The sequence below is a fragment of the Ovis aries genome, chromosome X (genome assembly GCF_016772045.2).
Source record: "Ovis aries strain OAR_USU_Benz2616 breed Rambouillet chromosome X, ARS-UI_Ramb_v3.0, whole genome shotgun sequence".
NCBI classification, from domain to species: Eukaryota; Metazoa; Chordata; class Mammalia; order Artiodactyla; family Bovidae; genus Ovis; species Ovis aries.
In genome coordinates this window covers 119,847,358-119,919,446 of record NC_056080.1, presented here as the reverse complement: position 1 = coordinate 119,919,446, position 72,089 = coordinate 119,847,358, and the positions used below count along the sequence as shown (strand labels likewise).

The 72,089-nt window shown below is 40.5% G+C and overlaps 1 protein-coding gene across 1 annotated transcript; it reads left to right on the top strand.

The window, feature by feature from the left end:
• Positions 1 to 12,196: 12,196 nt before the first annotated feature.
• On the top strand, positions 12,197 to 38,616 carry LOC101110741 (RNA binding motif protein X-linked 2). The gene is made up of 6 exons (XM_027963298.3): positions 12,197 to 12,265; positions 12,462 to 12,577; positions 13,692 to 13,743; positions 17,798 to 17,927; positions 19,445 to 19,622; positions 20,093 to 38,616. Exons 1-6 carry the CDS (start codon positions 12,201 to 12,203, stop codon positions 20,626 to 20,628), a joined length of 1,077 nt encoding a protein of 358 aa, XP_027819099.1. The 5' UTR covers positions 12,197 to 12,200; the 3' UTR covers positions 20,629 to 38,616.
• The last annotated feature ends 33,473 nt before the right edge of the window (positions 38,617 to 72,089 follow it).

Sequence of the window (72,089 nt, the reverse complement as noted above, 5' to 3'; positions counted from 1 at the left end):
GCTCCAAAATCACTGCAGATGGTGACTGCAGCCATAAAATTAAAAGACGCTTACTCCTTGGAAGGAAAGTTATGACCAACTTAGATAGCATATTCAAAAGCAGAGACATTACTTTGCTGAACGGTCCGTCTAGTCAAGGCTATGTTTTTTCCAGTGGTCATATATGGATGTGAGAGTTGGACTGTGAAGAAAGCTGAGCGCCGAAAAATTGATGCTTTTGAACTGCGGTGTTGGAGAAGACTCTTGAGAGTCCCTTGGACTGCAAGGAGATCCAACCAGTCCATTCTAAAGGAGATCAGCCCTGGGATTTTTTTGGAAGGAATGATGCTGAAGCTGAAACTCCAGTACTTTGGCCACCTCATGTGAAGAGTTGACTCATTGGAAAAGACTCTGATGCTGGGAGGGATTGGGGGCAGGAGGAGAAGGGGACGGCAGAGGATGAGATTGCTGGATAGTATCACTGACTCGATGGACATGAGGTTGGGTGAACTTCAGGAGTTGGTGATGGACAGGGAGGCCTGGCATGCTGCAATTCACGGGGTCGCAAAGAGTTGGACATGACTGAGCGACTGAACTGAACTGAACAACCTCTCAGTACCCAGAAAGATGAGAAGGAGGACAACAAATTAGATTACCTATCTTGAATTTTGACAATGAGTATAAAGAGAAAACTCCCTAAAAATTCACAACCATGGCCAGCCCTCATATGGGCCAATAGCTTCAGTTCACACTAATTGATTTGTCTCTCAAAACTCCAAACCAAGAATTTAGTTTGTAGTGGTTTCAGCCTGACAAAAGAAAATTAAATTTTTTTTTGAGAAATCCCCTTCATCCCAGTTCTCAAATATTTTCCACAGAAAAAATTTCTGAGGAAAACAAGCTGATCATGCATGCAAAAGAATATTAAATAATTTTGGCAATAAAGCACCATGATCAATAGGTAGCAAAAACAATAGAAATAGTAGAACATCATACATTGGAAGTATAAGATACAAAATATGAAATGATTGTTTAAAATATTTTAATAAATCAAAACAATTCTTCAGTTCAGATAAGTTCAGTCACTCAATAATGTCTGAGTGTTTGCAATGTCATGGACTGCAGCACACCAGTCTTCCCTGTCCATCACCAACTCCCAGAGCTTGCTCAAAGTCATTTCCATCAAGTCGGCGATGCCATCCAACCATTTCATCCTCTGTTGTCCCCTTATCCCCCTGCCTTCAATCTTTCCCAGCATTAGGGTCATTTCGAAGGAATCAGTTCTTTGTATCAAGTGACCAAAATATTGGAGTTTCAGCTTCAGCATCAGTCCTTCCAATGAATATTCAGGACTGATTTCCTTGAAGAATGACTGGTTTGATCTCCTTGCAGTCCAAAAAGATTCTTAAACATATGAATAACAAGCAAGCAAATAAGGAAAATCATAAAACTTTTTGAAAAGTAAAGACCTGAGTAAAGTTGTAGGACACATTATATACGCACAATTAATCTAAGGAAATGTTTCCCTGAGCACTGAGCATTTGACCATGGTGATGGAAAAAATGGTCAGAGCATATTTGTGCTACAGATCACATGCAGAGACAATAGAATAAGTAGGTTGCCAAAGTCAGTGGAATACCCTGAAAGACAAAACCAGGTACACCTTGCTTATAATCAGAGGAGTATGTAGGCTGTGCAGTAAGTGGAGCCTTCCTTAAATTATACAAACACTGGAAAGTAGCAAAAAAGATAAGACTAAATAAGAAAACATGAAAACACATGACATTAAAAAAAAAAAAAAGAAAACACATGACATTTACAATTGTAATGCAGGGTGAAGTAAATTCTGCTAGTGATAAGAAATAGCATTTAAAATGCTGATCTCAGTGATAAAAGTAAACAAAGCTTTGATTGGATCACAATATGCAAATAGTTTGGTTAAGAAAGGAGAAACCACACTTACAGTTAGGGGATTAAAACTATAGGAGAGAACCAGAGGAGCAAAGATCAAGAAAGGCAGCCCTAGCTCCCAGTTTACCACTATTTTTCAGGAAATCAGAAGTTGCTAATATAATTTACATGAGAAACTGTAGAAAACATTACCACTAGTCCCAGTTGGCTCAATCAAGGTGGATGATTTGAGTCAGAATTTAAAGCATACTTCTCCCAAAGGCCAAAATATTATAACCACTACTGGTTCCAAATAGGAAAAGGAGTACGTCAAGGCTGTATATTGTCACCCTGCTTATTGAACTTATATGCAGAGTACATCATGAGAAACGCTGGGCTGGAAGAAGCACAAGCTGGAATCAAGATTGCTGGGAGAAATATCAATAACCTCAGATATGCAGATGACACCACCCTTATGGCAGAAAGTGAAGAGGAGCTAAAAAGCCTCTTGATGAAAGTGAAAGAGGAGAGTGAAAAAGTTGGCTTCAAGTTCAACATTCAGAAAACAAAGATCATGGCATCTGGTCCCATCACTTCATGGCAAATAGATGGGGAAACAGTGGAAACAGACTTTATTTTGGGGGGCTCCAAAATCACTGCAGATGGTGACTGCAGCCATGAAATTAAAAGAGGTTTACTCCTTGGAAGGAAAGTTATGACCAACCTAGACAGCATATTCAAAAGCAGAGACATTACTTTGCCAACAAAGGTCCATCTAGTCAAGGCTATGGTTTTTCCAGTAGTCATGTATGGATGTGAGAGTTGGACTGTGAAGAAAGATGAGCGTTGAAGAATTGATGCTTTTGAACTGTGGTGTTGGAGAAGACTATTGAAAGTCCCTTGGACTGCAAGGAGATCCAACCAGTCCATTCTAAAGGAGATCAGTCCTGGGTGTTCATTGGAAGGACTGATGCTGAAGCTGAAATTCCAGTACTTTGGCCACCTCATGCGAAGAGCTGACTCACTGGAAAAGACTGATGCTGGGAGGGATTGGGGGCAGGAGGAGAAGGGGACGACAGAGGATGAGATGGCTGGATGGCATCACCGACTCGATGGACGTCAGTCTGAGTGAACTCCGGGAGTTGGTGATGGACAGGGAGGCCTGGCATGCTGCAATTCACGGGGTCGCAAAGAGTCGGACACGACTGAGCAACTGAACTAAACTGACCAAGAAGGAATCACACTTCCTTTTCATCTTGTCCATCTCTTGTGAGTGTCTTTTATTGCAAAATATTAAGCAGGTGGACAAAGCTGTTCCCAAGCTTCCAGTTCCTGCAATATGGAAAAGGTCTTCAAATAGGGCAAGAATCATGTTGAATACTAAAAGAAAAAGAGAAAACCACACTGTAACCACAAAATCATGTACCTCACAAGTCTTCTTCTGAGGCTGGAAGAATGCTAACTTACAACTCTTTCCTGATACAGCTCTATCACTTGGTGCATTTGTGTCCTAGGGGCTCTGTCACGAATCACCATGAACAGTGGCTTACAGCAGCATAAACTTATGGTCATGGGGCTGTAAGCCAGAAGGCTGAAATAGAGGTATCAACAGGGGTGATCCTTTTGGGAGGCTCCAAGGTAGAATCCATCCCTTGCTTCCAGTGACTGTGGATGCTGCGTAGTATCCTTGGTTTGTGGCTTGCAGGACTTGAATCCTTGTCTCTGTCTTTTTGTTTGTTTGTTTGTTTTTAAATTATTTATTTTGGGGGTTATTTATGTGTCCGCTTTATTGGGCCATAGGGTGCCCAGATATTTGGTTAAACATTAATTCTGGGTGTGTCTGTGAGAGTGTTTCTGAATGAGATTAACATTTGAATTAGCAGACTGAGTAAAGCAGATTACCCTCCCTAACATGAGTGGGGCCCATCTAAACAGTTAAAGGTTTGAATAGAAAAAAAGGCTGACTCTCCTGCAAGTAAGAGACAATTCATCCTGCCTGACTCCCTTTGAACTGGGACATTGGATTTTTCCTCCTGTCTTTGGACTCAAATGGAAACATTAGCTCTTTCTGTGTCTCAAGCCTGTTAGTTTTCAGACTGGAACTACACTACTGGCTCCCTTGGCTCTCCAGCTTGCTGACCACAGATTGTAGGACTTCTTAGCCTTCAGGGTTACATGAACTGATTCCTTATAATAAATCTCTTTATATATATATGTATGTATGTATAATCTCCTCTTGGTTCTGCTTCTCTGGAGACCTCTGAATAATATTTTGTATGTATTCTTATAATGACTGTGAAATCCCTCATTCTCCCTACCTTTCTCAACATTCTTTCATAACCAGTGGGACAAGATATGGAAGAAATTATCAAGTGTGAGAGGCTAGGTATGCAATTCTTGGTAATTTTCAAAGTATATATTTTTCATTCTTATTTACTTGAGACCAATGACAAAACAACCAATGTTAAACGTTGTTTAAATCTATATTATCTAGTATTTCTCCTTTCTTTCAGCTCTGATGAACTTTAGATTAGTAATCACCTTCTCATTTTTGAAACATTCTCTTGCACTTTTCTTTTAGTACACTAAGTTATACTGAAAAGCATAACTAAGTTATACTTCTGAGACCACTTTTTCATTTACTTTTTTTGTGGAATATCTCTCAAATCTTTCTCTTTTTCTCAGTCCTGTTTCTATAACTCTATTCCAAGCCCCCATCTCGTATGCCTGGGAAACTTCAAAAGCCTGTTTGACTCCATGGCTCCCAGCTGGTCTTTCTCTGTGATTCTGTGATGCATTGACATTCTAATGATCTTGCATCTTAGCAAGACTGTGATTTTAGAGTTTTGGGGGCTCAAGCAAGTAACAGAGACTGCCTAAGTTAGGGAGGTCAGGAAAGGAGTGCAGAACACACATCAGCTTCAGTTGGGTGGAAATAGCCATCAGTCCTCAGGTGGATTGTCTGGCTGAAATGTAGTAGCTTAGGGTAGGAGTACCCAGGCTGCAACTTTTCAAGGATGTGACTAGCATGTAGGCCTCCTGGAGACTCCCTATAATGGGAGATTCATTGCTCCTAACACCCAGGTTGCAGTTTTTATCAGAGAACCCTCTGCTTATTAGCAGAATCTCCATGGGGAATCCTCATATGTTCCCTGTGCTCACCTTTCTTTGATGGTAGCACTAAGGAGAAATATGGAGAGAGGAGGGTATGGCAATTATTGTTCTAACTGATTAGCACTCTTCCATATTCTCCAGTTTCTCTCCCTTCACCAGCTCTCCAGCCACCTTCAGTTCTCTTTGACACCAAGCAAGATTCCAATCCATTTTCATGGTTCCCTGAGGAGTGTCCTTTTTATTATATGACACTAGTCCCATGGCTGCCTGGTCTAGGCACTTGAATCAAGTTGGCCATTGAGTCCTTTCTACAGAGTTTCTGTATTTAAGATCAGAGAGTAGTTCAGTTATCCCTCTTCTGGGTAGCTGGCTTTGTTAAAATGTGATGCTCTGGAGTCACTGGTGATAGTAGTGAGAGCAAAGTATGAAGTCATGCTGCTGAAAGGAGTAAAGACAGGGGATATGCAGATGAAAGGCTAATCCTATGGCTCAAGTTCAGTTGTTTCTAAGGCCCAGGGGGATTCCGGCCTTTATTCCCTGAGAGAGTGATGATGATACCTCACAGGTACATCATGCTCCAAGCACTAGAAGTAATTTATTCGAGCCTTATAAAAACCCTATGAGGAAGATGATGATACCATCCCCATTTTACAGATGAAGAAATTAAGGCATGAGGAGATTGGATAACTTTTTAAAAATTTGTATTGGAGTATAGTTGCTTTGCAATGTTGTGTTAGTTTCTGCTGTACAGCAGTGAATCAGCTATACGTATAACTATGCAGATCGTTTTCAGATTTCCTTCCCATTCACGTCACCACAGAGCATTAAGTAGAGTTCCCTGAGCTATATAGTAGTTTTTCATTAGTTACCTATTTTATATATAGTTATCAATAATGTATATATGTCCATCCCAGTCTTCCAATTCATCCCATCCTCCCTTCCCTCCCTTGGTGTCCATACGTTTGTTCTCTATGTCTATTTCTGCTTTGCAAATAAGATCATCTATACCATTATTCTAGATTCCACATATATGTGTTAATATATGATATTTGTTTTTAGGAGATTCAATAGCTTGCCCAAAGTCACGAAGTTAGGACTTGTCCCCTTGCAGTCAGATTCCATGCTCTTGATATTATAACATAAATCGTTGTAGCATTTCTCTAAGTCTCCTTTGCCTAAGCCAGTTCAAGTGCCCTACAGTCACCCCCAAGCAAGATAAAGAGGCTGATGGACACGATTACCTTTTTCTACAACCAACTTTAAAAGTTTAATTCTCTCTGGCTCTCACTTTGCTGTCTCCCTTTTCCTTTTCTCTTTTCATTTTTTCCTTCCTTCTCTCTAGTTCACTTTGTACCTTTTGCAAGCTCATTTATTGACCATTTCCCCTATCTTCTTGATTATTCTCAGCAGCAGCAGGCGATAATATTGTCATTTTTCTATCTTTAAAAATCCTCTCTTGACTGGATTTTTCCCTTCAGCTCCAGCCCCATCTTTTCATTCTTTCCTAAACCCCCTTCAGTCAGGCTTTTGTACCCATGCCTACTGAAACTGCAAATTCACTGGTGCCCTTCCCATTGCTAGATCCAGTGGTCAGTTCTCATATTACTCGACTCCTCAGCCGTGTTTTGAGACATTCACTCTTTCTTCATTCATATGCTTTCTTCACTTGGCTTCTAAGGTGCTACACTCTCTTGGTTTTCAACGCTCCTTTTCAGTATCACTTGCTGACTTTTTTTTTTTTTTAATATTCCTGAACTTTTAACCTTAGAGTTCTCTTGGGCTCTGTCATTCCATTGGTGATCTCATTTAATTTCAAGGCTTTAAACGCCATCTAAAAGCTGGTGACAATTTTGATTGTATATCCTCATCTTGGACTTCTGACCTTCAGGTTCCTTTGTCCAGCTGCCTTCTTGAGATTTCTACCTTAAAGAGAGAAAGGCATCTCAAAGTTAACACATCCAAATCTGATCTTCCTTCTCAAATCTACTCCTCCACAATCTCCCCTGTTGCAGTAAATTCCAGTTGCTTACCCCAAGAAGCTTTATTCCTTATTCCTCTCTTTCCATTATGTCCTATATTCATTTATTTTATATCTTCAAAACATACCTGGAATCTTTCCATTTCACATTACTTCCAGTTCTACTACCATGGTTCAAAACTACTTTTGTTTGTTTCTCACCGGGATAACTGCAACAGCCTCCACCTGGTCTCCCTAGTTCCTCTCTTATCACTTACACTCTACTCTCCACTTAGCATCCAGAGTGAGCCTTTGAAAATGTTAGTTATGTTTCTCCTCTGCTCAAAATCCTGTGATGGTTCCGTTTGTCACTCAGAATGAACTCCAAAGTCCTTATAGTAGCTTATAATGGCCTACAGGATCTGGGCCCTGTTATCTTTCTCAGCTTATCTTTCTTCTCACCTTCACTCCTGGTATAGTGTGTTCCCTGCTGCTCCTTGACTACTTCAGGTAAGCTCTTGCCTCATGATCCTTGCACTTGCATAAAAAAGTTATCAGATTATACAGTAACACAAGTTCTGAGTCTAATTTGTAGGGTTTCCATCATCAACCTAGTAGTAGTCATCCACATAACTAATTTCCTTAGCTTTAAAAAGTCTTTGCTTGAATGATGTTTTCTCAAGTGTTCATTCTATTTAAAATTTAATACCCCCACCAATATCCCCTATTCTCTTTCCCTTCTTTATCTTTCCCCCTAGCACTTAGTACCTTCTTGTATACTATATAATTTACTTACTTCCTGCTATGGGCTGAATTGTATCCCTGAAAATTTATATGTTGAAGCCCGAACCCCCACGTGATAGTATTTGGCGAGGAGGACTTTGGGAAGTAATTAGGTTTAGCTGAGGTCATGAGGGTGGGGTCCTCGTGATAGATTAGTCTCTTTACAAGAATAGACACCAAGAGCCTGATTCTCCCCACCTCCTCTCCTGTTCTCCCATGTAGGGACACAGTCAGATGGTTGATATCTGCAACCCAGGAAGAAACTCCTCACTGGGGAAATGAATCAATCAGCACCTCGATCTTGCACTTTCCAACCTTCAGAACTGTGAGAAATAATTTTTTATTGGTTAAGCTACCCATCCTATGGTATCTTATCAATATTATGGCAATCTGACCTGACCAACCTGGGCTGACCTGACCAACCTGGGCTTCCCTGATAGCTCAGTTGGTAAAGAATCTGCTTGCAACGCAGGAGACCCCAGTTTGATTCCTGGGTTGGGAAGATCCACTGGAAAAGGGATAGGCTACCCACTCCAGTATTCTTGGGCTTCGCTTGTGGCTCAGCTAGTAAAGAATCTACCTGCAATGCAGGAGACCTGGGTTTGATCCCTGGGTTAGGAAGATCCCTTGGAGAAGGGAAAGGCTACCCACTTCAGTATTCTGGCCTGGAGAATTCCATGGACTCTATAGTCCATGGGGTCACAAAGAGTCGGACACAACTGAGGGACTTTCACTCACGACCTGACTAAGAGAACCCCCCTCACTAAAAAAACAAACTCAATAAGGTCAAGGAATATTATCTGATTGTTTACTGCTGCATCATCCATGACTGGAATAGTTGTGAGCATGTAGTAGATGTTCCATAAATATTTGCTGAGTGAATGAGTGAATGAATCAGATGTGGTCCTCGCACAGAGGATAACAGGTACATGGTCATACTACACGGTAGACAGTGCTTAAGTCTTACTTTGGAGGTGAAGATAAAGGGTTATTGGGAGCTCAAAGAAGGGAGAAATCATTCATCTATGGGAAGGGAGTGAGAGCAATCCAGGAGGGCTTAATGGAGGAGATAGCATTTGAGCCAGGACTTGAAGAATGGGTAGTATTTGGGTTTATGGATGTAGAAGGAAGCACATGGAGTTCAGTTAGGCTTACGTAGGGTGTGTGAAATGTGGTGGAAGTGAGAAAGATTAGAAATAAGGTCTTTGGCTAAAATATGAAGATCTCTGAATGCCCGGTTAAAGTTTTTGCCTTTTTTAGGTATGACATGAAATTGAGTGGATATGAAGGTTACAGAATTGGGTGTAAAAATTTGAGTCATAAATCAGTGATTTTCTCTGATTTAACTTTCAGGTCTTTACTCAATTGTTTCTTATTTTAAGTTATTTATAGGCTTAATGATATGGTTCCTAACCTACCACAGATAAGAAGAAAAAAGGAAAAAGAGGGAGGAGACATTTAATCTGAAAACAGGTACACCCAGGGAGAGAAGTGCTAGATGGTTGCTACAAGGTTGAAGATGGAAACCCTACAATTTAGACTTAGAACCTCTGTTATACTGTACAATCTGATAACTTTTTTTGCTTCCACATTTAAATATTCTTTTAATAACTTCTTTCTGATTACAGAAGTAATGCATATTCAACATAAGACATTTGGAAAACAGAACACCACAGAAAAATTCCCTCTGTGCCTACCATCTGCAAACAGCCATTGCTAACAGTGTGGCATCAGTCATGCTCTTTCTGCCAAGGTAACATGGCAATAAAAATGTGAAAAAGAAAAGATACCTGGATAAAGGTAAGAAAATGATAATGGTGTAGAAAGGGACAAAGAGAAAATAAAAGCCTCTTTCCCTTTACCCTCATCTGTTTCCATAGAGGTAACCATAGCTGTATTTTCAGTTTCATTAACCAATAATTGTATTGTGTACTTGCTATGTGTTTGAGATTTGAGGTACTGAGAGCTTAAAGATGTAGTCTTTACCTTCTAGGACCTCACAGTCTTTCTAGGGGGAGAACATAAAAGAGCTGTGAATAACTGCAGAATTCAGAAGCAGAGGCCATCACTGCAGGCTGGTAAGGTCAGGAAAAGTTTCCTGAATGAGAAATGCCTTGATTGGAGTTTGGAGCTCGCTCGGGCAGGTTTTAGTCAGAGAGAGGTGAGTGGCCCAGGGATATATGGATCTCTCAGAAGAGGTATCTAGGCTGGATAATGAAAGGGGCCCTGAGATAACAGATAGAAGTGGAGCCTGGCTGAAACTGAGGCTTCATGGGGCGGGGGGAGCAGTTGGAGAAAAGACTGAAGAATAGGGGCTGGGGCAGTTATAAGAGTACTGAAAGAGCTAGGAGGCATGTGATGATGACTCAGAACATCACTGACAGTAGACAGGATGTGTTTGACAGACACTGAAGTGGCATAATTTTTAGGAATTGGTGATTGGATAGATATCTTTGGGTAAATAGGAATAGGGAATACAAGCATGACATCCCTGTTTTTGAACATGGGCAACCAGGATAATGGTGATAACATTCCCTGAAACAGAGAAGTCAGGAGGGAAAGTGTTTGCAGATGTAGTGTGGTGGTCAGAAGTGAAGAGATGAATTTGACTAGCCATATTGTTGAGCCTTTCCTTGAACATGGGGACTGCCATCAATTTCCTTAGCATTACCCACTGAACCTAGAAATGAGCTGTGCATACAATGGGTGCTAAACGAATGTTATTGGTGAAGAAAGGAGTAGAAGCTGGGAGAGCTGAATACCTTCCCAGTTTGCCTGGGACATCTCCATGGATGTACTTCTAATTGGTAGGAATCGGTAGGTAAGATGATGCCTAGCAATTTCCATAAGTCTGAGTGGAAAGGGGATTAGAATCCAGAGGACCCTCTCAATTTAATGTCTGAGAGGAGGACCAGAGTTTGCCTTCCCAGGTGTCTATTATTTGGTTGCTCTTACTCTCCTCTTTTGCTTCAGCTTCCTTTTGAACTCTGATGACCAAGGCCTAGGTATTGCTCCAATTCTCTCATTTCATAGTTACTGGAGGAATTCAGCCAGATAATGCGGCAAGCTAGTTTACCACTTTGCAGTGACTACTTCAACCCTACAACTAGGCAGCCTAAGGTTTCTAGGAGCAGATAAAACCCCTATGCAATCTGTCACTGTTTAATTTTCATTGCCAATGTAATTCTACCAAGTTAATGAATAGCTGGGTTAGAGTGGGGGAAGGGAAGAGACACAGAAGGAATGAAGAGAAACTGTCATTTATGGGCAGATTCTGTTCTGCTTCTTAGCAAGACATTGGATACATGGTGAACCATTGAGGGCACAGTTATCATCACCATCATCATCAAAGTACTTTTACGAAGTGCCTAGTTTCAGGGGTTCTGAGCTAGGCCTACACAGAGAACTACACAGCTCTGGAATTTCACTTTTAGACCATGCATGGACTAAGACCAGATACTGATGTGAACATGTGCAAGATGGATTTAAATCAATATGGTTTATTTATACATTATATGTCACCACCTCTTCTATAGGTTCCTGATTATTTCTGGAGTGAAATCTATAAAGCAGATATATCCTGTATGCTCAATGATATTATCAGCTCTTTGAAGGCAAAGAACCCAACCTTACAATTATGTCTACAGACTTGCTGTACAGAACATATATAGATGCTCAGTATGGATTCATAAATCAGACCTGATGGGTAGACAGAGTACCTTTCAAACTATTAATATTTAACTCCTTTGAACCTCAGTTTCTTCTATAAAATGGAGAGAATAATTGTATCACAGACATTACAGGGCTGTTGTGAGGATAGAAAGTCAATGCATATAAATTGATTAGCACACAATTTAGTATTGTCTGCTCAACTGTTAGCTATTAATTTAACAACACGAATTTCTACTCCCGTAGGAGACTGTGGAAAAGGGGTAGCAGCTTTTCATACAAATCTGGGTATGCAATTCAGCCTACGGCGGTATACTTGTCACTTGCCTATGCATTGGGATTTAGGAGGGGAAAAAAAAAAAAAAGATTCACCCTCTCAGATATCTTCTTTACTTTTCTGCCGTCACTCCTGAACAAGGATGCTTTGTTGGGGGTGCGCGTGTGAGTTACTGACTGGGAGTGAAGGATGGAGGCGGAATTTGAGAGCGAAGGCTACGACTTAAGTCGCCGTATCAGGCACTTTTTCAGTCTTAATTCAGCAAACATTTGTAGTTAGGCTAATCAATGCCAGGTGTCGTCCAGGAGCTAGGAGTCCTGGAACAGACCAGGCTCGCACCCTTGCCCAATTTTTCGAGGGAACGTACGAATGGACCAGAGAAACACTCTCTGTTTAAAGAGCGAGCTCCGCCGAACAAGGAAAGCCGCTTCCAGCTCTAGTGCTCAGGCGCCACGCCCCCGGCGCGCCAGCGCTCTTCCGGCCGGCGCACGCCCCGCGGCAACCAATGGGCGCGAGGCGCCGGGACCGCGCATGCCTCTTGCGGCTCCTCCGAGAAGTTGCTTCCTAGGTTCTGAGCCCGCACCCGCGGAGATGAAGTAAGGCCTCAACTGTCCTCTGAGACAGGTCGGGGGAATTGGTGCCCGGGGCAGCCCACTGGGGCTGAGGTGGTAGAGCATCTGCGGGGCTGACGGGCGGGAGAGGCGGGGAGTCTAAAAAATTAGTCTCTCGGTTTTCTTCTGTTTTACCTCAGGCCGGGGCGCGCTTACATGTCCGCTTTTCCTTCCGGTTTAGCCCTTTAACTAAAGTGAAGCTGATTAATGAGCTGAATGAGCGTGAGGTCCAACTGGGGGTGGCGGAGAAGGTGTCTTGGCACAACGAGTACAAGGACAGCGCTTGGATCTTCCTGGGTGAGGCCCACGTTTTCCTCTCGTAGGGCTCCTCCTCCTCTCCTCCCCTGCTTCCTAACATTTCAGCGTTCCCGCCTTTCATTCCTCCCGAAATTCACCACCCACGTTTATTCCCTTCCGCTGTCTCTCTGTAAATACGTTTTCCTTGTCTGTTTTCTCACCATTTCTAGTTTGCTCTCTCTGCCAAGTCTGTGCTTATAATAGGTACTGCCGGCCGTTCACTGTGCTGAGAATCGTGCCACTTGGTTTCTCAGAGACCGTTATTATCATCCCCCCGTCCCTCCCCATTTACACAACTAAAGAAACAGATGCAGAGAAGTTAATGACTTCAGGTCACATAGCTTAGGAAGTGGAACAGCCAGAACTATGGCTCTCTAGAACTCATGGTCTTAGCCCCTATCTCACATTACTGCCAACTCCCTCCCCTCCTCATTCTCCTTCCCTCAGAGTTTATTTTCCTCATCTAATTATCTCCTGCCTTCTATCCGTGGCCGTATCACCATCTCTATATTCACTTTGTCTCATATGTGGTAATTTGACAATTTATTCAAAGAGGTTATTGCACCAGACATTGTATTAAGCATTTTATTTCCATTTATTTATTATAACAATTCTGTGAAGTTAGAATTGTAATATCCCCATTCTATTGATGAGTAAGGAAACATTTGCAGGGAAATTTATTTCCTATGAAATGCTTAACAATTGACTTTTAATCCTTAGTCTTTGTGAGGTGGGGTTAATATTTGCATATTTAAACTGATTTTGGACCTTAGCTGTGAATTTGCAGATAGAGAGCACATGAGTTCAAGATACGTTTTTGGAAGCCAAGTTTTGTGCTGCAAACTATCTGCTTTCTCCAGAAGATTTTGGGTGTGACGGGAGTTAGTTTGCTTAGGGGTGACCCCAGCTTTTCCACTCAAAGTTAGTCACTCCTTTTTCTGTATTACTGCTGCATTTTCTGTGTGCTTCTGTCATTGCATTAGACTAGGTTCTTTGAGGGAAGGCCCTGTTGCTTATTCTGATTTGCCTCCCAGTGCCTTGCCTACTGTATGCATGGTACGTAGTGGACACTTGGTAAGTGTTTGCTGAACTGAAATATGTTTTTCTCTTTGAGGGGGACTTCCTTATGAACTGACTGAAGGGGACATCATTTGTGTGTTCTCACAGTAAGTCACCTTTTTTTCTTCTTTTTAGTAAGTCACTTTTTTATTTCTTACCTTCTGGGTCATCAGAGTAGTTTGCTTCCATAATGCATTTTATGGCATCACAAAAGCCCATTTATTTTAACTGTAGACTGACTTGCCTCCCTGCATGAGGAGGCCTGAAGCTTCTGTTCTGGTCTAGATCAGTCCCAGGACATGGTTCTGGAGCTCTCCAGTGTGCCAAATCCAAGAAGTTGGTTGCTATAGGAGCCTGTCTTGGAGATTCTGGTCTATTTTTATTGTCTTTTCACTGAAGCCTACACTGGAACAGACTGGAACTCCTAGGAAGGTACTCTGTTGGCCCATCTTCTTGGACTCTTATAAACTAGGGGTAACTCATGATCATGGGGCCATTCTGGGCCCACACCTGTGTGGCACTGTAGGATTAGGGCAAAGCACAGAGGAACTGGGAAAAAAGCAAAAGGTTTAGGCAGTAGTTTTTTTTCGTTTTTGTTGTTTCTAGTTGAGTGTAAGGTTAGTGAGCAGAGCCAGTCTCTTTAACTGGAGACTAAGAATCACAGGCTGATGAGGGATAAGAATGAATAGGAGAATCTTATATTCTTCATTCTGCTATGGGATGATAGCAGCAGCACTAGGTGGGAGAGAGTCTTGGCAGCTCACACTAGTAGTGGCAGCTGGTGGGAGAAGGGTTGGGTACAACCCCAAAGCTACACAGAGTAGTTAGTCCATAGGTGCCAGAAGGCCTTGGCAGCTCAGAGCAGCAGAGAGCCATGACCCCTGGACTGTGGAGTCCTCAGGCAGAGAACCATGATAAAAGAGCTTGGGCAAGCAGACAGTGGCTAGCACACCCTGGCAGAGGCATTGCCATGGCAGGGAATGGTTGGACCATCTAGTGGGCAGAGGTCCCTGGCTGATTGGTTGGGCCATATATAGGACAGAAGGCTGTGGGAAAGAAATTGGGCAAGAAAAAGGCCATGGTAGAGGGCCCTGGTAGGGCCTGAGGCTGCTCTTTCCAACTCTTGGGTATTGGGAAGTTCACAGTAGGTACAGCCTATAACTTCCACCCCATTGTGGTAGCTCTGCCTAGACCAGTCTTCCACCTGGGAGCTGTTTTTGTCTTATTTGCATTGAGTGATGATCACTAGTGTGTGTGTTTATTCCAGTTCTCCACACATTGCTCTCCATGCAGATTGCCTGTGTCACTGATAACAGTGGCTTTCAAAAAATATTTTGTTTTCTGATTATCAGAGTAACGTATAGTTGTTGTAGAACATTTGGAAAAAAGAAAAAAGTACGAAGAATAAAATAAGAATGTACTTTAAGGAAAAAATATTAACATCTTTATGTATTTATTGTCTTCTTTTCAATGTTGGGCATTATTTCCAGTATTTTGCTGTTATGGATTATACTGCAGTGTACATTGTGATATATACATCTTTGTATGCCTCCCTAATAGTTTCCTTCATGACATTAATTTTTCAGTTCAGTTCAGTCTTTCAGTTGTGTCCAACTCTTTGTGACTCCATGAATCGCAGCACGCCAGGCTTCCCTGTCTATCACCAACTCCCGGAGTTCACTCAAACTCACGTCCATCGAGTCGGTGATGCCATCCAGTCATCTCATCCTCTGTCGTCCCCTTCTCCTCCTGCCCCCAATCCCTCCCAGCATCAGAGTCTTTTCCAGTGAGTCAACTCTTCGCATGAGGTGGCCAAAGTATTGGAGTTTCAGCTTTAGCATCATTCCTTCCAAAAGAACACCCAGGGCTGATCTCCTTTAGAATGGACTGGTTGGATCTGCTTGCAGTCCAAGGGACTCTGAAGAGTCTTCTCCCAACACCACAGTTCAAAAGTAAACATTGTCAAATTATTCTCTGAAAAGGTTGTATCAGTTTTCACTCTGACTGGAATGCTCATTTTCCTGAATCCTAATCAGTAATGGTTATTTTAAGAAAATATTGCCATATGACTTCTCATTATTATTTTACTTTGCCTTTATTTCATCATCAGGGTGGTTGAACATCTCTTCATAGATTTATAGGCCCTTATTCTTTTTCTTTGTAAATTTTCTATTACGATCATTTGCCTATTTTTTCCCTGTTAGTGTGTTCCACATTTTCTTACTGATTTTACAAGAGCCCTTCGTGTATTAAGGATATTAACTTATTGTTTTTAACACTTTATTGTGTATTGTATTGCTGTGGACTTATTTTTTCAATTTGATTGTTATACTACATTGCCATTATTATTATTTCTTGATGCTCAAACTGTCCCAGTTTGGTCTGTAGTTATCCTGTCAAGCCAGCTCCTATATTCTTTTTTCTTTTACTTTTTATTTTGAAATACTTGAAATAATTTCTGGGTTAAAACAGGAAAGTTATGAAATAGAATGAAGAATACCTATATCCCCTTTACTCAGAGTCCCCAGATGTTAGCATTTTATCACATTTGCTTTATTATTTCTCTCCACCTATATGCATTTTTTTTTTCTGAACCATTTGGGGGTCAATTGCAGACATGATGCACATTTACCCCTAAATTCTTCAGTGTGTATTTCCCCAAATACCAGAACATTTGACTTCAGGATAGTGATCAAATTCAGCAAATCAACACTGTTACACTGTTATCTAATCTATAGACTTTATTTGACTTCCAGTTGTTCTGATAATGTCCTTTATAGCAAAAGGAAAAAAAATGCTTTCTAGCCTTAATCTGTGATGTAAATTGCAGACATTTTCTCCTAGTTTGTCATTTGACTTTGTTTATTGTGATTTTTTTTTCTTTGCAAAATTATTATTTTTAAATTTTTATGTGTTCATTTATTCATATGTTTAAATGATCTTATGGTAACATTGACTTTTTAGGGGATGTACAGTCCTATGAGATTTTTTTTTTAATACTTGAATAGATTTGTGTAATCACCCTCACAATTATGATGGACAATTCCATCATCCCCCAAATTCCCTCATGCTGTCCCTATATAGTCTGTCCTCTAATTGCTGGAGAAGGCAATGGCACCCCACTCCAGTACTCTTGCCTGGAGAATCCCATGGATGGAGGAGCCTGGTAGGCTGCAGTCCATGGGGTTGCTGAGAGTCAGACACGACTGAGCGACTTCACTTTCACTTTTCACTTTCATGCATTGGAGAAGGAAATGGCAACCCACTCCAGTGTTCTTGCCTGGAGAATCCCAGGGATGGTGGAGCCTGGTGGGCTGCCACGTATGGGGTCACAAAGAGTTGGACAAGACTGAGCGACTAACACACACAGACACTAAGTTTTGGTATATATTCCCATTTTTGTTGTTTTCTAAATAGTCTACCATGATTTCTTTATTTTATTTCACTTTCTCTTTCATCCAGTAGTTAGCCTGGAGAATAGGTTTCAAGTTCTAGTTAGGGCATTTTTTGTTTTGAAATTATTGTTCCCAGCTGTTTTTGGAGATGATTGAGATTTACTTTGAGATCTAGTCTACAGTCAGTTTTAATATGTGTTTCATGGATTCTTGAGAAGAAACTCTTTTTGTACAATCGAATATATCTGTATATCTACTAGTCTGATGTTAATGTTTTTAACAATGTAATTGTTATTAAGTATATGTTTATTTGTAGTTATATAATTTTATATTAATTCCTCTGACTTATTTTTCTCAATTTTATGTTATGAACTCAAAGTGGTGTGTTAAAATCTCTAATAACTTTCACTCTTTGTTGCTCTTTGTATTTTTAATTAAAATTTTGGATGTGTTAATTTATGTATAAAATTTCATGACTTATGTATTAGGACCTTTTTCTGTGTAAAAGAGCCCTCTTAGTCACATTTAAATGTTTTTTTTTGGTTGGCCTTGAATTCATCTTTGATTTTAATACTACCACCCATTTTTTAAATTAGGTGTTCTTGATATATCTTTTTCTAACTTTTAATTTTTAATCTTTCTTTGTCGTCTTGTTCTCAGTGTGTCTCCTGTACAGATTATATTATTTGAATTTTGTTTTGTCATCCAATCTGAAAGTTTTTACATTTTAAATCAGTAGTGTCTTACTCTTTTATAAATTAAATAGATACGGGGAGATTGTTAACATTAATCTGGTACGAGACAAGAAGACTGGGAAATCCAAAGGATTCTGTTTCCTCTGCTATGAAGACCAGAGGAGCACAGTTCTGGCTGTTGACAATTTTAATGGGATCAAGGTGAGTATGCTTACTGAGCAGAACTTTTCCATTGTGTAGGGTTTCAGTTTCATTTCACAGCTGATGACTACAAGCTCAAGGGCAGTACTGGTCAGCTGGGTTGCAGAGCCGTGGGGACATACTGACTGGGAAATGACCCCAGGAAATAGTTCCGTTGGCTCATGACCCTGTCAACATGCATTTCTTTTCCCCATCTCTTAGCAAGCTATGTTCTCAGGAGCATAGGTACCATGACCCCCCCCCACTCCCCTTCATCTTGCACCCAACCAGGCATCTGTTTTTCACCTTTTCTTCCTCACACTCCACTCTCATTTCTGCTGTATTGGAGAGCAAAGAGACTAGCAAACACTGCTGTTTCATGCTGTCCTGTATCAGGGAATTTGGGGTTCTATAATGGTTTTGTGGCTGAGGACCTAGCCATGTATGTCTCTCATATGTCTCCATTGACTTGGCAGTACTGGGCCCTGAAAATTCTCTAGTTAAAATCTGATGACAAAGTCTATGAAAGTAACTCATTCTGAAGGTTTCTGTCCTCTCTTCTCTCTCCTCCACCCTTGTAAGTGAGACAGGGTGAGTGATGACATGAGAGTGAGACATGAAAAGGGGATGGGGCAAGTCAGGGCTATCTGTGCCCCACATGCTCCCTGTGCTCATTTAGGAAAAGCACTGCCACTGAATGAGCATTGTCACAGGTTGGAGGGGTAACTCTTGACTTGGAGAATTTGTCACTGATTGCACCAGCAGTGAAGGAACTCACCATAAAAGGTGACTTTATTCCACCTTTTATGGTGGAATGGGATAGGTGAAAGTACTCAGGCTTAGGGGTAAGAGCAAAAACTTGCTCTTGAATGGAACAGTAAAAGCCATACATTTCAAATTTCTGATGGCATTGCCTATAGAATAAGTCTGTATCTGCCCGAATGTTTTTGTTTTAAGTGAGGGTTTAATTTTTTGTTGTTCACCTGGAGAGTTGTGATTCGCAGTGATAGTATCAGCATGAGCCAGTGGTTCCAGTATGGTCGGGGTGGAGTAAGGAGTGAGGGCTTAAGAGAAAAGAAAGTAGTCCTTTCTAGATTCCTTACCCTCTCCCAGCTATTGTTCTGTTTTGGCCTCATCCAGTTGTGTTGAGAAAGCAGCTGTAGTGTTGAGCTGAATTTTAGGAATTCCCTTTAGCTTCCAGGCTTTTTCACAGTGTGTTTCACTGTAAATTAATGTTACAGATGGAAGGTAATTCGTGTTTCTGCATCTAAACTTTTGCAGTTTTCCATGCTGCTTATGCTTTGGGGCAGTACTTCCTGGCTCTTTTCACTTCATGGCACACTCATAGCATGGAGCTATTTATATAGAACTCTGGGATAAACTGATGAGGCTCCCAGGGTCTCCAGCTGCCCCAGGCTCTACCTGACTGCCCCAGGGCTGAGCGAATGTGTAGGGATGTGTGCTGTGACACATCAGTGGAGCAGGTCTGCTTTGGAGATTTTCTGAGAAACAGAATTAGCATTGCCTGTCTGTGTTAGATCAAAGGAAGAACTATCCGAGTGGATCATGTATCTAACTATCGACTTCCTGAGGACTCAGAAGAAATGGATGAGGTGACCAGAGAGCTGCAGGAGAGGGGCTGTGGGACTCATACTCCTCCACCAAGTTCATCTGAGGGCTCTGAAGATGACAAACCCACCAAAAAACACAAAAAAGGTAAATGGTTAAGGCCTATGAGAAGATTCTGGGTAAGCTTAATGTTTGCTCTTCTTAGCCTTCACTGAGAGTTGGTAGTCAGTTCTCAAGTGTGAATGGGGCAGGTGTTTGGGGCAGGTGTGGTTAACCTTACTTTAACTGGGAAAGAAGAAATATCAGCAGAAAACTAATGCTGTGGGCTAAATTCTGGCCACCAAAATGCATATGTTGAAGTCCTGACCCTCTGGTACCTAACAATGTGACTGTTTGGAGGTAGGGTCTTGAGAGAGAGAATTAAGAGCTGGAGTTGCCTTATACAGCAACCTGACATATTAAGGGTAACAGACATCCACCTTGGATTCTTGGAGGCACTTTTCTAGAAGTAGAGACCGTGAGTGTTTCACGCTGTTGCCAAGCATGCTTTCCTTTTGTATATCCTCCATCTTTTCCATCTTCTTTTTCTTACTGATTGTGCCCCCCTTTTCCTCCAGACAAAAAGGAAAAAAAGAAAAAAAAGAAAGACAAAGAGAAGACTGGCCAGGAGGTACAGGCAGAGCAGCCGGCCTCCTCTTCATTGCCCAGAAGCAAGATGATAAAGGAAAAGGATGACCCTGACTCTAAAAAGAACAGTGGCAAGCACTCAGAGAAGGCAGAGAAGGGTCAGAAGTCGGAGTCCAGGGAGGTGCGGAAGTCCCACCCCAGTTCCCCTGAGGTCAGGACGACCTGCCATGGTGGAACGGAGGGCCGAGAGAGGGAGCCAAGAAAGGAGAAGTCCAAGCACGAACACAAGTCATCAAGCAGGAGGGAAGAGAGAGAAGACAGGCACAGGGAGAGAGACAGGGGTCGAAGCTCAGACATACACTCCAGACGGCATGACGGGCGCTCTGAGGGGCAGCATGACAGGCGCTCTGAGGGGCGTAGTCACAGGAGTAGAAGTAGGAGCCGAGATAAATCTCACCGGCACAAAAGGTCCCAGCACTCCCGAGACGGGGAGTCCTCTAATCCCAGGGAGCGCAGGCATCACTGATACCTCAGCCTGTTCAGCCATTCAGCATGGTAGAATTAAAAATGAACTGTATTTTTCAAATACAATGAAATTCAGTTGTTATTTTAGTATATTTACATGTAAAGTCTCTGAGAATGAATTCTTTTGAACGCTTGAGTATAATAATCATCAAGAGAGCTGTAGTTTTTAACAGTTAAATGTCCTGGATTTTTGAGCAGAATCCACTGTCCCTGGGAATATACTTGGTACTTTTGGTACTTACCAGAGCATGTACCTAAATCTGTGTTTATAAATATGGCCATTGAATTCATGACCCCAATTTATGATGAAATGGGCCAGAAGGGGAAATACCAGACAGTTCTAGAATTCCAGTCTTTGTGCTACATGTTAAGAACCTTTCCAGTTGGCAGCTATAACCACTGAGCAGAGAAGTGTGGCTTAACTAGATTCAGACAGGTTGCTATGAATGTGATAAGGATTCTTAACATCAGCCTGCTCCTTCCTTATTTTTGCTTGACTGCCCCCTGTTTTTTGAAACTGTAGACATCTTTTTTCAATTTTGTTGTTTTTGTTTTGGTTGATTTGTCTACATTTTTTTCCTTATAACTTATTTATTTTATTGAGAAGAAATTCACATGAAATTAACCATTTAAACATATTTATTTTTAAATTTAAGGATAATTGCTTTATAGAATTCTGTTTTCTGTCAAACATCAGCATGAATCAGCCATAGGTGTACATATGTGCCCTCCCTCTTGAGCCTCCCATCTCCCTCCCCATCCCACCCCTCTAGGTTGATACAGAGCCCCTCTGAGTTCCCTGAGACGTAACAGTAAATTCCCATTGGCTATCTATTTTACGTATGTTATTGAAAGTTTCCATGTTACTCTCCATACATCTCACCCTCTCCTCCCCTCTCGCTGTGTCCATAAGTCTGTTTTCTGTTTCTCCATGTCTCCCTTGCAAATTCATCAGTACCATCTTTCTAGATTCTGTATATATGCGTTAGTATACAATATTTATCTTGAAATTGACCATTTTAAAGGGAACATTCAGTGCAGTTTGGTACATTGACAGTGTTATAAAACCACCAACCATATCTAGTTCCAAAATATTTTCATCACCCCAGAATGAAACCCTGTATACCCATTAAGCAGCTCCTCCCCATCCCCTTGTCCTCTTTGTCCCTGGCAACTACCAATCTGCTTTCCGTTTCCGTAGATTTACCTATTCTGGACATTTCACGTAAGTAGAATTGTACATGTGGCCTTTTGTGTTTGATGCCTTTCACTTAGTATAATATTTTTGAGGTGCATCCATATTGTATCAGTGAAAATGTTACTCAGTCGTGTCCAACTCTTTGTGATCCCATGGACTGTAGCCTTCCAGGCTCCTCTGTCCATGGAATTCTCCAGGCAAGAATACTGGAGTGGGCAGCCATTCCCTTCTTCAGACACCTCATTCATTTTTATGGATAATGTCCCATTGTATGGATATTCCATGTTTTGTTTGCCACTCCTGAGTGGCTAGACATGTGGGTTGTTTCCACCTTTTGGCTAGCCAGGTGTACCAGCCTGCTTCTGTGCTTAGTCTGCTTTTCAAGTAGCTGTTCTTGGTGAGGTGGGAACACTTTGTCAGCTCCACTGTATATCTGTCTGGTCTGATGGGTAGTTCTTTCTCATTTTGAGATTCTTTTTATTTATTTATTTTATTCTACTTATTTAATCAATCCTTTATGAATTTGATAGGAACAGTCCACAAAACCTTAATACCTCTGCTGAATTATTAAAATGGAATTTCTGACACTGTAAAACAGAGGACTAGAGCTTTAATAGTGAATGTGCTAAGTTAAATCAACTGATGTGTTTGTATGGGTCCTAGATGAGATGTGCACCTAGATTGGTGGTTGGGATGTCCATGAAGGAGAGTGGGGAGGGAGCTGGTGGAGATTGGGAAAGCTGTCAGACTGATGTATGTCTAACTTCTGGAGAAAAAAGGGAGGGAAAGAAGGAAGTTACATAGGAAAAGTCTTAAGACTGCAGTGGAGCTCTAAGACTATTTCAGCAAGACCAGTGGTGAGCCCTTGATCAAGAGTCCACCTGTCAGAGGAGTCCCAGTAGATGAGCCTTGGTAAACAGGCATCCTTGCTGCTGGACCTCCATCAGCCATCGTGACCACTCTGCTCATGTCCATCGTGCCAGTTGTGTAGTAACTAACGAAGGCCCCTGCATCTGGCTGAGTCATCGTGTCTGCCTGGTGGTCCAGTGCCTCTTCCATAACAGATGGTTTCTGGTGGTGGTTAACATATGATGCAGAAATCGTCACACTTTGCATGCTCCCATGTGTCAGTCCACAGCCTTTGCATCAGATCGCCTTGTCTCTGATCTTCCAGCCCTTTTCCTTCCAGGCTTCCAATTGGATGGTCAAGCCATTGGCCACTTCCAGGAGTCTTACGTGTTCAATAAACGGTCTCACTTTGGGCCAATTTTTCCACACCAAGTCAAGTGCCCTGCTTGTTGTTCCATCCACTGGAAAAATGTTCCTTCTCCCCTGTGAATATATCTGCTATTACATAGATACCACCCATCTTCATTTTGTACTTAGATATTGAGTGCTGGCCCATCTGTAAACCAGGCTCAAGCTGTTTCCTCCTTCAGCTGGTCATACAGGCATCCCCATATGGCCATAGGTGCAGAGTTACCAGAGAGCCTACCACCGTCTGCATCATTCAGGGTTTAACAGCAGCCCTGACGTACTGTATCTCCATGGAATATGTATTTGATTTATGTATCGATTAGGGCTTTTTCAGAGAAATAGGGTATACATATATGTATGTGTGTATATATATATATATCTATCTACATATGCCATATATATCTTGCATCCAGTATTCAAATGTCTGGCTATTCTTGCCCCAGTGTACATACACCCAAATGAGTGGCTTTAGGTCCCTTCATTAGTTAGTGCTGGGAGAAGCATTACATGGCATTGTCCTTCCTTCTAAGGGCCCAGCTACCTCTTCTAGATCTGAGGATGGGCTGATGTCTGGAAATTGAGCAAGTAATATGGACATTTTATTGGGGAGAACCGCCCTTGGCCCCCTGTTTCTCCACTTTTGCCTTTTTCAGCTTGTATATCTTGAGTGATAACCCTTGGTGGCTCTCTGTATTGCTTCTAGGGACACCATGGTCCATTTGCGCCATTTCCAGGAGTCCATGTGGGTGAAGCCCGCCAGGCTGCCCTTCTGACCTTGAGGTTCACTTTAGTATTTGTGTCTTCCTGGCTTCTGGTGGATAAGCACCGCTCAGTTCAGTTCAGTTCAGTTACTCAGTCATGTCTGACTCTTTGCAACCCCGTGGACTGAAGCACACCAGGCTTCCCTGTCTATCACCAACTGGAGCTTGCTCAAACTCATGTCCATCGAGTCAGTGAAGCCATCCAACCATCTCATCCTCTGTTGCCCCCTTCTCCTCCCGCCGTCAATCTTTTCCAGCATCAAGGGCCTTTTCTAATGAGTCAGCTCTTTGCATCAGGTGGCCACAGTATTGGAGCCTCAGCTTCAGCATCAGTCCTTCCAACACTATTCAGAATTGATTTCCTTTAGGATTGACTGATTTGATCTTGCAGTCCAGGGGACTCTCAAGAGTCTTCTCCACCACCACAGTTCAAAAGTATCAATTCTTCGGCACTTCCTAGGTTTTTATTACTGTGGGGCCCCAGCTCTGTGATCTCTTACTGCCACCCCTGGCCTGCAGAGGCCACCTCTGAACCTAATGACACTGGTGCCCCTCTCACCAGTGTGTGCCTCGGTGAGTGGGATATCCTCTGGACCCTGCTATGGAATACTACCCTCTGTTGAGGTTTCTTACCTCATGTAATCTCCTCTCCAGGATACCTACTCCCCTTGGCCTCTTCATTCCTTCCTTGGTCCTTTTCCAGGGCAGCTCAGGTGTTTCTACTTTGCTTAGTGGTGGCCAGCACTTTCTCCAGTCCTCTGTGAGCCACCTCAGTGGAAGCTGCTCAGCCCCTGCAGTTCTTGCCTGGGGGTTAAATTCTGTATGTATGTGTGTGCGTGTGCTCAGTCACTACAGTCGTGTCTTGAGTCTGCAGCCCTATAGACTGTGGCCCGCCAGGCTCCTCTGACAGTGGGCTTGTCCAGGCAAGAATACTGGAGTGGGTTGCTGTGCCCTCCTCCAGGGGATCTTCCCCACCCAGGGATCGAACGTGCATCTCCTGTGTCTCCTGCATTGCAGCTGGATTCTTTTACCACTGAGCCACTTGGGAAGCCCTCTCAATCCTATATGCTGAGTTCTAAGTCTGAATTCTTGCTTTTCTGATTCTTGATACAGCACCCTTGAAAACCAAACCCAGTGTTCCCATGGCTCCTGTCAGTACCTGCCAGTTAATTCTTGCAGCTTTTTGGTAGGCCTAGCACTTCCCTAGCCAGATAATGCTGGAATTTAATCCTGGATAGCAGTTTGGTAACCAGGAAAGAGGCTGGACACAGCTCCTGGGTGGGGGGGCACTGCGTGTCTGGTCAGGGGAGCAGCCTCTAGCATCTTCCAGCACAGGGTGTGCAAGCCCTTGTTTGGAAAGAATGGCCCCCTTTGCATACTGAGAGCTGGGTGGGGGTGTCTCCAGAGCCACCACCTTCAGGTGAGTCTAACCAGATCTTCCTACCCCACGTTTCAGGGTCCCAAGGATTTTCCAACCATAGGAAGTCATGTGGCCCTGACTGCAGCAAAGCCAACCTGCTATATGTTGAATATTGAGTAATCTCCCTGGAGTTCTGCAACTCTTACGGCTTCTTTGTTGCTCTGCTGCATCCACTCCTCCGCTGCAGGAACTGAGGGCCTCTTTGGAAGCTCCTGGAGGCCCTCTAGCTCTCACACATACTCTTTACTTACTAACAGTCATCCATTTCTCATTACCTTGCTACAGGGCATCGGTACACTTAATAGTATCCAGCCATTTCCACTGTCTTTGTAGGCCTTCCTTATTCCTCCATTTTTAAAAGTCTGATTCACCACATCTGGCAGCCTGTTTTCTCAGTTTTCACACATGATCTCCAGAGAAATCTGTAGCAGTTGGGTCCTCAAGGCCTGGGACTGTCCGTGCCCCACATCCCCTCAGGACAGTGTCCATTCTGCCCACCAGGCAGTGACTGAAGCAGTCCCAGGCCCCATCTTACACAGCCTGTTCTCTTGGACCACTGCTGGCACCATCTGTGATAATTCAGCTTCTCTGAGAAGCAGGGGCCAAGATGGGATTAAACACATAAGAGATTTATCAGGGTAAAGGCCTATGAGGGAGAATGCGGAGGGAGTCGGGAGAGCTGTGGGACTCGATGCAGGTCTCTAACCCGGGTGGAGAGAGGGAAGGAAGGAAAGGTGGAGAGGAAGATTCTTAACCAGGTGGTGCAACTCTAAGGACATTTTGCGAAGCAAATGCGTCTTTCAGGACAGGCAGTCCACCATGGGCCGTGAGCATCTGCACATTCTTGGCATCCATGGGCCCTGAACATCTGCACATTCTTGGTGAGGTTCTTGAAAGCACAGTTTACCTGCTTCTTGATGCTGAACCATTTCTGTAGGGCAAAGTGACCATAGTATGACTACTGTTCAACCGCTCGCTTCCCAGGGGAAGGAGCACTGGTTTGTTTGTTCATTGCTCGGAATGTCCTGGGCCCTTGACCATGGGTTCCTCAGCAGTGATGCAACCCGCCACATAGGTAGCATGTCTTTGAGCCCACTAAATTGCCCCTTGGGGGACTGGCAGAACTCCACTGATACCCATGCTTTTTGCCAGTAAAGTATTATTATCTTGTTCTGCCCCATGAAGTCTGTCTACTTTGCATGTGTAACGTGGGATCAGGTTGACCTGCCATCCTTTGTGAGGATGGGCTTCTTCCCTGACAGCATCCCTGCCCAGTCACCTGTAGGGGAAGTCCTGTGTCTTGCAGGAATAACCAATCTTAGCATCTCTGCTACACTCTGCCATTGGCTGAGAGTAGCCCATGAGAAATTTGGCCTTGGTGAAAATGCAGCGATGATGGAAAGTGCAGCAGCATTGCGATTCAGAGCTCAATAGCTGTGGCAGTCAGTCACTTACGCTCCCTAGAGTCAGAGATCTGAGAGGTGCAAATACACCCTGCTCTATGCCCAGCTGAGAACAACCAGCTGGCTATTGGTTTTAGTTGATCTTTGGCAACAACGAATGTTTACTGGTTCCTTTCATGGGTTCACTCACAGTGACCTCAAAGCTGAACAGCCAGTGAATAAAGTGCTCATTAAGAACAATTTTTACTTCTTGGCATATCAGTATTTCTTTCATGTGGCCTAATTAACACCCTAGTCTGTCTCTTTCCTTCCTCTAACCTACTGGAATGTGTACCTCATAAGTATCTATCTTGGCAGTTTATGGACTCAGTGGACCCTAAATTGGAAGTGATCCTTATCTAGTACAGGAGATGTTCTGTAAACATGTTTTGAAGCTTTTTGAAAGGAATAGCCTGGTCATTGTCTAAATGGTAGTCTAATGAGGTGTAAAGTGCTGTGCACTATGCTGTTGAGACCAAACAATAAAGTCAAACATTTGCTGATAGCTTTCATCTGAAAAGGTAAGCTTAGAAGACATGTTTGGGTGTGACTATTTGCACTGAAATGATTTAACCTAGTATCTTTCCTTTACTAAATAGGTGGCCCCTGATTTCTGCAAGTATTACTGGGAACTCCATCATAAAATGAATGATAAGAACAGATCATTTTTTCCAGTTGGAAATAATAATTATATCTGTGATAAGCATTTGTTATTCTTTAAGTATCGGCTTCCCTGGTGGCTCAGTGGTAAAGAGTCCGCGTGCAGTGTACGAGGTGCAAGTTTGATCCCTGTATCAGGAATATCCCCTGGATGAGGGCATGGAAACCCACTCCTGTATTCTTGCCTAGATAATTCCATGGACAGAGGAGCCTAGCAGGCTACAGTCCATTGGGTTGTAAAGAGTTGGACACAAATGAAGCAAGTTAGCATGCGTGCAAACTAAGTATGACCAATAGCATGTTGTCAAAGACACACTGGTCCCTAGATGAATCATTAAAAATACTGAAATTATGTGCTGGGTCCTAAAAGGGCAAAACCATATGACACAGGTTACTCTAAAATATATGCTTGTCACCTAGCTATATAGCTATTGTATATTTAATGCCAATATACTTTCTATGATGAACATCAGTCAAAAATTTGGTTACCTTTTGCCAGCTTAGAATTTAGAAGAGCACCTTGGGGTTGATTGAAGATGACCTACTATCTTTACAGAAGTTGTTTGAAAAAATCTGAACTAATGCTTTGTTTTTCTACGCCTCATAAGAAACTGAGGCATTTGGTATTATCCACCTTAGGCTAGGTTTAGAATTGGCATAAGAATTGATGTTGGAGATGGTTGTGATGATGTTTCCTCAAGAGAAGCATTTGTGGACTTCCCTGGTGGCTCAGAGGGTAAAGCAGCTGTCTACAATACGGGAGACCTGGGTTCAAGCCCTGGGTTGGGAAGATCCCCTGGAGAAGAAAATGGCAATCCACTCCAGTACTATTGCCTGGAAAATCCCATGGACAGAGGAGCCTGGCAGGCTGCAGTCTATGGGGTCGCAAAGAGTCAGACACGATGAGCGACTTCACTTCAACAGCAGCAAAAAAAAAAAAAAAAGTCCTTCATGATTATTTAGATCTCTTAAGTTCTTTGAATTTTTATTAGTATATCATATGATTGCCAAATCATAAAGTATACTGTGTAATTGTTATCAGTGTGACATCTTTTTTTTTTTTCCTCTAGCCTTCCCTGGTGGTTGTAGGAAACCCTGGGGTCTCCTTGGGTCTGTGGCCGCCTTCTGGCCCTTCTAGTTCACGTCCTGCTTGCTTGGCAGGCCCGATTGGGCCCCTTGGAACACGTCCACACCACGAGAGGGGAGGGGAGGGGCACTGACACCTCCCCTCCCAGCGACCCTGTGTGGGGAGGCCCGAACAGAGCCTTATTTTGTGCTCACATCTTATTTGTGTCCTGGTTTTACTTATTTCATATCTGCATTTCTTTGTGTGTGTATTTTCACTATCCTTGTCATTTTTCAGTGCCTGTATAGCATTCTTTCCTGATAATACACACCAGTGTCCCACTAGGATTGTTTTAATTTTTCCTCATAATTAATAGTAATGCTATGTACATTTTTATATGCTTTTACATTTTTTTCACTTTATATTATTCCCTTGGGCCAAATTTACCTAAATGTAGTTACCAGGTCCAAAAGTATAGCTGGAACCATAACTCACCTTATTGTTAGACTGCTTTTCAGAAAAATCAAATTTGTAGGATTGTCACCACTGTAGAGTTCAAATGTTTCCCTACATCTGGGCAACACTGGATTTTTATCATTTTATTCCTTTTTTCTTCTCTGAAAGATATATTGTGATACATTTGGGTTATTCTAATTTGCATTTTATTTCACTGCATTGTTACTTTTAGTGCTTTCACTTTTAAAAAATATTTAAATGGTTCTCTCTCTAAGGACTGTAGTTACCAGCTCATACATTCTTAATGTATTTTGGCCAGCAGACTTTGAAGAGCTATGGTAGGCACCTTTCCTCCCATTCTGGTGCTCACCTTTTGACATTTAGTTCATAGACAAAAGAGCATTTTAAAAAATGACTGACTTTATCTGAGACTATGAATGCAGTGATATTAGGACATAGCAGCTGTCAGATGGCATGCACGCATTCTCTCCTTCCATTCTCACCTCCCTCTTCCTCTCTGTTTTCTGCCTTTTTTGAGGGAGGATATTAGACTTCTTGCTAAAGTCATATGAAAATACACTTGTTATCCAAAGCCTATCTCTGAGAAGGATAGTGGTCCCATTGGTAATAGAGATTGCCTTGGGAGAGGTGAACCAGGCCAACAGCTGGGAGAGGAGAGGGAAACTTTTCACTGTTGCTTTTATAACTTTTGATTTCCAAACTGGATTGCTGTTACTTTAAAAAAATTATTTTTTGGTATTACTTTTGTGTTGTTGTTGATATATTTTTATTTATTTTTTAATTTAAATTTATCTATTTTAATTGGAGGCTAATTACAATATTGTATTGGTTCTGCCACACATGAACATGAAAACAAAGGCTTATGTAAGATCAGTGCTTGTCATTATTGTGGATCTTTAAAAGCTAACTTTAAAACCTGTGCTGCTGCGTGCGATAAACTTCAGTATGTAAGGGCAGAAAATGAGATGAAGGCAGTGCAATTTAGGTATATGTGATATTTGGGCAGAACTGCCTGCCATTCTATTTACTAAACATCACTTAACATAACATTTCTGGACTATAGGTACAGCATAAAGGAAACTGACTTTCATAGAAATACTTCCCTTGGGCATTAGTATAAGGCTGAGACCTTCCACTGACCTACATTCCTGGATAAAGCTGGGGTATGAGAATGACTACTGAGTGATCTTCTTCATGTGTTTCTGTCTCATGGAAGCCGTTTCTAGCCAAGCACTGCTTGAGGCCAGCTGGCAGATGCAGGTTCCAATTTTCTGTTGTGAATCCCTGACTTTGGTGTTCTCCATGGGGCTTATCCTTTCTCCATCAATTGAGTCTTGACAGGTGCAGCGGCACAAATATGACTGGAAACCATGAGCTCCTCTCTGGCCACACTGGTGGTGCATGTCTCTTAAAGGGACCAAGAGGATGCCTGGAGGCTTCAAAGCCCCCTGAGGAGTTAGATCTCTAGATGTCTTTGTTTGAGGATAGACTTTGGAAGTGAACTTTCAGGGAATCCTTCAACCTAATTGGAATTGGCTGTTGTCCCTGAGGCCTTGTACCGATTAGACTTGTGCTGTCTGATAAGGGAACCACTAGCTATATGTGGCTATTTAAACTGAAATAAAATGGAAAGACTGGGTTCCCCAGTCATGCTAGTGACAATAGCCACATGGGGCTGGTGCCTCCTGTACCAAACTGAGCAGATACAGACCGTTTCCATTATGGTAGAATGTCCTATGGGCCAGAGCTAAATTGTTCAGGCATGGCAGCAGTGTACGCAGGTGTGTGGCCTGAGGGGATCACCTTCCTGGTGCCGTCAAGGCCTCCCTAATCCTAACGGTCCTTTGAGGATTGTCTGAATTCCAGTTCCTCCAGCAAATGTATCCTGACCACTCCAACCCACAGTGATGACTCCCTTTGAACACCTAGGGTGCCTGAAAGATGTGATGACACGTTGTTTTATTGATATCACACTTTTGCTTTGAAGTTAGTTCTCATCTTCCCAGCAAGGCTGCAGGGCCCTCAAGAGCAGAGCTTCAACCCCACACTGCCTGCTAGATGCATCTATATGTGACACAAAACTTCTCTTTTCATCGCAAAATGCTTGTCAGAAGCATTTATCAAAACCCTCCTTTTCTCCAACTGCCTTTTTATGCTTTCTTTGCTCTTATTTTCAATAGTTACAAGAATCAATGTGTAGGACACAATGTCAGCTTTAACAACCATTTATTTTTTGAGGAAGGTCAACATGCTTATTATTGGGTATTACAGTCTCACTTTCTGTCTTGGTGAGGGGGTGAGGGTGAGGAAGGTTTCAGAACACTGGTGTTAGATCTTGAAAACACTTTGGAGAAAGTTGATATCTTCCTCATCATTTCAGACCCCTGTCTAGAGGAAGTATGGGGCTTTTCAAAGTCTGTGAACAACCAAAGGAGAAATGTGATCAGTTACCAGGCTTTCCAATTGCTGTCAGGCCCTGGGGAGTGACCATTTAGGATTCAGAAATAAGTAGTTATGTAATAGCTTTTGTTTTTAAAAGTGCTTTCGCAAAGAGTATTTTGCTCCTTCTGACAGCCTTGGGAAGAAAGCAGGAGAAACCCAGTGAGATCAGATGCCTTGTCTAAGGTCACATGGGTAGCCTGATGAGCTAATTTCACACAAGAAGGTTAACTTTCAACTCTTAACAGTACTGGTGTCCGTTTCAAAATGTCCAGGCAAAAGCAGCTGTGCACTACAAAAGGCTATCATTTCTCACTGTTTGGGTGTATTTTCAGTTGTCTGATCCCAACTGATCTGTTTGTTGTGTGAGCTATACAGGACTTGTGTGGCCAATAAAAGTCTCCATTTGGACTCATTGTTCTATACCACTTGTCTTGTGCAAAGGGCTCTTAAAGCATCTAATAGTTTATCTTAACAAAATAATTGTTGTATCTGTAAGGACAGAAATGAGCATTTATCTTTGTTGCTGATGCATTGTGACAAGATGTCATAAAAAGACACAGGGCAATAAAGCACATACCTTCTTATTTCTAGTAAAAGACATGGTTCTCCTAGACTTCTTGCAAATCCTCAGTTTTTCTCTTTAGCAATATAACCTTAGGAACCTCAAGGATCTATGATTAAAACTGAGGTAGCAGATAGCAAATTTAACCCCAAATAAACGGGGGAGGGGTAATAGTTTGGCTCTTCAGATCAATAATGCAGTACTGGAATGTGCTGATAGTTTAAACAAAATAAGAACAACCAAGAAATTAAAAGGAAAAAGCCAAAATTTGCAAAGGTAAAGACTTGAATGGAGAGATCTCTTCTGAAAAAGTAAGAAAAAGAGTTAGTTACAGAATTCAAGCATATACTGCAAGGCCACATTCTGAAAATCTCGAGGGGAAGAATAAAGCTTTGTTTTTGCAATTTGCGGGTCTTGTTAAAAATGTAGATTCCTGGTCACCATTTCCAGGTCTCCTTCAAGACACCCTTCTGCTGCTGCTTTTTTTTTTTTTTTTTTCCTTCTGCTGCTTTGATCTGCTTTGTGGGCAGCACCATGGACTTCACTTGGTTGGTACTGGTCACTCTGAAGAGAGAAATGTACCTGGGTGTTTATGGCCATGACACATGCCAAGGGCTAGGGAATGACACATCGTACCATGAACGGATTTTGATTCCCCCAAAATCCTGTTTGGGAAAAAATAAGCTGTAATGAGCCTGTCTTGGTCCAGAAGCCCCCTCTTTTTTGGTGGGTTTTCCTAAGCAGGTATCATTGTAATTTCAAATTCAATGTAAACTGTCCTCTGTGGGGAGCTTTACTACTTTGAGCACCTTAGCACAGGGTGAGCCATTTCTGTATTTCTTCCTCCAAAAGCCCTTATCAGAGCAAAACTATGTTATCTGAACTGTTTCTCAGTGAATTCCTCTAATGTGTGGAATGTAGGGGTTGGGAGGAGGTGTCCCCATCAAAATGAAGTCACAGAAGAATGTGATTTTACTCTTTGACTGGACATGCTACTTGGAAACCTAGATGGGATCTTTTCTACTTATCACTAAACTCTGCAGGCAGTTCTTGGTCATTGCTTGGTTCTGAGATGTGGCCCCTATTTGGCAGGAAAAAGAATATGGGATAGAGCCTCAAGACCTGTGATGTTTGAGCCCTGGCTCAGCCACCTGCTGGCTGTGCCACCTCAGGCAGGTCATTCGCCTCTATTTTCTCCTCTTTGAGAGACAACTTCAAGACTTGCAAGGAAGCATGGTATGATAAGCTTTAGTGACTGTTACCTTGTCAATATAATGGAAATGATGCTTCACAGGGTGGATGTGAGAAAAGCACTTAGCAGAATGCCTGGTACATGGCTGGTCCCTAATAAATGTTACTCCCAGTACCTGTCACCCGTTTGCTGTGAGGTTTAAATCAGATAACTGCATAATAACCTGCAAATTGCAATCTACATACATACTAAGGGAGAAGGAAATGGCAACCCACTCCAGTATCCTTGCCTGGAGAATCCCATGGACAAAGGAGCCTGGAGGGCTACAATCCATGGGGTCGCAAAGAGTCAGACACGACTGAGCGACTCACATACACACACACACATACATACTAAGTCATATTTCATCCTCGTATTGCTGGTGGGTAGGTGTGCTGCAAGGCAAGAGCCATTCAATGTGATGGGCAAGGGGGGTGAATGATCAAAACTCCTATGTTCAAAATGACATAACTGAGAGCTTCATTCTAAAATTATAAATTTGTTCTACCTGAAGTGTCATCGTTTGAGGAATATTGGCTGGTCAGGTCACTTCTGCGTTGATAAGAGGGTGAGAAACTGCCAAGACAAAGGTGCAATACTAGCTTAAGCCTCTGCCCTTTGATGGACAGGAAACACTAGAAACCCTGAAGGGAGCACAACCATTGTGGCATCGCACATAGAAATCTCAGGGCCCCTCAGTCTCAAAGAATTATCTTCTGGGACTTGGTTATTCCTAGGCATGACTTCTCATAATTCTTGCTAATTAGGACACCCAGGATTGGCGCCAGACTCAGACAAGGGCTGCAGCTGGCGGATAATTTCAAGGGCTTACGTGTCCCAGGTCACAAAACAATGTCAGCCATCCTGGAGCTTGGAACAAATAGAACATTTTTGATCCTTCTCGGAGCAAAGATAATGATAGTGGAGGTCTTAAGAGAAGAGGAGACAAGGGGAGGTCCATTTTACTACTCCAATCTTTGAAATAATTCTTAACCATTGTGAGGTCTGGAGCAAGAAGGTGGTAGTATGAGGTTGCAGCAGCCTGGAGGGGGCAGAGCGGAGATGGTGGCTCAGGTGCTGGCTTTGCTCTGTGGACCTTCCTCACCCACTGGAATGCAGAAGCAGCAGGGTCCCAGAAGGGCCTGCAATAGGCTGGGGGAGGTGGCTGGGCTAGGTGTGCCATGGTAAGGGCGGGCAAAAAGGATGGGGCAAATCAAAGGCAAGATGAGAGAAGCATGAGAGATGAGAGAAGCTCTCCACGCCAACACCTATTGTTGGTATGGAGAACAGAGTATTATGGTGAAAGTTTTGGATTTGAGGCAGTTTATGGATTAAGATACTGAGGATAGGATACATAAAGGGATAAACTGGGACAGAACAATCTAAGGGACTGGTTCTTAACGTTGGCTGCACAGCACAACCATCTGGAGAAATATTACAAATAGGCGTGCTTGGACCCTGCCCCAAATGAACAGGAATCCCTGAGGCTGGGGCAAGCATTGTTCTCTTTTCTAAGTTGCCTAGGTGACTTTAGCATGAAGTGAGGTTGAGAATTCCTTATCTAAAGGAAGGAGGGGAAGGGGCAGATGCTACTAAATGGCCAGACACAAGTCCGTTAACTCAGTGGTTCTTAACACTGCCTGTTCATCAAAATCACCCAGGGCCCAGGCTGCAACCCAGACCAACTGAATCCGAATCTTTTGGGATGGGACGCTGGGCGTCAGTTGTTAAAGTTGATTCCAGGGTGCAGCCAGGGTTGAGAACCTCTGTGTAACAGTTCCCACACAGGGCTGTCCATCAGCTTCATGTGGGTAGGAGTTGAGGCATTCCTGACTTAGTTGAAATTTGACTCTGATGGTGCTAAGGCTGTTGTTCTGACAAGACAAGCCCTTGCTGTCATGAAACTTATACTCAAGTGAATCCTCTGCCAGAGGATGAGGGCAGGAATATTTGACAGCTTTGTTTACTTCTGAATCTCTAGCCCTTGGCACATAGTAGGCACTTGATAAATGTTGAATAAATGACTAAATGGTGTGGAGAAAATAACGCAGGATAAGGGGGATGGTTTGTGTTTATGTGTGTGTATACACATGCTGGGGGATGGTTAAAGTGAACCAAGAGTAAAGCAAAAATAATACAAAACAGGAGGATCTAGGAGGATCTGTAGTTTCAGTCTCCTCAGAGACTTCCTAAGAGGGCTTTAGGTGGAGGGAATTTCCTGGGATCACACTAAGGAGTGGCCCAGATTTTTGGAAAGCTGCCTAAGAAGGGTACCCTGCAAAGCAGATGGAGCCAGCATTCATTTCCCTCAGCTAGCACCCCTTCCTCTTGGAAGCATCTGTTCCCTCGCTGCCCCCACCAGGCCCTCCAGTTCCAGGGACTCACTCCTTGTGTGCCATTGTTCTCAGGTGCTAAGGGGCTTACTCTATGCACTTAACTCGGGGACAGTAACTTCAACCAGGGGTTGGCCCCTACTGGGAGTGCTTCCTGAGGCCCCCTCAAGGCACACTACCACACCCTTACAAGGCACTCCCTCATTTCTGTCGGGGTTCCACTGGTTAACACTGAGGGGAGCCAGTGAAAAATATTTACCTTAAGACTGTTCAAATTCTCCAAACATGGACATTCAAGACTTTCTGTGACCAAAACACAATATTGGAAAACAGTTATTTCTGAGACATGTATACATTTTGGCACAAAAATAACCTCAATAATTTCATCAGAGAATCGCAGAAACTAGGCAAGCAGAAGAAACCGAAAGAGGTGAGATCCTCAAATTCTGGGCACAGGTCTTGGGGAAGATGCCTCTAACATGCCAAGCTCATCCCATCTAGGGTCCCTTGCACTTACTGGACTCTGTATGTGGGACCCTCTGCTTCCAGATCTTGTGGTCACTTCCTTCCCGTTATTAAGATCTGATGTTTCTAGACTTCTTGGACCAAACTAATCTAGCCAGTCATTCTATATCACTTGGGCTCTTCTTTATTATTTTTTTTCATATTCATTCATGAATTTCACAAATATGTACTGAGTATCTACTCTGTGCTTCTTTTGTAGACACGTGGGGATACAGTGAACAGAGAAAAATCCCTGCCCTCATGGAACTAACATTCTAGGGAAGGGAGAGAGTCAATAAACAATTTTTTTAAAAAAGCTTTCAGATGGTACAAATGCTAGGGATAAAATTAAAGCAGGGAGTGCTGGGGTGGCATTGGGGTTTCAGTTTTAAAGAAAAGTGATCAGGGAATTTTTGACTTCGAATATAATATTTCAGCAAAGATCTGAAGAAGATAAATGTTCATGTGGCTGGAGTGGAGTGATTAAGAGGGATCATAAAGAGAGGTGGTCAGACAGGTCACCAGGAGGGGGGAGTGGAATCCAGACCATGTGTGGCCTTGTAAGCCATTGTAAAGACCCTGGCTTTTATCCTGGGTGAAATGGGAAGTACTTATTCCTATCAAAAATTATTGGGTTTATGTGCTGTACTCAGTTGCTCAGTCCTGTCCAACTCTTCACCACCCCAGAGGAAGCCCTATTTTGTTTATATCCCCTTCCCAATTAGAAGGAGGTGAAGACTTTGTCTCTCATTCGCAGCTGTATCTTCACGACTTAGAACAGTGTCCAGCCCGAAGAAAGTGCTCAGTGACTCTGTTGAATGTGAATGAATGCATGAACTGGACAGGTGCAATATTAAATATTACCACAGGATACCTATGTCTAAGCATGACTCATTGTAGTGAAGTTGAAGAAAACAATGACATTGAATTCAGATTTAGGAGACTTGGGATCTATATTCTGACTGACAGTATGACCTTGGACAAGTCACTTCCCTACCCTGAACCTCAGTCTCTTCAGCTGTAAAATAAGGTTATACTAGCTACTTTCTGGCTCTGACAGCTTATGATTCCATAATACAGGAAACACACCAGTGATGTATCATCCTCTGACGATGACCTGTTTATGGGATTCTGGCAACTTACTTCCATTCTATGATTCATCTTTTAATGAATGTTATTCCCACTCTCAAATGGAGAGGATATATTTCTTGAGTAACTTCTTGAGTGGGTGCAGGCTTGAAACAACCAAGGCCAACTCCAGCTCTGTAGTTGGAGTTTTCAGGCCATCTTTACAGTAAACATGATACCCCTACCTCAGTGCTGTCCCATTGTTAGAGCCACATTGATCCTTTGAGCTTTAAAAGAATAGAGGACCAAACTCAACTCATAAATAATGAGTCAGTTTTAACAGAGACAGAATTAAAGTGGGGTCCACCCTAGCCAGGATTTAATTTAAGCAAATAAATGTAGTTTTAATTTTTAGCTTTAAAAGCTTTTAAATATATTTTACTAGGGCTAACCTAGTTATACAAAGCAAGCATACATTCTTAAAGAGATGATTAAATCCTAGTAGCATGGGCTGTAGTCTACATATAGATGTCATAAACCTTTATTTCCTGGATATTTCCCACTGGATCATGGTAACTGTAAACTTATAGTCACACTACATACTTTTCACCACAATTATTAATGGAATCTTACTAGTGTTTCAGAAAAAGCAAACTAGTTCATCACACTAATTGGTTAACTGACTCAGTATTCCTCCAATTTAGATCAGCCTACTGGAAAACTCAGTATTCATCAATGCGATGAACAAACTCTTTAAATACAATCTAATTTAAAGGAAGAAAAGAAATCAATCCAACGTTCTGTAACCTTGGCACTTGGATCTGTGGAACGCTCATCATCAAAACTAAAGAAAAGATACAAGACATTTCATTTTCTTTGTATTTTATATGTAGGAATGAATAATGATTAATGAATAATAATGACTGTTAAAGAACCATCTGTCCAAGTCTTTATTTATATAGATGCAAACCTGGTATGGTATGTCTGTGAGTTCTCAAAATAAAAATGACAGCTACATTGACTTTGGTTTTATATGTTCCCACTTGTCTTATGCAATGATACCAATAGTTGAGATTTGCCTGCAATGCTAATTATGTATGTTAAGACAAGCGTGAGTGGAGATAAAGCCAGTGGTGGGCCAGGAGTGGATGTCCTAAAATGGCATCGGGTCAAAAAGAAACCTTAATTTCATGGTGCCAGGTGGAAAAGGATATAGTTGGAACAGGGTGGATTTTCTTCCTTGTACCCTATTTCTCCCATGATACGAAGTGCTACTGTTCTGAACTTATGGTTACCAGCGGGGAGGGTGGGGTGAAGGGATGGTTAGGGAGTTTGGGATGGACATGTACACACTGCTGTATTTAAAACAGATAACCAACAAGGATGTACTGTATAGCACAGGGAACTCTGCTCAATGTTATGTGGCAGCCTGGATGGGAAGGGAGTTTGGGGGAGAATGGATACATGTATATGTATGGCTGAGTCCCTTTGCTGTCTACCTGAAACTACTACAACATTGTTCATTGGTGATACCCCAATATAAAATAAAAAGTTTTAAAACATAAAAACAGAGTGCTACTGTTCCCAGTTTGTGAATATTCTTATAAACACAAGGGCAATTTTAGACATGTTTTGGCTATTCTAGAAAAACTATTAAGATTTCATTGTACTTTGTTCCTCCCTGTCCCTATAGATACCACATGGTCCAGCCTTTCTCTTACAGTCTTCTCCAACCTGGATGGTCTTATCTAAATCTTATCCATCATTTAAAGCCCAACTCCAACTCTAATGCTTTGGAGAATTCTTCTGAGTGCTCTAATTTACATTGCCCCTCTGTGTCCTTGGGATTCTTCTGACAGTGCCACCCAGCTGAGCATTTAGGTACATACATGAACTAAGTGGGAACTCCTTTAGGTGAGCCATTAGTGTGGGGACTGTTAACTCAGAGCCTGTCTCCCAGATTCAAGAACCTAACACATTAAAGACTCAAAGTAACTATACTATAGACCACTATACTAGAAAGTAGATCCCAGGAGAAGAAAGTAGAGACAAGATAAACAGGAATAGGATAAAAGATGTGAAGGGAGGGCCCAGGAAGTAAACACAGAGGGGAGTTAGGGGAAGGAGGTTTACCTGAGGGGCCTATTCTTCCCATCAACATAATCTTCATTTCAGATTTCTATTTCCTTAGCCAACTATTATTACTTTAACTGACTGTACCTAGCAAATGAAGGCAGATCTTCATTATATAAAGATGCACTCATCATTCTATGGATGAAGTGATGTGTTGGTTTGGTGCTAGGTCTCATTTCTGTTTCCTGGAAAAATACAAGTAAGACACAAAAGAGTGTTTATAATAAATAAAATATACCACAACATTTCCTTAGTTATCTATATAGCCAGCATTTCTGACCAGGCACACTTTGTTTGGTCATGAGATTTCACATGGCTTTCCAGTAAATAAACCGATCCCAATACATAGAGTTTGTGTAAGGCTATTGACCTGATGAGCTCCTGAACTGGCCAGAGTCATATCCCTGTGTTTTGTTTTCTCTGGTTCATTGCTGCTTCTGAGTTAATTGGAAAGAAATGAAAGTCAAAGTCGCTCAGTCATGTATGACTCTGCAACTCCATAGGCTGTAGTCCGTGGAATTCTCCAGTCCAGAATACTGGAGTGGGTAGCCTTTCCCTTCTCTAGAGGATCTTCCCAACCCAGGGATTGAACCCAGGTTTCCTGCAAATGGATAATCCATGGGATTGTTTTACTAGGAAATTCTAAATCATGTGTAATTCCCATACATATGGGTAAGGTACAATTTTTGGGGTAGGGCTAACCCAATAGGTCAGTGAGGCCCAGATCACCACTAGAAGGGTACAGAACCAGGGATAAGAGCTAGAGTTTATGGGCTGTTTACAGGGGGAATATTCAATATATTCAACTAACAAGCTGGATAAGTAATTTTTAAGAAGATAGTTGGTTAAATAACTTCCCCAAAGTCACATAGCTACTAGGTGACAAACCCAGAATTCAAACCCAGATAGGCTGGATTTAGATGAATGTTTTTACTCCCCTTCAAGTCCATCTTCTGGTCCTGCCCACTGGAATGGAGTTGGTACACACAAAACTTCCAGTGAATATTTACAGGTCAGTGTACAAAAAGCCCCCACAACCTATCATTTAAAATAATTAGCTTGTATTTCTCCTAACCAGTTTCTATTTTCTGTTTTTCTTGTCCTTCTAAATAGGACTCTTTCCATGATCTGTTTTTCTTCAATTGAGGCTCCTGGCTTCATCTGTTAATCATTTCTCTTTTGTTGTAAATATCATCAGAGCTGGGAGAGACTACAGCATTTTGAGGTAGTTACATCAATGTTAGAAACAGTTCTTATTAGTGTCTGTTCAGATTCTGTCTGTTTTGCTGGTGACACTCCAGTAATTATAGTTACACTGGATTTGAGCTGACATTTTCTTACTGACAAAAATTTTTTCAGACTGCATTTGCTAATTGGTAGCTTAGGGTGAGCCACTGTGCTGGTAGTGAGCTTAGTGTCTTCTTTTACTTGATCTTCAAGTAGGCTTTCTGGAAATTCTTCTTCTTCTTTTGCGACCTCTTGTAAAACAGCTTCATCTTCATCAGAAGCTAAGCTTTCTTCTTTATTTTCTAAATTTTCTTGACTAATATGAGTTATTAACCAAATGATAAGGTCTTTTTTGCTTTGGACATCTTTTAAAAGCTCCACTTTGGTGATGTCGGGCTTTATTAAACTTTGAAATGAATTCCTACTAGAAGTCTGGAATCAAAGAGACAATGAATGTTAAAAAACAATCAATTCAGTCATTTTTGCTGTGGTTCTATTGTATTGAATAGTAAGGCAACTTTCACATGGTTTCTATTTCAATTTAGTAAAATTACTTATCTTTAAGTACCTTTTACTTATATATTAGTCATATGTTTAAAAGAAAAAAAATAAATAAAAATCACAAGCAATATTTCCTATTTTCTATAATTCCTTTAAGCTTTCAAGATTAACAGTCCAGTTCAAAGAAGAGACCCTAACTAAGGTTCCTCCTTTTGCTTCACAGTTTACATTTTACTCATCAAGATATGCAAAATGCATACTTTAAGTACACTGTTTTCATCATTTGCTTTGAAAATCTTATAACAGATTTAGACACAATAACATGTTTTTCTGAACTTCTTACTAGGGAACTAATACACCAATCTAAATAAATAAATTTTCATGAAAAAGACAAAGTAATAGCTGACCTGGATTTTTAAAACTGATGAATAAGGGCAAAATTGTGAAGGACTTTGAATGTTCACCCCTCACCCCTCCAACACCCTAATCCTTGGAACATATTTTCCAAAGGAAGCTTAAAAGAGTAAATTTTCATTCTCCTCACTTCCCTAGTCAAATGTTACTTTCCATTTTTCAATGTTAAAGACAGATTAAGGAAGAGACCATTACAATTAAACAAATAACTTTTCCCATTTCTGTAGCCTTTTGATGATGCCACAGAACTTTTAAGTTAATCTGAATTATCAACCTTAGATCCCTCTGTAACACTGCAAACCAGATTTTCAGATAAATGCTGCCTTAAAGGAATATCCTTTGTGCAAAACAAAATCTGGGTTAACAACTGGTTTGAGGGGCTCATAGTGAAACACTCTTTGATTTTCACCCTCTTCCGTTTCTTTGAAAGACATGGGGTGCTCTAGTGCTGCCTGTGCAGAGTCACTGGATTTCTGAGATGAAGCTGGTAAGACAGTGCCTTCTGGGAGAGAGTAGTCTCCTTTCACAGCTTGATCAGAATGGCTGAAGGCTTGGGCTTCACTTCTAGAAGATGATGGTTTAAACTCTGATCTGACTCTTTCCATTGGCTCTATGGTTTTAGTTGAATCTCCTGTGGAGTATCTGACATATGAAGGTACATCTAAGGAAGTCTTGTCCTTTATTTTCATATCTTCCTCTGAATAAGACAACAAGCTGGAGATTTGTGGAGGATCATCCCAGCAGCTAATTCCCTTTGACTTTGAAGTGGACATTTCTGGTCCAATTGTAAATCGGGAGCAATTAACAGTGCAGGCATTTTTAGCTCCTTGGAGCAGATTTTCCTTTGGATGGCTTTTGATCATCAACTCATAGAAATACGTGCACTGGTCTATCAGTGTGCTGATGATCTGACTTGCTACAATGTTTTCTTCAAATATGCTAGTTGAAGATGGTTCCTTGTGGCATTTTTCTTTGTCTAGTTTGTTCTTAATTATACTAAGCATGTCAGTGACAGTATTAACAGCATAAGTAAACAATTCTGAATGGAAAAAGTAAAACTGTTCAAGGGCATTGTGTATGTTTTCCTGGGAAATCATACTACTTGATTTAGATTCATCAGGAAACGTAGTCAGTGTTTGTAACTTGGGAAATATTGTTTTCATTGCTAGTTTCTGTTGCACAACAAAAAAGTTTTCAATAGGTGTTCTCACAATTTCAGAAAAAGCATATGTAGAGACGTGTTTAAACTGTAGGTCTGCAAATGACTCTAAGGTGTTCAGAACCCCTTCCAAGATCTGAGTGATCTGGTGGCCAGCGATCCCCAGTGTTTTGTCTTTCAACTTTGTGTTGTAAGTTGGTACAGCATTGAGATTGTTTGTTCGTAAGGAACCACATTTTCTTCTAGCAGCAGTTTCTTTCTTGCTTTGTAGTGTTTCTTTACTAGCCACTGTGAACATCTGAGTCAAGAAGCACAACTCTAATTTTTCAAATAGCTTTTTAATGATTTCCTGGCCAAATATATTAATTTGTGCTTGAGAATCCTCAACTCTAGAAGCAGCTCTTTTAAAATGATGGTGACTGCTTTCACATGGTTCAAGAAGTGACAAACTTAAAAGTGAAACAGATTGTTCTAATTCTGTTGCTTTTGTTGAAATTTCATTCAAAACAGCCTCGGCTATCATCGGTAGCTTATATTTTTTGTTATCCATCTTGCTTGATTCTGTTTGCCATTTGTCAAACATTTGCTTAAAAATATCTTCTTTGGGAAAGAGTTTGTCTAGTTGTGAAGAAACATTCCCCAAAGAGAATTGGACTTCTGGATTTGCAGCAGAGGTTGTGCTAAAATACACCCGTGGAAGTTTGAGATCATCTGAATGTGAGCCTTTTATTGGATTGGCCAAATTATTCTTCATAGCATGTAGTCCTTGCAAAACTACACTCACTATTCCACTTGCTCTCTCAATTTGATCAGAAAGTAAAGTGTTTACATTTGCCACTGCTCTATTTTGCTTCACCTCTTCAAATTCATTCACATTGTTTGCAGAATATTACGTACTATATCCCTGGCATACATTTTTAGCTCCGCAGTGAGAAGTTTTGCTCTCAGTGAGGGATTTTTGGCCTCCCCTATTGACAGTAGGTGTGGGAGCCCAACAGAAGTTTTGGACCAGCTACCTTTTAGGGTCTTCTCTCTAGGACCTAACTTGGTTTTGCTTTGGGCTTTAGCTCCACTAGGTCCCAGCCGTGGTTTTTTTCCAAATTTAGACAAAGAGGTAACTTTTGATTTTGTTTTAAAATTTATCTTAACACTTGCCCTAGGGCTGCCTTTGGGGCTAACTTTAGAATTGCATTGCCTCAGAATTTCATTAGATTGACCTTTAGGGGATGAATTCTCTTCTAGATTCAATAAAGCAAAATCTGTGATCTTTTTGAGAACCTTTTGAACCAAGTGTTCGCCTAGTGACAACGGAGAAAATTGCAATAAGGTGTTTTCCAATGAACTGACATTTCCAATGCCTGTGTAAGGATAAACTTGTGGTATCACAGGTTTAGGGGGAACACTGCTTTTTTCTGCTTGTTTCAGTTCTCTAAAGCATGATGGATTCGTCAGTAATCCATCACTGCCAGAGGCTTCCATTTCTCCTCTGGTCTCACTGTTTTCATATAACGAGGTCTTAATTACTGAGAACATTTTTGTGTAAACACTTTCGACTATGTCATTTGCAACACTGCTTATATGTGACTGTAAGGCTTTTTTTCGAGCTGATGTTTTAATTTTAGAATCAGAGGGGGAGTTCATTGAATGGAGAACAATGTTCTGTGTTTTCCAATACCCTTTGATATGCCTTCTTTAAAATTTCCTAAACTACAGTTAACAAAGAATTTGTTTTTTCCTGTCCAGATTCTCCATTTCTAAATATTTCTTCCAATGTCCTTCTTTGGTTTTCCACTTCTGGTGTTTTTTGGTTTTCACCTGAGTATTTTGAAAAGAGAGACAGTTTGGTGTTGTCTTCCACTTTTTTTGACCTAGCACTATTTCATTTTGTACAGCTAGTTGGGTAACAAGATCAGGGTCCTGCTTTGAGTAAAAGCCTCTTGCCGTCAAAGATATTTTATTACATAAACTCTTTAAGATGTTTTTGACAGTTTCACTTGCAATGATGTTTTCTTGAAGTATTGTTTTGATATGTATACATCTTTTGGATTTCTAGATCTATGTCATTTTTTATAAGCGTCAAAATGGTATTGGCGATTAGATCAGCATATTCCTTAAGACTAGGAGGTCTTTCTCTGTAATTAGCTAGTGTGTAATTTGTGACTTCCTGATTGAGAATGGTTCCAGCTGTTGATATTTTCGGGACAGTCACATCTAATGGCATTTGGTTTAATTCAAGAAACACGCTGTCATTTTGTTTACAATTTGTAAATTCTGAGCCAACATCTGGTTTTTCTCTAGTCTCAGGATCAAGAATAAGCAGCAAATCTATTCTTTCTGTGGCAAAAGATTTTAATCTATTCAAAATAGTTTTAGTAATAAAGTAACAGTCAGCATTTTCCTTACATGGATCAGGAGTAGATTTCTTGGCATCTTGTTTCTTAAGTACAGTTGTCTGATTATCGTCAGAAAGAGCTGATTCCAGCTGAACATCTCTTTCCTTTCTTGCAAAAGGAAATCTCTCCCTTTTCCTTTCATTCACTGAATCTATAACAGAAGGTTGCTTACGCTTTGCCCTTTCATTCACTGAGTCTGTAACAAGAGGTTGTTGACCTTCTGCCCTTCCATTCACTGAGTCTTTAATAGGGGATTGTTGATGCTCTGCTTTGGAAAATGCATCAGAAAATGCTGTAGACAATCTTGGAGAAATGGAACCATTTGCACTGATGCGAACCATGATAGCAGAAGTGAGATTTTGAAGAACAATATCCACCATATCGTTGGAAATCATAGCAACACACTCCTTAGGAACTAAAAGTGTGAGAATAGCCTTATTTGCATACCTAGGGTCCCTTTCAGAGTTTGTTTCTAAATGTCTCCCATTTAGAGATTATTCTCATCTATTGTTTCCTCACAGATATCAATTAAGATATCTTCAATGGTCTCTAGTATTTGAAATTGAAGATTTTACAATAATCACTTTTATTGAATAACATTTCAATAATATCTTCTGGCGCAACTGGATCAGTCTCTCTGTCAAATACATTTATTTCATATTTGCCTTTAGTAGACACAATATCTAACACTGTGCTAACAACCTGACTTGGAATACTTTCAAAAGCCACAACACTCTGAGTTAAGAATGGACTTCTTATGTCTTGATATAATTTATGTTTGATTCCTTGTAAAATTTGTCTAGCCACTTCTGTTGCATACATATTTAATTTAGAGGCACTCAGTTGACATATCGAGGTGGTCTTTCCTGATTTACTGTGATCCATTGAGCAAGAAGAAAATTGGTCTTCAGAATGTGAATCTTTGGTTGATAACCATGATTGTTGTAAAGCAATCTCATCCTGCTGTGAAGGTAAAGCCAGAGGAACTGTGAAACTGATGTGAGGACAAAAGAGAGCCTTTACTTTAGAAGTAGCAAGTGCTTCTAAATTTGTTAATATTGGCTGTATAATATCTTTAACGACATTTATTTTGGTCAGTTTACCAATATTGAAAGTGGACTGAAGTGTGCATGGATTTCTGTCCAGTATGGTAGAATAAACAGGGGACTTTCCTCCACGGGTAGGTTTAGGAAAAGAGATATCTGCTGGAAAGGTAACAGTATTATACCTATTTTCACTTTCATTTCTATCTGTCATGGCAGTAGAATAAAGTTTTTGAAATATGGTTCTAACGACATCATCTGCAGCAATGGTTACATCTGCTTCAGATACTAAAGGGTCCACTGTTTTATCCAGGGACTGAACAGATGTTTGAGCAAATGGTTCATCATCAGCATGAGGAATGTCACATAAATGGGACTGGGGAAGAGTAAACACCTTTAACTGACCAATTAAATCTGAAAAATTTCATTCAAAATATTTCTTACAATGGGCACAACTGGGAACTTTTTTGGCTCTTTGAGGTTTTATTTGTTTGTTTGTTTGTTTAATTTTTATTTTTACTTTATTTTACTTTACAATACTGTATTGGTTTTGCCATACATTGACATGAATCCACCACGGGTGTACATGCGATCCCAAACATGAACCCCCTCCCACTTCCCTCCCCACAACATCCCTCTGGGTCATCCCCGTGCACCAGCCCCAAGCATGCTGTATCCTGCATCGGACATAGACTGGTGATTCAATTCTTACATGATAGTATACATGTTTCAATGCCATTCTCCCAAATTGAGTTTTGTATAGAACAGTCTTTTGGACTCTGTGGGAGAGGGAGAGGGTGGGATGATTTGGGAGAATGGCACTGAAACATGTATAATATCATATATGAAGCGAATCGCCAGTCCAGATTTGATGCATGATACTGGATACTTGGGGCTGGTGCACTGGGATGATCCAGAGGGATGGTACGGGGAGGGAGGGGGGAGACGGGTTCAGGATGGGGAACACGTGTATACCTGTGGTGGATTCATGTTGATGTATGGCAAAACCAATACAATATTTTAAAGTAATTAACCTCCAATTAAAATAAATAAATTTATATTAAAAAATAAAAAAAAAAGTTTTTAGTGTTTTTTCTATTTCCTGTTGCTTAAGAGAATCTGATTTAGTTTCATCTTCTGCTGGTCTTTCCTCCCCAGCACTTTCTTTCTCTGTATCTGCAGGATCTTCTAGATATGAATCTGGGTCAGCTCCTCCAGGAAGAAAATTTCCATAGATTGGCCTGTATCTGTAATTTTCAATGCCTCTCTCTTCTGGTTCAGGTTCATTAAACATATCTGGAGAAATTGCATCTAAAATGAAATCGACTAAACTCTTAAGTATTTGTTTCTCTTGTAGTGGCTTACTTATACATGTTTCCAAATCTGGCAAGTTCATGTTTAATTCAGTTTGAAGAGCTTTCAAAATAGTACTTGACACTTTCTTTGCATGCCTATATAAAGTCGACTGCAATCGTTTTTCATGTGTGTTACCACAAATGTTGGTATTTTCACTTTCACAGTATGTCTTGTTCTTTTTATTTCCACAGATTATAGCACCAAGATTTTCTAAATTTCTATTGGCAAACCCTTCCAACTTAGCAAAAACCATTTCAAAGACGTCCGAGGCCAAGGTTTTCAGTTTATTCGGATGCTTTTCTTTTGTGGTTCCTATTTGGGGGGCAGTAGTTTTCCCCTTGTTAGTTACCTCTTGGCTACCTGGCCAGGTCACATTGGATGCTATGCTGGAGATTATGTCATAGCATCTGCTCATTTCCTCAAGAAGCAAAGCAAATGACAGGCTGTCGGTGTCAATATGCTCTGAGATAGCTTTAAATTCTGAATTTTTGAAAATGCCATCTGTCTCAACACCACAGTTTTGAAACAATAACTTCTAGAATTGTATGAGAAATGAGCTTAATACTGGACTGCAGTGTACTGGTTGTTCTCAAATTCTTATTGACCCCCTCTGTATTTTGCTCATCAGATAGGGGAGAATGTGGGTGGTCTCCAGTGAACTTGCATAACATATCATACAAAGCATCTCCAATTCTATCTAACACTTGAAATCTAGTACATTGGTGAACTTCCTCCTGCATGCGAGGGCAATGAGAAGGCAAAAGTTTTTGTTGATCAGTGCCGTCAGTCCCATGTGAGATTTTAGACCTTAGCTTATCTGAAGGGAGTAAAATATTACTATTATCTGTGTTTCCACTTGACACCTCACAAATGCAAGTAGCTAATGAATTTGTCATAATGTCATTATTTAGCTTTGTGACAACAGAGTCTAATTCATTTTCAGCATCAGCAAAAAATCCTGTATCTCTAAAGTTCTTGGAAGGGCTATTCTTCCTAACATTTAGGTTTTTCTTATTGTGTCGTAGTTCTTTCTGGATAGCATCCAAAACGATTTTTACCACTTTAGTTGTGAAAGCACTAAGGTGAGATTGAAACGAAGATTTCTTGTCAGAAGCAGGCTTTGAATGGGCAACATGGCTTTCTGGTTTGAAGTAGGTTTGTAATTTTGGACAAATAAATGAGTTCAATTTCTTAAAAATTGTGTTAATGATTTTATCATTAAGGTTATCTACAGAGTCTGATGTTAAGCCACTTGTTCCAGATTCTTCCCAGGGAAGTTTTGTAGGGTCCACGCTAAGTGCAGATAAAAATTTCATCTTCCTTTTACTGTCAAACCATATTTGTAATGACTCTTTGTTTTGTATGTCAGCATTATCTAGAGAAGTTTGATGTACTGATGAAGAATGTCCGATAATATGACGAGAAGTTATGTGAAGTATTTTTAATATAGCATCTACAATATCTTGAGATACCATATGGATTTCTGACACAGAGAACATCTGGTCCATCGATTCTTGATGTGATGGATCTTGTGGTTTTCTTGAGGTAAGAAGTGAAGCCTCTCTACCATCTTCATAATCTGAGTGATCAAACGGCCCAGAAGATATATCTTTGAGCATCTCTGCTAAAATAATCCTCATTATATCTTCTGAGGCTTTTTGTATTTGATATGTTTCATCTTGACTGAAAAGCAAAATGTCTTTATTCAAACCTGGCTTGTCCTTTAAAGGGTCCTTATTAAAAGTTGTAAGGTCAGTATTTAATCCCTGATCATGAAATGCTATTTTGCATCGATAAGCAGGCTTTGTAGGTAAGTTCATATTTCTTTGTGTTTAAAATCAGCATTTTCCCCAGTTAACCAGTAGTCAGGAACCTGTTCTTGTAATTTTGCTTTTTTGTCTTCGATAGATGGAATTAATACATTTTCTACATTTCTGTCTATTTCTTCACTTTTGTCTTCAGAATTAATAGGTGGAAACAGGCTCCCACACCTAGGAGCACCAGCTACTCAGCCCTGGTGAGTCTGTTCCCTTCTTCAGTGCCAGAAGGACTGCTCATTCTGGAGTGTCTGCTCTTTCGGACATCTGTTTTCACCGGTTTCTGATGTAGCTGAGCCAAGAGAGCATCAAGTAGCTGTAGGATGATCACTGTTTCTTCAGTTGCAACTAGCCTTTCATTATGAAGTCCAACGTGTATATAACCTAGTATAGTGCTGATTGCTTCCTTTATATAACCAACCAGAGAGGACTGGGAACAAATAGTTGACACTAAATTTTGTATTTCTTCTTTGCCAATCAAACTGGCAGCATCAGTCTTAGCACTGGATTTCCGTTTGCTGGCTCTTTGAAGGAACGTATACATTGGATCTTTTCTGTGTTGCTGATAAGCTGGGTCAGTAGTGATTTTAAGATGAGCCAATTCACTTTGCTTAGAAGATGCAAGGACCGTCAGCTTTTCTAAAATCATACGAACCTTGTCCTCTGCAACATCATTCATGTTCTCCAAAGCATAAGGCAGTGAAACTTCTGAAGTTTTTTCTTTTGGAGAAATAAAATGTTCTCCACTGACTAAATCTGATTTAAAGTGAACTGATATATTTTCTGGTGAAAATTCCTCAGTACATGTTTTCTTAACTGCAGACTGCAATTTCTCAAGCACATTTTCCATAATTTTAGCAGCTGCTGAGGAAATATCAACACTGGAGAACAAGTCTCCTTTGTCAGTGTCAGTTTGGGGAGGCAAAGGCTCGGTCGTAACAGAGGAAAGGTGGGGATGGTCTGGGTTAGTTCAGATGCCATTTCCTGAAAAATGTTTCTTAAAATCAACTCAGCTTCCTCTTTTAGATGATGTTTAAAGTTAACAAAAACATTATTTAACTCCTGCATCTCATTGATAGCTTTCGCTTTTTCATCCGAGGACAGTGGGCATTCGAGGCCATCTGTTTCAGTGGTAGCATCTTTACATTTCCTAGTGCCTGTTTCAATCCGTACAAGGTGACTATTGAATTTACAGGTTTTAAAGTTGGGGGATTCAGATATCTCATTATATTTAGGTTTGGGGGCGTTAGGTTTGTTTTCCAAGTGTTCTTTCCTGTGATATGTTGTTTCTACATCTGTTCTTTCTTTGCAGGCAAAAGATGATTTTGACGGTGCCACTGGTTGCTCTATTGACCTGTCAGCTGCCTCTGTACAGGGCTCTGCCTGAACCATCTTACTTGTTTCATATAGAAATGTCTCACAGCATGTGCCACAGCAACTCTCACTATCAGAAGAGAGGGTGGAGTTATCAGGCATTGGGTATGTAATATTTTGCAATCTTTCTTCATGTTTTGTGATGGCTGGGTATAATACACTGGTCACTGCAGCCACGACCCAGGTCACTACATTTTGAATTATATTGTCCAGTTCTTCAGAAGTTACCTGGAAAGGAGGTGAGTGGGGATAGAAGGGAAATCATATATAAATTACTCATTTTAGGGACAGCAACTAACTTTTAATTCCTTATATCAAACAATGCATAGTTAGAATCCAGCCATAGTGTATAAAGAGAACATAGGAACTCTATTTAGAACAACAGATTAATTTCAAGTTGGTTTATTCTCTATGACTGTGATCTATTTTCTGAATAAGATTTCCTTTGATTCAAAATCTCTTGGATGCTATACTTGTGCTCCTAAATGTATGCTTATATCATCCCCTAGATTGTCTAATTGTTGAACATTTATTGTGCAGTGTAGCACCCTTAAAGCTGTCTGTCCATTTTATCTTTATTTCAAAAATCTGAACATATGCCTAGCATATACTTGAGCTCACTGTTCGTGAAATTTAAATGTTAATAAAGTAGTACACCCATTGAAAAATAAAGCAGAAAAAAAAAATCCCTTGGAACTATATGATAGTTTATTACTGAGGGTAAATGGCTTCTTGGTTAGAAAAAAATAGCCAAGCTCATAGAAAACAAATGCTCTAGCAAGAGGTAAGACTATTTTATGATCCATGCGATACTTAAAAAAAACCAGATTGCCTCTAACAAACTATTTCATGAAACAAATTTGCAGTTCAAACATGTATGTGTCTTTGTGGACAGAGTCTCCTTTTACTTAGGCATCTGTTTAGCTAGGAGATGAGGGTGAAAAATAAAGCCTCACTGTGGAGAGGTCTGCCTGTGGGCTCCCTGGCTGATCTGTTGCTGCCTTTCTTGGTCAATTGACTGTGTTGATTTGCATATGCAAATCGCTACAGCTACTTGTTTAAGTTTAATCAATGGGCAACAATTAGCACTGATGATTTAAAGGAAATGAACAGGCTTAGGTCCAATATAAGATTATCAGTGTAAACTGTCTTAGATGGGGAGGCAGAGGTCAGCTCAAGAAACAAATACATTAATTTCAGAAGGAAAGAAAGCTGAGCCCGAACTTGGCTCAAACAGCCGGAAGATGGAGCACTTGAGGGAAGTTGCAGTCTCTTTCAGTAAGTGCTGAAGTAGAAACCCAGGGTCTGGACTTGAACAGCCATTTCCTCACGGTTAATTATGTTTATTGTTACAGCTTAGACAGGGGACCAGGGGCAGATGACAAGTGCACCTGCCAGACTCTATAAATGTTTGTGTACGTTTACTTATTGCAGATATATTTGGGGGTCATAAAAATCCATTTGCCTATAATAAAATAGGATTATTTTTAAAGTTGTTATTATCCTCAAGACAGCCAGACCAAGCATGTGTACCTTCCACAGGAACTGTTTCTCAACGCTGTGGCTACAAGCCAGTGGCAGCAAAGGCTGGATGCCTGGCATTTTAGCTGTGCATTGTTTGATATCCTGGCATTTGGGCACCAGATTCCCTATCATGTGGTTGTTTAATCACGATTATCTCTGAAGTTAGCCTCAAATTGTTCAAGGTTAGGCCAACATTCAGAGAAAAGTTAACACCTTGCTGAATGTAGCATATTCTCTCCTGACCAGTTAGAGAAGGTTTGAAGGACACCTCCAGGAAAAGTCATGTTATTACAATCCATTTCCCAAATCTCTTAATGTATGTTTTATTGTGATAAAATGCACATAACATACAATTGACCATTTTAAATTATACAGTTGAGCAGCATTAAGTACATTCACAGTGTTATGCAAACATTACTACTATCTAGTTCTTGTAATGCATTTTTCCCCCTCCTGTGCAGACCAGAAAATGGCTACTGAGTTTGAAGGACATATTAATATTTTGAAATGACAGCATATGGTTGAAAATCACTTGTTTTACATAAACATGACCTAAATCAGACACTTCTAAGAATCACATTTAAACATTAATAAATAAGTTACTCACCTTCTTGGTCTAAATTGATTGAAATCTGTTCCAATACACATGCGCTGAGGATTTCAATACATATTATTTTCTTATTACCAGAGATAACGTACAGTAAGTAGATCTACATTATTACTCTTAGGGTAGCTGAGAAGAAGCACGTCCAACTTTGACGTATAAAATTGGGACATTTGTCAAGTTTTTAATGAAGTGAAATGTGATAAGTAGAATCTGATTTTCAACTCATTTTCACTATGCTATTAAACCAAGAAGCATCTTCCTGGTGCCAGTATGTCTCAGCCTTTGTGTTTGTTGGACGGTCTCTGAAACTCTCATGTACGTGTGAAAAAGTATGTGAATGTGCTACTCCCCTGAACCCCTTTCTAGCTCATGTTTCCTCTGTCTAGCCCCCACATTGGGGCTTATCAGACTTACCTTACGCTCTTCGCCTGGTCCAAGTTGCAGCTGTCTTGAGACCCCCTTCTTCTGATGGAGTAGCCATCCTAAGATTCTTCTTACTCCCAGGAGAATTACGAGATAGATCTAGGCATCTCGATTCACTTACCTAAGGGACAGGGTGCTCAGCCATTCAGCCAGATCTGCAAGGGTCTGCAAAGGCATTTCCTGTAATGCCTTCCCATTTTGGAGTGAGTGTGTGGTATTGGATGTTTTCTTTGTGATGATTAAACCTCCCAAAGCTCCCCCAATCTACCCCCCTGAGGGCCCTGGGCAAAATGGCAGTAACAGTAACTTTGTACCCCCCATAACAATAACTCTTTGAACAATAATTTTGGACCTTGGCAAAATTCAAGATTAACAGAGAGTGAAAGTCAAGGAAGAGAAAACGGTAAAGAGGAAAACTGACTAAAATCAACAGATGATTTTGCTGGTAGTCTGATTCACAGATTTTTCTCTAATAACATATTAGAAAATATCTTTAATTGCTCTATAGTGAATTTCATCGTACATACTTTCTCTTGACAGCGATTTGGACGGTAGTCTTGTCTGAAAAAGTAAAAAGAGATTGATTTTATTACTTATGGTTAATCACTTATGTAAGTTTCCTCCAAATTCCTAATCACTGAATCAGATTACCTGTTTCGTGCTTGGGAGTTTTGTTTTCTCCCCAGCAATTCACAAAGAAGAATAAACTTTATTTTTTTTAATCTAATCCCCCAATTTATCCTCTTATTTAGATATTGGCCCCTGGGCATAGGACATGCTCTATTACCCAGAAGAATTATTATGCAGAATAACTGCAGCATAAACAGTAGAATAATAGGTACTGTATAAACTAACACTTGATATTGCCACTCTTGATCCACCTTAGCCATGTTTGTTCTGTAGTGAGTTGAGAAGAGCATGGGGTTGGAAAGACAGGGGATGGGCGAGTTCTTTCCACCTGCCCTGCTTGATCAGAGCTTTCTGATAATTCACTTTCTATTCGCCCCCTCAAAATTCCTAATCTTCTCTCCTCACCCCACAGTAGAAGATCTATGTATGATTACTGACAATGACATTAAAATAATGGGTTTCAGATGACATGCAAAGCCAAATTAGATGGAGCCCCTTTCTAGGTATCACAATATTCTCTTCTATGTTCTAATCATTATTTATTCTGATCTACTACATGGAACCAGGATTATATTTTATTAAATTGTAGCAAGAGAACAGCAAAATTATGTAGATAATAGGATAACAACAAAAAGTTAAAGAAAAAAAAACAAAGCCTAAGTCTGATTTACTTTCATATTTTACTGCCTCCGTGGACCCCTTGCCATAACCTCTTGACCCTCTTAAAGGAAACATGGTGCTCTATTTTCATTTTTACTTGGCCTGCCCTTATGTTATAAAATTTATTTTTTTCTACCAAGGCCTAACAATCCAATTTTGAGACATACAGTCAAACTGTGAAATGACAACTTTAACACTAGTAGGAAAAGTTCTCAGCTAGAGTTAGGCAGCAATAGCCCATCCTAGGATTAATACCTTTTTGCGATATGGAACCTAGAACATGAATGCTCACCATCAGTGACATAGTTCCTATCCTTTGGCTTCATTAATTTTTCTGAGACCCAGTTTCTCAGGCCATCTCCAGCACAATTTCCTTTTTGTAGATCCTCTGTAATCTAACGCACCCGGATTCTTTTTTTTTTTTTTTTTTTTTCTGCTCTCCCTAATCTCATACCATAGGCAGCAAGTGGAGTCCTAAGTATGTTTCTACCTGTCTCCAGACTTTCTGTCCCAAAGGCATACTTTAAGATAAAAGGAAATAGCACAGACCTAAGAACAAAACTAACCATATAGACAAAAACATCTTAAATAAGACCACTAGACACTAGTTGTAATATTGGATACAAATCTGCAGTTTGCCCCGAATTATCAGTTTCTCATTGGAGTCAACTGAGCAGAAACATGCAAATAAACTCATTGTTATGTGGAAAAGTTCCACCACAAGTCTAGGAGTGCCATGATATTACATCCACTTTTCTCTTGTCTTCAGTGGTTTTCCCTGATAGGTTGATACTACTAAAGTGTCAAACGTTTAGGTCGTTTGTACTGCCAACTCTTTACTTCTTAAATAAAGAGGGCAGTGATATTAATGACAGTTAGTGTAGAAGCCCCAAAGATAAGGCCCGGTTTTTCACAGTTTAATTTTCCATGTTATAAAACTATAAACCTAACCTTTCTGTTCCTAACCTTTTCCTCCATACAACCTTACTTTAGTCCAGAAAATAACTAGCCAACTACCCCTTGAAGATTAATGTAACAAGACTAAATTTTAATCCGTCTGCCTAATCCTTCTGAATATCTAAGTTTTAATCTAATTTGTGATCCTCTATTGGTACCACAGGCCCCTAGCTTGGGGTGATGCCTGATAGTGCCTGATCATACATACCTGTGGTCCATTCTATCACCAAATCCATTTAATTATTAATACTGTTTACCTCATCACTATCTTAGCACATTAGCATCCTCTTGTCCTGAATTTTTTGGTTCCTAATTCTATTTTATTATCTCACCTGACCTCCCTCTTGAGAAACCTGTATGCAGGTCAGGAAGCAACAGTTAGAACTGGGCATGGAACAACAGACTGGTTCCAAATAGGAAAAGGAGTACATCAAGGCTATACATTGTCACCCTGCTTATTGAGCTTATATGCAGAGTACATCATGCAAAATGCCAGGCTGGATGAAGCACAAGCTGGAATCAAGATTGCTAAGAGAAATATCAATAACCTCAGATATGCAGATGACACCACCCTTATGACAGAAAGTAAAGAACTAAAGAGCTTCTTGATAAAAGTGAAAGAGGAGAGTGAAAAAGTTGGCTGAAAGCTCAACATTCAGAAAACGAAGATCATGGCACATGGTCCCATCACTTCATGGCAAATAGTTGGGGAAACAGTGGAAACAGTGGCTGACTTTAATTTTTTGGGCTCCAAAATCACTGCAGATGGTGATTGCAGCCATGAAATTAAAAGACGCTTACTCCTTGGAAGAAAAGTTATGACCAACCTAGATAGCATATTGAAAAGAAGAGACATTACTTTGCCAACTGAGGTCTGTCTAGTCAAGGCTATGGTTTTTCCTGTGGTCATGTATGGATGTGAGAGTTGGACTGTGAAGAAAGCTGAGCATAGAAGAATTGATGCTTTTGAACTGTGGTGTTGGAGAAGACTCTTGAGAGTCCCTTGGACTGCAAGGAGATCAGTCCTGGGTGTTCATTGGAAGGACTGATGTTGAAGCTGAAACTCCAATACTTTGGCTACCTCATGCGAAGAGCTGACTCATTTGAAAAGACCCTGATGTTGGGAAAGATTGAGGGCAGGAGGAGAAGGGGACAACAGAGGATGAGATGGTTGGATGGCATCACCGACTAGATGGACGTGGGTTTGGGTGGAGTCCAGGAGTTGGTGGTGGACAGGGAGGCCTGGCGTGCTGCGGTTCATGGGGTTGCAAAGAGTCGGACACAACTGAGCGACTGAGCTGAACTGAAGTTTACTGTGTATGTCTTTTATGCTAGCATTAGAAAAAACAGAAAACTAAGGAGGTAGAGGAAGAGAAGAGAGAGGAGGTAGGTGATGTAATAGACATAATGCACCCACACTTGAGCCTCAGGGAGCAAGGAGCTGCATCAGATCAAGAGGACTAAGCCAAAGGCCTTGAACCTGTGTTCTTTCCTGTAAGGTAAAGAGGTGTGGCATGGGTGCAATGGGCAGAGCCATACCAGATGGTATTCTAGCTGTGTTTTCTTGTGTTCTGGCTTGGAATTTTCCTAGGCTCAGCTAAAGGTATCTTAACTTGTGTATTTGTGAGGAATGAGAGAGCAGCTCTGGGTCATGTGCATAGCTCTTCATCTTAGCTGATTTTTATAATAAAGGGCTATCTAGAACATTTGCTGTTGAAAAGACTCAAGTTATTCTGTAGTTCTGTAGTCTAGGATGATAGTAGGGACAGGAAGAAGAGTCAGGCAGGAATTAACACTCTATAATGCACACATTCTCTCACCTTTATTTCTTGAAACTACCTTGATACTGAGCTAGTCAGTTTCCTTCCTTCAGCATCCTTGTACCCCATGAACCCTCCATAAATCAAACTGACTGCAATTACTCCTACCTCAAAATCCTTTTCTAAGAAGCTTTGTCTGAACATCAAATACCATTTACCACCATACACTACTTCCCTTTACCTAACCAATTCACCTGAGTTTGGGATTTATAAAAATTATCCTGAACCTAATTTGGCTTGTTGAGGGTTTATAAAAGATGATAGTATTAGGTATGTATGTTCCATCAGGAGGTATTTTATATGCATGAACTATTATTCAAGTTTGAGGGGAACAGGACATCAGCAGAATGGGTGGCCACCAATGTTTGAGAGCTGAAAAGCCCCAGGCCGAAAGAAAACTTCTTCACTGGCCTTTATTTTAGATCATGAGAGATTGATTTACTTTGGATGAAAATGCAAATATCCTTAGGGGGTAACAGATTACATCATTAATACTATTTGGTAAACTAATTTATCATCATTTGAAAACCAATAACCTCAAATGGTACAAGTAATGCATTTTTGAGTGGGGACAGGGGAAAAGAACAGATCCAGATCCTAGAAGTAGTAATGCTACGTGAAAGGGGAGTCAAAGTATTGTCTATGAGGAGAGCCCAGGACTAAAGTGAGATCAGAGGAGGAACTGGAAGAGCATAAATGATTAACGTTGCCTACTTTACAATTTTAGCTTAGTCCTGAGAGGTTGCAAAACGTGAGAGTTTTACTACAGACAAGTAAAACTACAAGAGTAGAAGATTCAAGCATTACTTTTGTGTAATTATTTAAATATTAATTTAAAATAACACATTCCTTTATTAGCTTTCTTAGATACTTACCTAATGGGTGAGTCGTGAATAAAGGAGACTCCAGGAGCTGCAGATGAATTTTCAGAGAGAAAAAGAAAATTACTATTTGTTGGTGTCCTTCACAGGCTACTTGTAAAATTATAATTAACATATCTTTATAGGTCTTTTTAAAAAAAAATACTTTTATTTATTTATTTGGCTGTGCTGGATCTTAGTTGCAGCCTCAGGATCTTTCATCTTCATTGTGGCATATGGGACTTTTCTGTTACAGCATGTGGGATCTTGTTCCCTGATCAGGGATTGAACCTGGACCTCCTGTATTAGGAGCTCAGAGTCTTACCCACTGGACCACCAGGGAAGTCCCTTAATAGGTTTTGCATCCCTGCTGTCAACACTCTTTTTAAAATGTCCAGGGACTACCAGACAGGCATCAAATACCTTAAGATTTGGGGTGACTGCCTACCTCATCAACCTCATCTATGGTCACCATTATATTATATTCTCTGCTCCAGAAGTACTGAACAACACACAGTTCCTCTGCCTTCACTATTTCCCCTGTAACTTGTGTCCCTTTTTAAAACTTCTCATCCTTTAGGACTCATTCAGCTTGTGTCACTTCCTTCAGAGAGCCTTCCTTTATATCTGCCCAGACAGGCAGGCGTTCTCTGCCAAGCTCCTGAAGTGCCCTCTGTTATAGGACTTACTATCCAAGTCTATGCCCCAACCAGTAACACTGAGGAAGCTGAAGTTGAATGGTTCTATGAAGACCGACAAGACCTTTTAGAAACACCCAAAAAAGATGTCCTTTTCATTACAGGGGACTGGAATGCAAAAGTAGGAAGTAAGAGACACCTGGAGTAACAGGCAAATTTGGCCTTGAAATGCGGAATGAAGCAGGGCTAAGACTAATAGAGTTTTGCCAAGAAAATACACTGGTCATAGCAAACACCCTCTTCCAACAACACAAGAGAAGACTCTACATATGGACATCACCAGATGGACAACATCGAAATCAGATGGATTATATTCTCTGCAGCAAAAGATGGAGAAGCTCTATACAGTCAACAAAAACAAGACCAGGAGCTGACTATGGCTCAGACCATGAACTCCTTATTACCAAATTTAGACTTAAGTTGAAGAAAGTAGGGAAAACCGCTAGACCATTCAGGTATGACCTAAATCAAATCCCTTATGATTATATAGTGGAAGTGAGAAATAGATTTAAGGGCCTAGATCTGATAGATAGAGTGACTGATGAACTATGGAATGAGGTTTGTGACATTGTACAGGAGACAGGGATCAAGACCATCCCCAAGGAAAAGAAATGCAAAAAAGCAAAATGGCTATCTGGGGAAGCCTTACAAATAGCTGTGAAAAGAAGAGAAGCGAAAAGCAAAGGAGAAAAGGAAAGATATAGGCATCTGAATGCAGATTTCCAAGGAATAGCAAGAAGAGATAAGAAAGCCTTCTTCAGTGATCAATGCAAAGAAATAGAGGGAAACAACAGAATGGGAAAGACTAGAGATCTCTTCAAGAAAATTAGAAGATACCAAGGGAACATTTCATGCAAAGATGGGCTCAATAAAGGACAGAAATGGTCTGGACCTAACAGAAGCAGAAGATATTAAGAAGAGGTGGCAAGAATACACAGAAGAACTGTACAAAAAGGATCTTCATGACTCAGATAATCATGATGGTGTGATCACTCATCTAGAGCCAGACATCTTGGAATGTGAAGTCAAGTGGTCCTTAGGAAGCATCACTACGAACAAAGCTAGAGGAGGTGATGGACTTCCAGTAGAGCTATTTCAAATCCTGAAAGATGATGCTGTGAAAGTGCTGCACTCAATATGCCAGCAAATTTGGAACACTCAGCAGTGGCCACAGGACTGGAAAAGGTCACTTTTCATTCCAATCCCAACGAAAGGCAATGCCAAAGAATGCTCAAACTACCGCACAACTGCACTCATCTCACACGCTAGCAAAGTAATGCTCAAAATTCTCCAGGCCAGGCTTCAGCAATACGTGAACCGTGAACTCCCTGATGTTCAAGCTGGTTTTAGAAAAGGCAGAGGAACCAGAGATCAAATTGCCAACATCCGCTGGATCATGGAAAAAGCAAGAGAGTTCCAGAAAAACATCTATTTCTGCTTTATCGACTATGCCAAAGCCTTTGACTGTGTGGATTGCAATAAACTGTGGACAATTCTGAAAGTGATGGGAATACCAGACCACCTAGCCTGCCTCTTGAGAAGTCTGTATGCAGGCCAGGAAGCAACAGTTAGAACTGGACATGGAACAACAGACTGGTTCCAAATAGGAAAAGGAGTACGTCAAGGCTGTATATTGTCACCCTGCTTATTTAACTTATATGCAGAGTACATCATGAGAAATGCTGAACTGGAAGAAACCCAAGCTGGAATCAAGATTGTCAGGAGAAATATCAATAACCTCAGATATGCAGATGACACCACCCTTATGGCAGAAAGTGAAGAGGAACTAAAACGTCTCTTGATGAAAGTAAGAGAGGAGAGTGAAAAAGTTGGCTTAAAGCTCAACATTCAGAAAATGAATATCATGGCATCTGGTCCCATCACTTCATGGGAAATAGATGGAGAAACAGTGGAAACAGAGTCAGATTTATTTTGGGGGGCTCCAAAATCACTGCAGATAGTGATTGCAGCCATGAAATTAAAAGACGCTTACTCCTTGGAAGAAAAGTGATGACCAACCTAGATAGTATATTCAAAAGCAGAGACATTACTTTGCCGACTAAGGTCTGTCTAGTCAAGGCTATGGTTTTTCCAGTAGTCATGTGTAGATGTGAGAGTTGGACTGTGAAGAAGGCTGAACACTGAAGAATTTGAACTGTGGTGTTGGAGAAGACACTTGAGAGTCCCTTGGACTGCAAGGAGATCCAACCAGTCCATTCTGAAGGAAATCAACCCTGGGATTTCTTTGGAAGGACTGATGTTGAAGCTGAAGCTCCAGTACTTTGGCCACCTCATGCAAAGAGTTGACTCATTGGAAAAGACTCTGATGCTGGGAGGGATTGGGGTCAGGAGAAGAAGGGGACAACCAAGGATGAGATGACTGGATGGCATCACTGACTCGATGAGCATGTCTGAGTGAACTCCAGGAGTTGGTGATGGACAGGGAGGCTTGGCGTGCTGCGATTCATGGGGTCGCAAAGAGTCGGACGCTACTTAGCGACTGAACTGAACTGAACTGATGCTGTGTTGTACTAGTTTACAGTGCCTGGCACACAGTAAGCACTCAAGAACATTTATTTGTTCAATTAATTCTTTAACATATGTGTTGGCTCAATGTTTGTTCATTAGTATTCCTGTCATTAATCTCTTCCCACTTAAATACTAACATGCTTGTATGATCTAGCAAAGTTCCATATGTGGATTTTAGTAACTATTTCTGGATAATGATACTAAAGCAAGTCTTCATGTAGAATATGTCCATAGGGATACTGGGATAGTGTATGTCAGTTATGCATGTGTGTGTGTGCTAAGTCACTTCGGTAGTGTCCAACTCTGTGCAACCCTATGGACTGTAGCCCACCAGGCTCCTCTGTCCATGGGATTCTCCAGGCAAGAATCCTGGAGTGGGTTGCCATGTCCTTCTCCAGGGGATCCTCCCAATTCAAGGATTGAACCTGTGTCCCCTGCATTGCAAGCTGATTCTTTACCTCTGAGCCATTGAGGAAGGCCGTGAGTCATGCACATACATGGCTAAACAGTCTTAGACAAACAGAATACTTTGAATAATAAAAAGTAATGTTACCAATTAAAAGTCAGTTCAAAGTCAAGGTGAATAGCTATTGTTCTCCCAATAAATATAACATGTATTTTGAATAATCAATGAATTCCAATGATCTGCATCAAAGTTAACTTCAATTCTGTGTACTTTTCTTAAGTTTCTTTGTGTGTGAGTGTATGTCTGAGTGTGTGAAGTTTTGAAAGGAAGGAGCTGGAATTAATAGTGCACATACCTGAAAAAATAAGTGTGAAGAAAATACTGTTGTGGTGTTTTTAAAATACTTCTACAAATTCTTTGATAATACTCTCTCCAAGGGTTGTACTTAGAGACTTGCTTCCAATGAATAGAGTGGAAGTGAGAGTGTGCTGAGACTAGGCTATAAAATATAGTGTGGCTTCAGCCCCTCTCTCTTGGACCACCCACTCTGGGAGAAGCCAGATGCCATATCATGAGGATACTGAGAAATGTATGCAGATGCCCACATGGTGAGGAACTGAGACCTCCTGCCAACAGCCATGTGAGTAAGCCACCTTGGAAGTGACTTCTTCAGTCCCAATCAAGACTTTAGTTGACTGAAGCAGCCCTGGATGACATCTTGACTGTAACCTCATGAGAGCCCCTGAATCGGAACCACCCAGCTAAGTTGTTTCTGTATTCCTAACCACAGAAACTGTGAGATAATGTTTCTTTAAGCTACCAGCTTTTAGGGTGATTTGTTATTCAGCAAATAGTAGACCAAAAAAATCAGTAAAGATATATAACACTTGAATAATATAATTAATAAATAGAATTTAAAATTCATTTAGAGCCTTACAGCCTTTAAATAGAGAATATATATATATTTGTATGTCTATGGGACACTCTCAAAATATCAGTCATGTATTTGGCCACAAAGAAAATGTCAACAACTTCAATGTGTCGAATATTTACAGGCTACATTCTCTTAATTTAACTTTAAAAATGTGACTGAAAATATGAATTTCTTGATAATTAAGAAACATACTTAAGGATAACTCTTAGATCAAAGGTGGAATAAAGAGGAGAAAGTATAACCTACTTTAAAAAAGAACATTTATATCAAACCTATGGGAACAGCTTTTATTATTTCCCATAGGTTTTGACATAAGGCGTTCCTTTCACTTCTTCTCCCATGCATCCCAGACCAATATCTACAATTGCCCCCTTGACTGCTCCACTTAGATGTCCCACTTGGATGCCCTAAGGCACCTCAAATTCAATATATTCAAAGCTGAACTAAATATTTGTCTTCCAAACTTGTTCATCTTTCTGTATTGCCTATCTATTGAATGGCACAACAATCCATTAAGTTGCCTGTACTAGAAATATGGGCATTGTCTTCAATTTGTTCTTCTCCCATATTCAATCAGTAGCCAGATCTCATCCATTTGATATTCTTAGTCTGAGTCAAATCTGTGCCCAGCTCTTCATCTTTACTGCCACTGACTTTGTTCAGGACTCATTTCTAGCTTTGACTATTATAATAGCTTCTTAATTGTAATAAGGGGCAGTGTGGTATTGTGGTTAGGATTGGTTGAGTAAGACAGACCTGGCTTTTAAAACCTTGGCTTGGCCACATGTTATGTGAAATCTTGGGCATGATAATTTACAACTCTGAGACTTAGTTGATTCATGTGTAAAATAGTAGGTAAAATAGTTTTGTTGTTCAGAGAGTTAAATGAGAGAATACAGTTTAGCATAGTACCTGGTACATAGTGAGTGTTCAATATGCTATTATTTTTATTGTTTCATTGTCTCAAGTCTCCTCACCTGTAATTCTGCTTTCCTTTTTTAGAAAAGGCAAATTCTTTCTTTCTTTTTTGGGTCATTTTTTGAAGTATAATTAATTTACAATGTCGTGTTAGTCTCAGGTGTACAACAAAGTAATTCAGTTATATATATATATAATATTATATATATATAATATATATATATATCCGTTTTCAGATTCTTTTCCATTATAGGTTATTATAAGATATTGAAATAGTTCCCCATGCTATGCAGTAGGTCCTTGTTGTATATCTACTTCATACATAGTAGTGTGTACCTGTTAATCCCAAACTCCTAATTTATTCATCCCCCCAACCCACTTTCCCCTGTGGTAATCAGAAGTTCATTTTCTATCTCTGTGGGTAGAAAAGGCAACTTCTGACCATATTAGGTTCCTGTCAATATTATTTGATAGTTGTACTTCAATAATAGGATAAAAGGTAAATCTCCTGGCATAGCTTACCAGAATCTTAATGATCAACCAATATCTACCAGTCAAGCTTCATCTTCTGTAATTCTCTGACTTGAACTTTTAGCTAAAACAATTCTGAAAAAAAAAATCTGCATTTCCACAAACCCACTAGGCTCTAATGTATATATGTTGGTAAATGTATTCCTTTCTCCTGGAAGTTCTCTTTCCATTTGTCTACTTAGAAAATTCTTTCTCATCCTTCATGTCTGAGCTCAATTGTGGCATCTTCTGTAAAAGCTTCCTTGTCTCCCCTATGCTTCCAGTGGACTTCGTATTTACCTCCTTTATTGCACTTATTATATTGTGTTGTGATTACTAGCATGACTGTTCTATACTACACTGTAAAATCCAGGGTAGGGACCATGGCTTCTCTACTTTGTTCAATAATTAGTATAGTGCATGGTGTGTAGCAAAAGCTTAGTAAATGTTAGTTGAATGTACTAATGGATTGCAGGATTTCCTTAATAGCTGTTGATAATGTTTACCTGGCTCATAGTTTAAGCTTGATTTCTTGGCCTTTTCCCCATTCAAATCAGCATGTGTAACCTATACATGCCACAAGAAAAATGAAAACAAAACAAAAAAAATATCCTTAAAGGAGTTTTCAAAGAATTTGAACATCACCTATGTCTCAGTAATTTAATAAAGTGATTTTAGAAGTCTATTTATCATAATTATACATGTTTTATTTGGTTTCCATTACTTACATAATTCAAAGGCTTAAAGAATTCCTAGTATGCTAAAATTAGTTAACTGAAGAGTGCACTGACCAGTATGGAAGGTAATCAGTTGAATAGGTAAAAAGAATATGTGTGGGTTTTAAAGAAAGTTAAGTACAGGGGGAATGCTATGAGGGAGCTGGAAGGCAGAGAACAGCTTTTCTGCATAAGTGGGATGTGGCTCTCTCAGTTGGCCAAGAGCTCTACCTGCTTAGGTAATCATACAGGAAGAGAAATCCAACAGAGTAGACTTTGTTTTTTCCTAGGACTGAGAACTGAACACAAGCCACCAGAAGTACATTTCTTGACACTGATGGGATGGGTGAAATAAGCTGGAAAATAGTATTGGATTTTGTTGTGATAAAAGTGGTCATACTATTTCTCAAACAGAATTAGGTATTTGTGACAATGTGACTTACTCATATTGTCCAATGTATTTTAAAGCCTTAAAAAACAGATGGTCTAAATTTGTTTATTGCTTATTTTGGGGGTAACATATGTACTGATAGTATTGTTTGTCATCCATACTATACTCAGAAAATACTTTTTTTTCTGACTCTATAGTGAGGCATGGAGAAGGAAATGGCAACCCACTCCAGTATTCTTGCCCAGAGAATCCTGTATACAGAGGAGCCTGGTGGACTGCTGTCCATAGGGTCACATAGAGTCGGACACGACAGAAGCAACTTAGCATACGTGCATATTGAGGCAAGTGAAAAAAGTTATTAACTCCTGATGTGCAACTAATATACTGTCTTAAGGTAGTTAAGATTCTTTCTTCAGATACTGAGAATACAGATTATGGATGTTAATACAGTAGCACAGCACCCTGGACATAGCAGGTGTTTCATAAATATTTGTTTATATAGAAAGGCATATTGTGGCTAACATGTTACATTTGAAGAGTTACGTATAATTGAGTCTGTCACTTACTATGCATTTAACATAGGATATAGGAAACTATGTTAACTTTTTAGAACAGGTGAGTCATTTAATACAGTGCTAACAGAGCCAAGGATGTGGGTTTGAGTCTGAAAATGAATGACCAATTGGTGACCCACAGAGATGACAGATGCTATGACCAGAGGCTGTGCCCTAAATGTTTGTTGTCAATTTCCCACCATCGACTGAGTGATCACTGACCACAAAGGGGAGAGGGTGAGGCCGTATGGCTGTTTCTGTACTACCCATCAGCATGAGAAGAGAAATGATTCACAAAAGTCCAGTATGCTGCTTCCTGTGTGAATGGACTTGAAGCTCATCTTTTAAGAAGCCTACATACCTAAGTGCTAAGTGAGAACACTCACATTGTTTCTGGTAATTTCTATTAAGAATTGAGACAAGTATTCAAATTTTGGATCTATTTAACACATTTAAAATCTCAGGCTCACCGTTTTTCTTTTGTTAGCTTACTAGTTGTTATTGATATTCCCTACACTTAGAGTATGGCGACACTAACACAACAGATAGCCATAAGCCCTGGAAGTCTGAAGTAACAGGATTATTACTGTGGACTCGCATTTCAATTTTTTAAAATAAAATCTTACTATAGGATGGTTAATTTCAAGGAATAAGACTGTTCTGAATTGTCATTTAATGAATGAAATTGTGTTATGTCAATCTTGATCCTCATTTTATACTTCATTGGTTCTGTGTGTATCTGGGACAAAAGTTACTTGCCTGTTGTTTTGAAGTATCCCGTAGAGAGTATATACAGATACTTGGCATTTTTGCAGAAACACCTGGACTCTGAAGTGTAGTAATTTCTAGGGAAAAGAAGAGGTAACTTTAACTATGAAAAAATCATATAGTTTTCCTTGCTGGGCTGCCATAAAGTCTAAAATTACCATAATCAAGAATGTATTTATTTATGGAAGTTAAGGCAGTATCTCCAAGTATAAGATGCCTTTTTGTGAAGTCCCCTGCTTACCAGCTTCCAGGGGCCCACTGCTGCCGTTAGGGACAAGCCTGCACTCCCTGGCTCTAAGTTACTTTGCCAGCTAAACTTCCCACCACTCTCCTGCCCTAGAACAAACTGTTCTGCACTTCATTCAGTAAGCAAAGGGGAACCACAGAGGACTTTTGGGTAGAGGAATTATATGTCCAAAGCTGTATTTCAGGAAGGTTACATTCACAGCAAAATGTAGGACAGATCAACAAGAAAAAGAGATTGGAGACTAATTATTACAGTGCTTAATGCCACGGGAAGCATGAATGGAAAGGAAGGGAAAGTTACGAGAGAATTTAAGGAGGCAGACTGGACTGGAGCAAATAGCAAAGAGTCAAAAATGACTCAGGTTTTGTGCCTGAATAAAGTTAGGAGGAACAGAGTGCTGGTTTGGGGATGAATCTGGTTTTTCACACATTGGATCTGAGGTACTCATGGGCCGCCCAGGTGAAGATGTCCCAGCGCTCTTGGTAAGTGTGGAGGTTACGCGTGGGAATCTTTTATGGAGACTAACAGAGACTTAGCTAATCTCTAGTCCAGCCCTGGGAGATGGGAAACAAGATGGATTTAAGTCTGGGGAGAAAAGATGGTAAAAGAGACCTTCCTAGGGAGAATTCTCTTCACTGGAACTCTAATGGCCGCATTGTCAGGAACTTACAGAGGCAGTCACAGCAGAGACTCTAACTTCCTCACACCTTGTCGATTCCAGAAGGCCTATTCTCCCAGCAGTCACTTAAAAATGTGATGCTTATATTTACAACCATGAATAATTCTTCTATCTTCCTTTATCAAATTAATCATGGATTTTATAATCAGGGAAAAAAGTATAGCTGGAAGACTATATGATAAAATGAACTATTTAACCAAAAGATATCAGAGCAATTATAAATATTGTTCATTTTCTTACCTCCATCATTTGAAGGATATGATGTCCTAATTGTTTCTCTATCTTTCTGTATGGTTTAACATTCAAGAAAAATATTAATTAGTAATTATTCTTCTAAAAGACACTTTTGCTGATTCTAAAGCAATCAGAATAATACAGTATCTTATCTCCCCCTTCCCCTCATCTCTACCTCTCTACTAGGTGCTGGTCTCAATGCTAACACATATTATTAACCTCTTACTGGATATCTTTTACAGGTACCTCACTTTAAGTAGTTTAAAATGAAGCTTATATTGTACCCAGCTATGCTATCTTTTCCTGTCTTTTCAAACTTGCTACTTGTCTGTCTTCCACATTTTGGTTATAAGTATAATAATCCTATAACCAATGATAATAATCCAGTGCTCCATTCCAAAAAGCATAGAATTGTTCTGTTTATTTCAGATAAGGCTAGTTTATTCCAGTCTAGTGTTTATTGAGTGCACTGCCTGGAACTAAGATACATAATTCCTGACCTCAAGAAGTTTATCACCCAGTAGAAAAGACAGACAAATATGATGGAGGATAATGAGTTCTGAGATAGAAGTAGGCCTCAGCACTATGAGAGCGTAAAAAACCTGCACACAAAAATTAAATCATCACCATCATTGTCATCTCCTTTTTTCTGGGTCCACACATCTGTTGAGTCACCAAATCCTGACATACTCTGACTCTGAAATATCTTAAATCTGTGGCCTCTGGTTCACCCTCATTGTCACAGCCTTAGTTCAGGCCTTTATCATTTTTATCTGGACTATCCCAGTAGACTCAAAATGATTTTGGCTCTAATCTCCTCTATGTAGCTATCTCACACTGCAACTAGAGTATCTTTTAAAACCCAAATCATTCTTATCTCACATCCTACTCAAAAACCTGCAATGGCTTTCTACTGCTGAGAGAATAAACTCCTACTTCAGCAAGGGATGCAAAGTTCTGGCTTCAGCCGCCATGTCAGTCTCTTCTGTCCCACTGCTCTGGTTTTGCTGCCTTGAACTTTCATGCTTTCACTTAACACTGTAAGCCGGTCTGCAATACTGCCTCACTACATCCTTACTCATCTGAAAACTTCCCACTCATGTTTCAAGACCTAATTCAATGAAGCCCTCCTTTTATAAAGCTTTTTCAGATTTCTCTAGGCAGGGCTATTTCTCCACACTTTCTGTGCTTCGTATTTTATACAAAGCAAAAGTCTCCTCTCATTTGACTGTAAGGACTTTTGTTTATGTGTCTGATCCCTAGACAGTGCATCCCCAAGAGCAGTGATGTCTTTTCTATCTTTGTATCCTATGTCACCTACTTTCCCCCTTTTCCCTTCCACTTTTCTCTACCTTCTACTAGGACCTGGCTCACAGCAGGTTGTCAATAAACATTAGCTATCGTCATCATCATCATTATCATCATCAAATGTTTGTTAGTTTCTGCTCAACTACATGGTACATTTAACATGAAGCTGACTCAGAACCTTCTCTACCAGGAAGACGGTTCAGATCTGTGTAGAACTCCATTATTTCTAACCAATCAGTACCATGCCCAGTGAACGCAGATATCCCCTAGAAAGAAAAATTAACCAGATAAACGAGAGGCCAATGCAAAGCACCTGAGGCATACAGCTTTCTACCTTTTGTTCTGTTGTGTTGCTCTATATATCATGTGGAGAATGCAACAAGGTCAATCTTCTTTCAGGAGTCTTTACAGAACTATACAAATGCTGGGATGGTCCTATAGGCAAATGAAAGAGAAATCATTTAATTTTTAAACTTGATTGAACTGTAACTGAAGTACAATAAACTGAACATATTTAAAATGTACCATTTGGCTTTGGCATATATGTGTGTGTGTGTGTGTGTGTGTGTGTGTGTGTGTGTGTGTGTGTGTGTGTATAAACCCTTGAAACCATCACCACAATCAAGGTAAACATTTACATCATCCCCAAAATTTTCCTTGTGCCCCCTTATAGTTCATCCCTCTCTCTTCTCCTATCTCCCAGGCAATCACTGATCTGCTTTACTATAAATTAGTTTGCATTCTCTAGAGTTTGCTATAAATGGAATCAAACAGGGGTTGTACCACCCATTTTTTGTCAGAGGAGGGTGGTGATCTGGCTTCCTTCACTCAGTATATTTTGATATTCATCAATATTGTTGCCTGTATTAATACTTTATTCCTTTTTATTTCTGAGTAGTATCCCATGGTATAGATACACTAGTTTATCCATTTGCTTGCTGAAGGGCATTTAGGTTGTTTCCAATTTGACTATAATGCTGCTATGGACATTGATGTACAAGTCTTTATCTGAACATATATTTTCATATCTTGTGGGCACCTACCTAGGAGTGAAATGACTGAATCACATGGCAGATGTAGTTTAACTTGAGCTGCCAAAATGTTTTCCACAGTGGTTGTACCATTTTACATTCCCACCTGCAATGTCAGACAGTTCCAGTTGCTTCAAGTCCTTGCAAATACTTAGTATGGTCAGTTACTTAAATTCTACTAGACATTCTGCTGGGTGTGTAGTGTTATCTCATTGTGGTTTGATTTGTATTTCCCTAAAGAATAATGATATTAAACAGTGTTTTGTGTGCTTATTTGCCATCTGTTTATCTTCAGTAAAATGTTTGTTCATGCCTTTTGCCCAAGTTTATTACGTTGTCACATTTTATATATATATATTACATATTTTTCTATATTTTATACTTTTTTTACAGTGATCATGCCTTCTAGATGTAGGTCTGGAGACTACCATTTGATGTACTCACTTTTGGGGCTTGAGAAATGAGAAACAGCCATTATGTAACAGGGCTATTTTTTAAATTTTATATTACTTTTTCATTTTTGACTAAGTACAAGATCTGTAGTTTCATAGGCTTTCATTTACCTGGGGGTAGAGCTAGGGAAGGAAGGAGAGGTTAGAATTTTTAACAGGACAAATGCCATGATGAACACCCAGGTAATATTCAGTATCTGTCATCCCCCAAAATGATGACACAACCAAGACATTATGCCTGGCAAGCCATGTAGTTATCTCAAGAATTTCCTTAAATTTTATCTTCCTTTTTGTGTAGAAACATCCTAGAATACTCAGTTGAGAAAATTCTTCATAGTGTCCTGGAGATACCCTTAGCTTACCAAATAAGAGTTATCTGGGCTCAGGAAGAAAAAGGATATGACTTTAGGAAAGTTAGGGGAGAAATGTCCACTCCTTTAGCAGCTCAGAGATGGTGGGAAAATGGGAAGTTGGTGAGAGTGACTGGAGACCAAAGAAATCAGACAGGGCTTCACATTTTGCTTACTTTGGGCCTTGGTGCTTCAGATAACTGAGGTTAACAGAGAGAAAAGAACTATTGCTCAGCTCTCTGTTTAAGACTTTAGAAAGAGATTTCCTTGGCTACTCCTACTCTCACTCTTCCTCCTCACCGGGGTCATGGACCCCAAACTTCGTAATACAGTGTGGTCAGGCAGAGCAAGGCTTTTGCTGAGGTTTTGCTTTCTTTTTCTTTCAGTTTTAAAACATTTCAGCTCTACTGACTTATATAATAGACACATAAAATTGTAATACAGCTAAAGTGTACATTGTGGTGATTTGATATATATATATATATATATATATATATATATATATATACTGTGAAAGGATTTCTCCCCCCTCACCCATTTAGTTAATGAACACATCCATCACCTCACATATTTATCATGTTGTTGTTCTTAGCAAATTTCAATTATACAATACAGTGTTTTCAACTATAGTCACCATGTTATACATGAGATCCTCATACCTTATTCATCTTACAGCTGAAAATGTATATCGTTTGACCTACCTCTCCCTATTTCCCCTAGAGGTTTTGCTTTCTTAAGCTCTCTTGATTCCTATATGGTATATACATGGCCCAGAAAGGGCTGAGGGTCTAGCCGGGAAGCTCATCAAGGGGAGTCACTGGACTGGGGGTAAGAGGGCTCCTCCCAGAGTGTTATGGAGCAGGCAGTCAGGACTCAGGTGGAGTGGGAAATCCAGAGGGTTCTATTAAGCCCAGCGAGACCAGACCATGAGTCATTGCAGTGATGGCCAATTTAACTGTGAATGATGACAGGCCAAGCACTACCTCAGTGGAGATAAGGGCATGTCTCTGAAGACCAAAGGAGGCAGAGGACAAATAGTCATCCAAGCACCCTTACTTTATTCTGCCTCCATGGGGCTATGGAAGCCAGTGTTCCCCAAAAGTCAATGTGTGTGTCATGCACTGAGGTCTTGTGAAAATGCAAGTTCTGATTCAGTAGTGGGGCAGTGCCTGAGACTGTGCTTTTATAATAAGTGCCTCAGTGATGCCCATACTGCTGACACTTAGAGGAGTAAGAACATAAACCATACCTCTTGCCCCAGACAACACCTTTGGGAAAGAAGCACAAATGACTATTTTAGTATTTCTAATTATTTCAAATACTTTTTTGTCCTTGATGTGACTTCTGGTGACCAGCAGTGACACTCATTTTTTTTTGATCTTTGGATAAGAAGCTTAAAATAAAATAAAAAAATTAAT

Bases quoted from the DNA above. Each gene is read 5' to 3' on its own strand.
- LOC101110741 (XM_027963298.3), top strand. From the start codon at position 12,201: ATGCCTCTTGCGGCTCCTCCGAGAAGTTGCTTCCTAGGTTCTGAGCCC. The intron at 17,928-19,444 runs GTGAGTATGCTT...TGTCTGTGTTAG, and splicing joins ACAATTTTAATGGGATCAAG to ATCAAAGGAAGAACTATCCG. The intron at 19,623-20,092 runs GTAAATGGTTAA...CTTTTCCTCCAG, and splicing joins CACCAAAAAACACAAAAAAG to ACAAAAAGGAAAAAAAGAAA.